The sequence below is a fragment of the Miscanthus floridulus genome, chromosome 2 (assembly GCF_019320115.1).
Source record: "Miscanthus floridulus cultivar M001 chromosome 2, ASM1932011v1, whole genome shotgun sequence".
Lineage (NCBI taxonomy): Eukaryota > Viridiplantae > Streptophyta > Magnoliopsida > Poales > Poaceae > Miscanthus > Miscanthus floridulus.
The window spans coordinates 126,696,411-126,768,499 of NC_089581.1; the positions used below are offsets into that span (position 1 = coordinate 126,696,411).

Sequence of the window (72,089 nt, forward strand, 5' to 3'; positions counted from 1 at the left end):
CTGACCTCCATTATCACATAGCATGTCTTATCTGGATATAGATTTGCTTTTCTATCCCCTCATTTCCTCTTAGGCTTGGTAGTCATGGTTGTGTCTTGAGGTTGTGGAGCAGAGGCCTCAATGTCCGTCTCTGTGGCTATTGCCTCTGCTCTCCTTTCCTCTACTCCGTCTTGTCCAGCGAGATGTCACGGACGTCGACGTCGTCTTTTTTGAGTTTCAAGAGGGACCTGTATATACGATAGGTTAAAGTGTTAGCAGAGGTAACACAGCCAAAGCTTTAGCAAAATTTACAAGCTAAGACTTTATCCCTACCTCCTCGTTCGGATCAAAATCCTTGTCGAAATCTTCCTCCGTTGGCCTCCTTCTGGCTTCACGTGGGAAAGGATCCTTGGGACTTACATATCCCTCTTCAGAGTCATCATCATCATCATCCTCTTCTTCTTCGCCTTCAGCAGCCTCTCCTGCTCCCCCTTCCTCCTTATTACACTGCTCCTGAGTAAGCATCACTTCTAGATCTTTTTCTAACTCATTATTGAACTGCTCCTAAGTAAGCTGGTCCTCTAGTGCTTGCTCCTCATAGGTTGGCTAGTCATCATGCTCGGGGCATCGAGCTGCACTGTCTGGTGTCCACGACATTATTTCACGCTTTGTTCTAATAGATGCAAGAAAGTGTGCTTTAGGTATGTGAGAAGGTATAAGAAATAAAAAAAGGTCTATAAACCAAAGTAGTCCTATAAAACAACAATATATCAAAAAAAGGAGTAGTAGCAGTAGTAGAGGCCTCAGAAACATGTCAGTCATCATTTGATCATGAACTTAGAGCATCAAGGCATCATAACAGAGAAGAGAGGAGAAGGTAATGTAGGGGCGGCTGCTAATAATGCCAAGTTCCTCACAAGTTCTTGATCATCAGCTCATAATCCATATAATGTATGGACATAGACAAATTTCATCATCAGCAAAACAAAGGAGAGGAGAGGAGAGGGGAGATTTGGCAAAAAAAAGCAACAACTGCTTAACAAACATAGAGAGAAAAAGGTGTAAAAAGCAGCTGTTGCTTCCTACACATAGAGGATAGGAAAGGTGGCAAAAATAGAGGAGAGGAGGGTAGCACAGGGGAGGAGCCAAGGAGGGTAGCAAGTTAGCAACTAGTGTGCGTCTGTATTTGCACACCGTCTCTATCGTCCCATCAAAACCCGCTTCAAAGCAAAACAAACACGCCGTCTCTGGTATTTGCACCAGCAACTCTAGAGAGGGAGAGAGGAAGCACAGCAAGCACCAGACAGCACCAGCAGCACCAAAGATGGAGAGAGCAGGCACAGCAAGCACCAAACAGTAGTAGAGAAGGAGAGAGCAAGCATAGCAAGCACCTGCCTTGCCCTATACTAAGTCCTTCGGCTGTTTCAAATCGACCCCAAAAGGCAGCCCGAAGCATAGAAGAGTAGCCAGAAAAGGGCAGTTCAGTCGAGCTAGAAAAGAGTGAGATAGAGACATAGCAGAGTAGTAAATATAGGAAAGCAGAGTAGTAGTAGTTAGGTAGTAGTAGCTGCATAGCAAAGCAAGCAAAAGAGAGGAATGGAGTATAGTACAGAGTAGTAGCTGTAGTAACAGAGCAGTAGCAGTAGTAAGAGAGCAACAGTAGCATAGTAAACTGACCATAACTAGAGATTTACAAATCCAAATGACATGAAACAAGACAATTTGGAAATCTTATGAAATTTCCTAAAATTCATTTTCAGACCTCAAGGCATGATTTCAACTTTTACCAGGTCGAAATCACTTAACAACAGAAATCTATCTTCACAAGGCAGAGAGCAGCCAAAACTGGACTCAAACTGAGAACAGCCATATCTCCTAAACTACTTGGCCAAATGTCACCAAATTTTAGCACAAGCTAGTTTAGTAAGTTAACTACAACTTTGGTATTCACATGATTCCCAGAAAACACAATTATCAAAGCCTAATTCACCAAGTGCTAGAAACTGTCCAGAATTATAAAAATTCTAAAATTAAATATTTACTTATGTGCCAAACATGATTTCTGACCAAACCAAGTGCATCACAAGTTCACACATGATATAAGATCACCAGAAAGTAAGGTGTTCACCACCAATTCATTTCTTTTAATGCCTTTCTTAATTTATTTAGTTATTTAAGTCACTGATTCCAAGTGCATGCAAATCTAGAAATAAATGATGACATGATATACTGATTCCACATGGCTATCTTCATGTCATCATTTAGTTTCATGTGAAATAAATGTGTATGCAAATCTGGAAATAAATGATGACATGATATACTGATTCCACATGATATACTGGAAATAAACCAAGTGCATGCAAATCTGGAAATAAATGAACTATCTTTTCACTTCACAGTCACTGACAGCATGCAAACAAATTAAATGATGACATGATATAGCTGCTAGCGAGGAAGAAGATACTGTACAAAGGTGAGACGACAGCCAAATAAATAATAATGGTTTGATGTGGATGTTAACAACGGACAGAGGCAGGGGATGTTTGCTAGTGGCGCTTGGACATACACATACATGCATGCATGGCACCCACATGGCTATCTTCGGTCAGATTATTCAAATAGGCCGCACATCAATACCTCCAACCAATATTATCAACAAAGATACACAAGGTACATGTACATGATGTATGTTGGGCCTATAGCTAATATATATGCATCATCTTCTTGATTCTTGCTGTATATAGTAAATTCCTTAGTGTGGTTCAGTGTGTCATGGAAGAATGGAGCATATATACTGCATATGTGATGTGTGTAGTATCAAAAAATAACTATGTATTATAGAGTAGTAGAAGAGAAATAAAGAAGGGTCCAAGCTATGATCACGTGCCTTGGCAGGTCTGATGCCGGTGAACACCCTGGCCAGGTGTCAGATCGATTATTTCGTTCATAGTCAAAAACTGATTTTTAATTTTCCGGTTGCTAAAATGCTTTAGACTATTGGTAGTTACCCTGTCAGGGAAATTCCCATTTCCAGTAGTTGGAGGCCGATGCCAAAGATGGTGATGTAAGGAGGCAGAGGAGACTGAGCAAATGATAATTATCATGATAGGCAAGTGATGTAGCTTCATCGAATTGTAGAAAAATCCAGTAGTATGGTCTCCTAATTAGGTATAAAGGATAATGCAATTTTCATGGCAAGCATCGGGATTGATACTCTTGGGAATCATAACCCCCACTACTAGAAAAAAATCCATTTTAGGAGGTGGGGCATTGGGAAGTCTACTTACAACAATGTGCATATTATAGTTACAGAATAGTTGATTTTATTCAAGATTATTATAGAATAGTTGATTTGTTTAATGTATTTCTTGTAAAAAGAACAATGTCACTTTATTGCTAATCCAAGTCATGCGAGCAAATAAGAGTAATGACTCCAATCTATCTCAGATAACACAAGGCAATGTGGTTTTCAGGAACTGGTTGGAGTACGAAAACATTATTTGCTAGGCAATCACCATCAAAAGCACACAAGTTCAGCAACTGTGTTAGCGGTTGCATGCTAAGGTAGTAAGCTATGCAAATGAGCAAATCCCTAACATTCAATTATTGAATCAGAAACCAATTTAATAGATGCACACACTAAATTTTAGGATCCACAAGAAACGGTGTGACAAGAGAAGAAGGGGAGATGAGGTGTGGATCAAACCCTACCGGATTCAGAAACTACTGCAACGAAGGAGATGAGGTGCACTGACCTTCGAGACGGATGGCAATGGCGGTGGAGATGGCGATGGCGGATGAGGAGCGAGGTGGCAACGGTGGAGGAGCGCCCGAGAGCAACCCCCGTGTTGACGTCACACGCACAAGAGAGACCAAGCGACAACGAGGTGGAGGGATGTTGGAGAGTGCACATGGGCTGGCGAGTTCAGTGGTCGAGGTCGGAGAGGGAGCGCTGGTGGTGGGGACACCAGCTAGAGCACACGGCCGAGCCGGCGGAGCACAAACCCTAGCCCCGGTGGCCTGCGGAAAGGCGGTGGTTGGGGAACGGTGGACGGAGGTGCAGTTAGGTGAGGACGGAGGAGGTCAGAGAAGGTGGTTGTAGGCCACGGAGATGGCGGCGGCAGCGGAGAAAAAAAATCGGTAGCCTGCCGACGTCCGAGAGGAAGAAAGCGCCCAGGACTTGAGTAATTTCGGCCTCCCGCGAGCTGTTGGTTATATATCGCAGGTCATTTCTAGGGACGGTTCCTGAGCCAGCGACCCTTACAAATTGATTTGTAGCGGCGGTTCCTGAGTAAGCCGCCCCTACAAATCAATTTGTAGGGGCGGTTCCTGAGTAAGCTGCCCCTATAAATATTTTACAATTTATTTTAATTAATAATTTTGTAATTTATATATAAAGAACACAATGTAAATTTATATAATATTTTTTTGATTATTCTATATATGTATAAATAAATATAAATATAAACAATTTTATGATATATATATATACATATATAATTTTATATTTTCTTCTTTACAAAAATAATATTTTAAAATTTTAAAGTTTGAATTTCAAAACAACAAAGAGAATTTTAGGGCACTAAATGACCTCAAATAAAAATTTTGTAAACATCAAAGTTGTAGAACTCATCAAGATGTACAACTTATATTTTTGTCATCTTTTCATTCGACCAAATTTGAACAGTTCAAATTTTGAATTTCAATAAATATCAACTTCAAATAAGATTTTGAAACCTTAAATGGTTTCGAATAAGAAAGTCACCAATATAGAAGTTGTTGAACACATCACTATCTACAACTTTTATTTTGGTCATCTTTTCATTTGACCAAATTTGAATAGTTGAAATTTTGAATTTCAATAAATAACAACTTCAAACAAGATTTTGAAACCTTAAATGCTTTCAACTATAAAAGTCGTGAACATAAAAGTTGTTGAACTCATCACTATATACAAATTTTATTTTGGTCACTTATTCATGTGATAAAGTATTAGTAAACATTGTTCACAAATTCACATGACTCATAGTTTCATAAACTATATGAGAGACATGTTGATTTGTGAACAATGTTTACTATTACTTTATCAGATGAAGAAATGACCAGAATAAAAGTTGTAGATCTTGATGAGTTATACAACTTTGGTATTCATCACTTTTTCAGCTGAAATCATTTAATGGTTGAAAATCTCGTTAAAACTTGTTATTTTTTTAAATTTGAAAATTTAAATTGCTCAAACTTTGTCAAATGAAAAGAATGACCAGATCAACATAGTAACTTGATAGGGCATGATTTTATAAAATTTTAGAAAAAAAATCATCACATTTCAAGTTAGTATGAGAAAGAAAGACTAGTTACAAATTTTACCTAGAGATTAAAAAGAAAAATCACACCTGTTCATGATAATCAATAATGAACAAGTGTGATTTCTCTTTTTAATGTGTGGCTGAAACTTGCAACTAGTTTTTCTTCCTCATACTAACTCCAAATGTGATGGTTTTTTCCTAAAATTTTCTAAAATCATGCTCTATCATTTTAGTCTAGTCATCTATCTTTGTCACTAATTTTGAATAATTTAAATTTTGAATTTTAGAAAATAACAGCTTCAAACCTTATTTTCATCTACTAAATGATTTCAGTTGTAAAGGTGATGAATATAAAAGTTGTTGAACACATCACTATCTACAACTTTGTTTTTGGCATCTTTTTATTTGACAAAATTTGAACAATTCAAATTTTGAATTTCTGAAAATAATAGCTTCAAACTTGATTTTCAACCACTAAATGATTTTAGCTGTAAAGGTGATGAATATAAAAGTTGTTGAACACATTAGTATCTCCTACTTTTATTTTGGCCATTTCTTCATTTCATAAAGTGTTAAGTGATTTTATAAAGTTTTAGTAGTAATAGAGTGGATGTTGAAATATATTCATCTGAATGTTGCAAAGGGTAGTCTCACACACATGCATCAATGTAGTCTCACACACATATATAAATATATAGTCTTACATACATACATAAATATATAGTCTCACATGCATGCATAAATGAAGTCTTACAAACACACACTTACACAAATACTCCACGTTCTACAACTAGCTAGCCCACTATAACAACTTTCCTCTTGACACCTTTTCGTTTCCATGGCAATATGTCTTTGGGTAGGTTCTTTTTCACAATACTAATCTTCTTAGGAAAGTATGTGAATAGCGGCATCTCATCGTAGTTATTGTAAGCTTCAACATCGTCCACGCCATCAACTCCGATAATGTGTTGTTTCCCAAAGGCAACCATGTGCTTTGTCTTCTTTTTCGAGGGGAGGTTACTTTGTGGGTCAGACATATAGAAAACTTGTGTGACACGTGAAGCGAGCACCCAAGGGTCATCTTGATAGCCTAGATTCTCGAGGTCCAGGACTCTCAATCCGATCTTGTTCAGTTGGTGTTGTTTGATCCAGTGGCATCGAAACAGGGCCACCATTATATCCCTTCCATAGTTAAGTTCCCATATCTCTTCAATGATGCCAAAGTATTAGATCTTTCGCCCTAATCCATCGAGAGCCTCTATTCGAACGTCGTTGTTTTGTTTCACATATTTACTATCCTTTGCGTGGGTATAGTACGTATACCCATTGATGTCATAAGCATTCCAAGATGTCACTTGTCTCGATGGCCCCTCTGCCAACCTACTGATGGTAATAGAGTCTATGGTTTCTCCAGGCGGTATGTTTTGGTCCTTCAACCATGTAGTTAGTCGTTGCTTATGTTGTTTCATGACCTAATCATCCGAACGACCATTTCTCTCCGCCATAATGATAGCCAAGTGTTCATCAATGTATGATTTGCATCAGTTGTGTACTCTGCAAGACACTGTAATGCGCCCGACTCACCTCTTTGTAATCATGGTCGATGAACACTTTTCTACCACTGGTGCCCTTCCTAGCCAGCCTACCCTTGTGACGAGAATCAGGTTTACCAATCCCTTTCTGTAGTTTTAGGTACTCTTGACAGCACTCGATGACTTCTTCAGTACTATAACTCTCTATCATGGAGCCCTCTAGGTATGCTCGATTATGCACATATCGACTTAGAACCGACATGAACCGCTCATAGGACCACATTTCATGCAAGTAGCAAGGGCCCAACGCCTGTATCTGATGAGCCATGTGAATCATGAGATGTGGCATTATATCAAAAAAAGCAAGAGGTAAACACATCTATAGTTGGTTTTATGTCTCTACCACAAATTCATGTAGGTCACTCAGCTCTTGCTTGCCAATCGTCTTCTGTGAGATCTTCGAAAAGAAGTAGCACATGCGGGTGATGGCCATTTTCAAGAACTCTGGCTTTATAGCCCTGATTGCAATAGGTAGAAACACTATCAGCATCACATGACAATCGTGAGCCTTGCAGTGTGTTATTGACAAGTCCTTCATCGACACTAGCTTCTTCACATTTGCTGAAAACCTAGTTAGGACTTTGACCCCCCTTAGGAAAGTGCATATAGCTCTCTTCTCGTCTAGTGTTAGGTTGAAGCACGCCGTGGGCAGAGTGTATTTCCATTAGCCTCAGGTACCGGGTGGAGCTATGGCATTACGTTTAGCTGCACCATGTCTTTTCGTGCTTTTTAGACCATCTTTTGACTTGCCTGTGTCCATCAAGGTAGCAATGAGACTCTCAAAGACATTTTTCTACACGTGCATAGCATCAATGGCATGGGGGACCTCCAAGTCTGGACAATAAGGAAAATATTGAAAGAAGATCGATTATTTCTTGAAAGGTACGCCTTCGATAGGAGGTGTGCTTCTATCTCTGTTTGTCTCATCCGGATTCTTCTTTTCATAGATGATGCGTATGTTTTTCATCATTCTGTACACATGTTCTCCATTATGACATCTCTCTGAAGGGGGTTCAATCTCTGGGGTGTTGTCATAAAATCTAAAGAACAATTTGTTGTGGTACTTGTGACTTGTCTTTAAGAAGTGTCGGTTCCTTAGGTAAACTATCTTCTTGGATGCATCTAGGTACACCCATGTAGTACCATCTAAGCAAACCAAGCATCCCGTCTTCCCTTTGATCTGTCCAGACAAAGCAAGCAGCACGGGGTAATCATTGGTAGTAACAAATATTATTGCTCTACATATGAAGTCCTCCTTTCAGAACGCATCGTACATCGGCTCCCCATGCCTCCATAGCCTCTCCATTTCTTGCATCGAAGGCTCGAGGAACACGTCTATATTAATGCCTGGTTGTTTAGGGCCAGAAATAAGAATAGTGAGGAGAAGGTACTTTCTCTTCTAACACAACCATGTTGGGATGTTGTACATGGTCAAGATCACTGGCCAAGTGCTGTGGTCGCTCATCCTCTCATTGAAGGGATTAATTCCATCAGTGCTCAAGCCAAATCGTACATTTCTTGGGTCATCGCTGAATTCTTTGTGCTTCTCATTGAACCTTTGCCACTGACTACAATTAGCCAGGTGTGCAATCTTATCATCCACCTTGCGCTCATCATCCCACCATGTCATGAGTGCGGCTTCTTTAGGGTTTAGGAAGATACGTCTCAAGCGGCCGATCACTGGCAGGTACCACATTACCAAGGCAGGAATTCTTCTCTGCTTTGCATCGTTGCCTAATGGAGTGTCCTCTGGGGACTGAGATTCTTGTACCACCTTTTTTGTACCCTTCTTATTCCTCTTTTTCTCCATGGAGGCTTCGTCGCCACCGTAAAGGTCATTGTTCTTATACTGGCTGGCCCCACACTAGGGACATTTATCTAGTGACTTGAACGTTTCACCACAAAAAAGTATACAGTGGTTGGGGCATGCATGGATTTTTTTCAACCCCCATTGTCAATGGACTTATGACCTTCTTCGCTTGGTATGTGTTGGCGGGAACTAAGTTTGGTTGTGGCAGCACCCATGACAGGAGATGCAATAGATCATTGAAACTATAGTCTGACCAGCCGTACTTAGCCTTCAGGATGAGTAGCTCAAGCACAAAACATAGCAATGTCCAATGTGTTGGACAACCCTTTTTAACACCATACACAGTCTCCTTCGATGCTTTTGTCACCCTTTCTAAATTTTCTAGACCTTTTGGGCTATTTAGTAAAATCTTTGGTCTAAGGGCTTGAATCATGTCCTCCAAATCATCTTCATCTCCAACACATGCTCCACCATCATTATTGGCACCACCATCGTCGTTACCATCCCAACCACCAGCATCACCACTTTGTTCATTGCCAAATTCAGAATCCATTCGTGCATCAAGCTCTGCTGAATATTGGGACAAGGATTCTAGGGTTTCATCGTCGTATTCCTCCTCATCCTCATCGTTAACAATAACCGTTTCACCATGATGAATCCATACTGTGAAGTCCTCAACAAATCCTCACATAATCAAATGTGATCTGATGATAATCACATCTGTCCATGCCATATGGTTCTTACAATCTTTACAGGGACAAATAATTGTATCCTTATTCTCTGTCAATGTCGTTGCATGCTTCTTTGCGGCTTCAATAAATTTATCCACCTCTTCACGGAAACCTGCTTTGAACCTTAACGAACCACACATCCCAGAGTTCCTGTACTCCATCTTTTACAACAACAACAAAACAAATATTAAAGGACTACTTATTCAGATATATATATATAAATGAATCAAATTAATAATTACTTGAGAATAATTGTGTATACTTCAGATATATATGAATATAAATCATATATAATTACATGAAGCATACAAACACACCATGGTAGAGAAAAATTAATTAATGGTCCATTTATCTATAAATAGTTAAAATACATATTTGTTGATTATAATAAACAATTTCAAAGACAACAATTAGCAACAATTATATCTTACCCAATATCTTTCATACAAACCCTAGTCCAATTTCATCAAACATAAATTTACAAAAACAAAATTAATAAAAACACCAAACCCTAGATCTAGATCTACATGCACATGAAACATCCATAAAATTAACTAATTGTTCACTAAAATCAAGAAACATGGACCAAATAAGGGTATGATCTTGTTCCCCTACCTAATTTACCCTAGTACATTCAAAACTTGGGTCTAATTTGCTACATAAGTAGCTCAAGCACCATAGAAGAAAGAGAAAAACAAAACTCTAATTACTCACTAACCAACCATTAAAACTTCAAAAAAAGTGTGGAATAGCATTTTCTTATCTTCTACAACCTCTCCACCAAAGGATTTGAGACCAAAACCTTCTCCTTAGTAGAGCAATTTTTGGGAGGTGCCCAAGGCCTCCCCACCTTTCTTCCATGGGTTGGAGTGAGTGACCCAAGGAGAAAGAAGGTGCTGTAATTTTTTTATATGTGGGTTAATTGTAGGAGCGACTGGTGATTGAACCGCCCCTATAAATAGCAGGTAATTATACGCGGAGCATTTGTAGGGGCGGTTCAATCACCAGCCGCCCCTATAAATAGAAACACCGGGGGCGACTGGTGAGTGAGCTGCCCCTACAAATCAGACCCATTTGTAGGGGCGGCTTGTATCATCAGCCGCCGCTGCTATTCTATTTGTAGGGGCGGCTAGTCTCTGGGCTCCCGAGTACGTCATTGTAGGAGTGGCTCCATCACCAACCGTCCCTACAAAAAAAATTATCCCGTTGCTACAAACCGTTTTTCACATAGTCACCTGGCCTCCTATGACCTCTGCCTAGCCATCGAGCTCATCCACTACGACCGTACTTCGGATCAGCAGCGACCACAACGACGCATGCTCCCCGATGGTGGCAGGACCAAGGGCGCCCTTAGGGTCGCCGCGCTCTGAGCAAAGCATCCTGCACCCGACGTCCCTTAATCTATATAGAAATAGCTGTGGATTATGTATAGTTGGTGAACTTATTATTTTCTAATAATACTTTGACATTGGCAGACTCAATTTCTCATGTCTTTTCTTTCTTTCTTTTTTTGTGGGGGATTTGAGATCAGGTCGTTGCTCCATTTGTGAGGAAAAATTAGGCAAGATTCTGCATCCACCATCTGGAGGTTATTTTGGGGATATTGATGGCTCCACTACTGATTTGTATAGATGGCCATGCAGCCCACGGGCTCACGGCCTAGCCCACGGCCCGGCGTTTTGGCCCGACCCGAGAACGGCACGACACGGTGGCCACCGGGCCTGGGCTGGCCTAGCCCGAGCGACCAGGAAGGGCTTGGGCCACCACCCTGGCCCGTGGCATGGCACAGGCACGGACCGGTCCAAAGAGGCGGCCCGGTGGTGGCCCGATGCCCCCATGGCCCATTGGCTGGCCCAACAAGCCCCCTCCCCGGCTCCCCATCTTGATATAAAAGGCAGGCGCCGCTGCGGGCCACCCCTAACCCTAACCCTAGCTTCACATTCTAAATTTCCAATCACCTCGTCGCTGAGTCACTGATCGCTCTCCGCTCTCACCTCGTGTCTGGTGCCTCGATGCCTCGACCTTGATCTGTCGCCACCGTTCGCCTGGTGCTCGCCGGCCCTACTCTAGTGACCTCGCCACCAGTACTGCACCTCGCCTCCCTCCCTCCTTTCCCTCTTCTCCTTCTCCTCCCTCCTTTCCCTCCTCTCCTCCTCCGATGTACCATACTACCATGTGAGTGGCTTGTGCCTGTCAGTCGTCCCGCTGCCGCTCGCCATCGTTCTAACCGGTGTCTCTCTCCTCTGGTTCGGTCTTGGGCTCTTGGCTCCCTGGCCTCTTCTCCGGCACTGGGCTCTGGTGGCATAGGTGAGTCAAAACCCTAACCCTAGATCTATCTCTCTCTTTCACTCACTTTCACTCTCTTGTCTCTGTTCTTGTAAGTTCTAAATTTGTAATCTTCTTCTTCATCTTCTTCGTAGGTTGGTGCTTGACACCGTGTCATCCTCCTCTAGAGGCGCCATGGCAAGCCCACCAGTGTCAAAGCGCCCATGTCCATCATTGAGGGGCGGTGCTGGAGCTGGAGCCAGGGGCCAAGGCTAGGTCAGCCGGCCGTCCCCCTCCCCCCTCCCTCGGCCTCGGATTAGGAGGAGCTAGAAGTGGAGAATGACAACGACATCCATGAGGATGCAGCCAGGCTGTTCGGCATCGATCTCGGTGACGATGATGGCACCCATCCAATTGATCTCGATGCTAGCGATGACGACGGTGGGGCGACGACGACACTATGAATGAAAATGGTAACTTGATCAGTTGATCAGTTAACAGTTGTGTGAATGTGAATGTGAATGTGAATGTGAATGTTGATCAGATCAGTTCATAACTATGTATGAATGTGAATGTTGATAACTGTGTGTGAATGTGAATGAAAATGTGATCTTTTGTTTGTTGAAATTTGAAAATGAAGTGTTTCAGCACTTGGTGGTTTTTTGGAGGTGTTTTTTTACCTGTCGGGCTGTAGGCCGGCTCGGCACGGTGAAAATGGCCGTGCCCAACAGGCGGCACGGCACGGCCAAACGGCCCACGGGCCATGCCTTGGGTCGAAGGCTAGGCATGAGCACGGTGCAGGCACGGCCCGACAGGCACGGTGGCCTGTTGAGGCACGACACCGTTCCGAGCCGGCACGGCCCAATGGCCATGTATACTGATTTGTACCAGCCTGATGTGCACAAGTTGCACAAGGAAGATTTTGAAGGCTTGCTGAGTGAAGACTATCTATTTTGAACCTAACTGTGATGCTGAGTTTGCCAAGATTATTAATAACTTGCACAGTTATGAACACAGTGTTCTATCTGTGATGCCCATGATGTCGCAGAGTGCCCAAGCATCTTATTTACAAGGGTAAATTGGCTCCCAGACACCGTTCAACTGTGGCTTTTGCCACAGAGCACCAAAAAAAGAAAACTTGGTCAAAACACACTCTTCAATCGTATCGATATGCTGTTGCACACTACACATCTTATTTTATTCAATTAAATTGGAAAGACAACTGAATGATGATTTTGCCCCTTATCTCTTTTAGGTGGACTTACAAGCATGCACAGAAACATTCATCCAGAAGCATTCATCCCATTCGCTTCTCTCCTATCCGAACTGCTCTCTCTCTCTCTCTCCCAACTTCCAGACGGCGGCGCAATCACAAGGAAGCAGCGGCCCCTCCCGTGCAGCCCATGCCCGAAGCCCACCCGCAGCGCGCGGCTCCGCCAGCGCACGGCGATGCCAGGGGCAAGGCCCCCTCGGCACATGGCGCGATGGCTGGGGAGTAGCTTGTGCTGGGCCCCAAGCATTCCCTCCAGCGGCGCACCATGTCTCAGCGATTGATAGAAGATGGAGGCCCCACGATTGCTCAACGAGATTTTCCCCTATGATCAGGCAGATCTTTCATGGGTTCCTGAGGGGTAAGTTTTCTCCCAATTTCTCTAGGGTTAGTGCTAGCATGGGCTCATATTTGCAAAGTAAAGCGTAATATGTTTTGATTCCGCTTCGATTTGTGCCAATGTCTGTGTAGGATGGATCCAAATTCGTCCTATAGGCTTGCTGTGCGTGTGGGTGCTTATGTGAAATTTACTGATGATGGTGGTCATGAGTACTGTCAGGCATGTAACATTCCTAGGATTTTAGACCAGGATATGACAAATTAGAATGACTTGCTGATTGACATTGGTACAGAAATTGATCTAAGCTCTAAACACAAGTTGCGTGTCACCTATTGGGATAATATGAGTCGCACTTATGAAGAGATCACTTCTGACCAAAAAATTGCTTCATGCAATTGATATGTATTGGGAGATAAGAAGGCTCTCAGTACAAGTGTGTGTTATGAAGAATGATGATTCAGATTGCTTGCATGATATTGGACGGCTGCAGAGCATGCCTTGTGTGCTGCAGGGAAGCACCGATGCCTCAGCCAACCAAATTATTGCACAACCTCCACTTGACATTGCATCATCACTTGTAGAGCCTTCAGTTCAGAACAATACTAAAGTGGCATGGGTGGATGATGATATAGAGTATGTTGGGCTAGATGATGAGGATTCAGTATCTGATCCATCTGATTATGAAGTGTATAGTGATGTAGATTGTGTTGGTTTAGAGGATGAATTAGTTGTGGAGGATGCACAGGGTTGTGAGACAATTATCCATGCAACTGACCTAGAGAACCCAACAATAAAAGTCGGTGTAACTTTCATGGATAGTACTACTTTTAAGAAGGCTATTAGGCAATATGCAATAAAAGGTGAATATGAAATTGCAGCTCCCTATTCTGAGGCAAAAAGATATAGAGGCTATTGCAAAGCTGATGGGTGCAAGTGGCAGATACATGCTTCACAATTGCAGGATGGAAGGACTTGGCAGGTACTGATTTTTGTGCTAATTTTTGTTCTAATTGTTTTTTTACATATACTTTTGGTTGATCTTTTGTCCTGATTTTTTCCTTGATGTAGATAAAGAAGATTCCTATTGATCACACTTGTCAAAGCACAGGAAAAGTTGAGAAGAACCACATGGTGACAAATCATTGGGTCAGGGACAGGGTTCTTGATTGGCTTGCAAAGGACGCTACAATTGGGGCTAAAGCATTGCAGAAAAGGCTACAAGAACAGTACCATCTACAATTATCATATTGGGTGGTGTGGGATGGAAGAAATATGGCTTTGGAACAACTCAAATGGAGGTGGGATGATAGCTTTGCACATGCTTTCAGATTCAAGGTTGAGGTAGAGAGGACTAATCCTGGCAGTTTGGTTGACATTGAATATGAGCAAGATAGGAAGAAGATGAAATTTACCAGAATGTTTGTTGCCTTCAAAGCTAGTGTGGATGGTTTTTTGAATGGTTGTAGACCTTTTCTTGGTGTGGACTCCACCCATTTGACTGGGAAATGGAAGGGTCAACTTGCATCTGCGACTGCTATTGATGGGAACAATTGGATGTTTCCAGTGTGTTATGGTGTGTTTGGATCAGAGATAACTGAAAATTGGGCTTGGTTTTTTAGTAGACTTCATCAAGCTATTGGATCACCTCCAGGCCTAGTGATATCAACTGATGCAGGCAAAGGAATTGATTCTGATGTTACTAAAGTCTTCAAAAGTGGGGTTGAGCATAGAGAGTGCATGAGGCACTTAGTTGCAAACTTCCAAAAGCGATTTTGAGGCGAGGTCTTTGAGAAGCACTTGTGACCAGCATGTAGAGCTTTTCAAAGACATAGGTTTGAAGAGCACTACAATCTGATGTATGAAGCATGCCCTGAAGCTATGAAGTGGATACATGACAACCATAAGCATCTCTAGACAAGGCACTTGTTCTCTGAAGCAAGCAAATGTGACTATGTGACAAATAACATAGCTGAAACATTCAATAGCTGGGTTAGGCATGAAAAATCCCTCAATGTAATTGATCTTATGGATAGGATAAGACAACTATGCATGGAAAAAATGTTCTTGAGAAGAAAAATTGCTCGGAAGCTTGAAGAGAAGATATTGCCAAATGTTATGAAGGACCTCAATGCAAGGAGCAGGGGGCTAAAATATATGTGGAGGTATTCACACAAAGATGGTGGCAAAGATACTGATATGTTAGGTGAAGTTGAAGGTGTTACAAGGGATCTAGTTCATTGGAGGCACAGTGTTGATCTTGAGGAGAGGAAGTGCACCTGCAGGCGATGGCAAGTTACTGGTCTGCCATGTACACATGCTTTGTGTATTATCACATCAATTCGGGGTTGCAAGATTGAAGATTATGTTCACGAATACTACTCCGTGCCAAAGTTCAAGAAAGCCTATGAAAAGTCTATAAAGCCAATGACTGACAAAAAACAGTGGCCTCAAGTGAATCAAGGGTTCAAGCTATGGCCTCCAGTTCTAAAAAGGCCGACTGGGAGGCCAAGAGTGAGAAGGTTAAAACCAGCTGCAGAAGGAGGATCTGGAAAGAGAACCACAAGGTGCAAAAGGTGCAAGCAGCTTGGACACATGGCGAAAACATGTAATGAATATGTTTATGATTCTGATGCACCACCTCCTGCCCCTCCGAAGCCAAAAAGAAAGAGAGGCAAGAAAAATGCCACAACAGTGCCATCTAGTATTTCTGAACCACCACAGGAACAACCATCACATGCTGACCCATTGTAAGCTTTCAACTGCTTTATGAAATTTTTTTACCTAACTTACAAATGTTTCCACCCATAACTTACGTATTTAAACGACTTGCAGTGCTACACCAACTAGAGCCATCACTTCTGTTCCTACAACAAGCCCTGTGACAAGGAGGTACATTACGACAACTTTAAATCTTCCTTTTTTAAAAAAACTGCACATGTGAATGTTTCTTTCTATGCCAATTTTGCATGCTTCTACATCTTTGCAGTATGTCAAGGAGGTTGTTGGAATATGAAGCATCTACACTGACTAGAGCCATTGCCTCTATTTCGACACCAAACCCTCTCACAAGAAGGTACTACAGCTTCAATTTTTATGCCTTAATGTTGGTCATCTCCATTTATTTGACACAACTCTATATCCATTTACAGACGTAAGAGGATTCTAGAACTTGAAGGCAATATAGAACCTGTTCAATGTCTTGCTCTATCTCTAGATCCTGCCCATGAGAAGGGAAAGCCAAAGAAGTTGAAGGTTGTCAGATCCAAGAAAGCTTAGACCATTTAGTACCATGTTCTTCTAATGTTGCTATTCAAACCATGATCTTATGATGTATGGATCTGGTACTGTACTAGATAGCATAATGTGGTCGGAACTTGTTGTTTTGCTGGACCAGCTACTTTAGTTTGAACCTGCTGTTCTACTATGGTGAAATATTGATGAAAATCAATCTGTTATGATGCTGAAATGTTCTGTCATGCTCATGTATTGTTGCTGTAATGTTGATCTGAAGGGGTAAGGGTATTCTTGTCCAAAAATCATGTTTGGATACCTGTTTGATTGAGAAACATTATTATAAGAGCTATAGTGTCCAGCATCATATTGCCATGGTTGAAGAGTGTGTTATAGCACAGCCATATTTTTTTAATGGCTTGTAGCAAAAGCCACGGTTGAAGGATGTCCAGGAGCTAATTTTCCCTATTTACAATGGTGATGGCAATCAGTTCCTGTGTCCACCACTTCTCCTAGTGAAGACCCCAGGGGCATGAGATTAGCTGAAACATTTTCACCCCCGACGAGTCAATTTAATCCCTATCTTTGTTGATTCTATCAGCAAATCTGTAATCGTAAGTATATTTAAGTAGGAGATGAGAGCAATCATGTTCCCTTGTAGCAACAACTGGGTATTATTAAGTTAAAATGCTGGTTATCCATTAAGGCCCTGTTCGCTCGGAGGAATTTGGAGAAATCTGGATGAATCCGGAGGAATCTGTGAGAGAGTAAACAGTGAATTTCAGCCGTGAACAGTGAATTCCGGTTGAACTTCATACCATCCGAACGGCCCCTAACATTGATCGTAGAACCATATATATTTCTTAAGATATTGCGTGCCGTTATTTGTTTCACTTCCTTTTAAGTCAATAATATAGCTTTCCTAAACAGATTACCGTTGCTGTCGTGGATTGTGTCTCTATGCGGTATGTATAGGTGAAAATAATAGTAAAACTGTCTTTTACTCAAAGGTCAAATGACATAACACGATTCAGTTTACATTCGTCCACAATAACATCTGACATGGATTGTGTAGCCTGTCATTATACAGCCTCTGGTTACATTTACCAAGTCATTTCAGAATGACGTGTAAGAGAGTCAACTATACAGTGGAGGCGCACACGGCAAAAGAGAGCAAGGAAGAACTAATACTGATAGGTGTGTGTGATCGCTATACACGTGTGCTGTCATATTGAGGACTTGGAGCATAGCTTCTCATTGCCTGTTAACTGTGAAGACACACCTGCAAAATTCACGTGGTATTTCAGGAAGGAGGAAAAGATCATTGGGATGCATAAGTCCCAGCGAGACAACATTTTGGAGTAATTAGTAATGTTACCACCAACTTTTTTCTACTGCACAAGGTTTGCATAAGGCTCAAAGCTGCAGTTACAGCATGTCAAACCTACCTCTCAGGAGGAAGAAGACCTAGTGCTGTGTAGATAAGCGCCCATAAAATAGATTTGTGGGTACCGGGAAAAAAAAGAGCTAGGGAGACCAAAAGGTTCATACAGGAGCGAGCAAGATTTCCTCCCAAGCTTGTCTTGCAGCTCCCCACGGCTCCCTAATTGGGTATATACCATTGACATGAAAGTTTGCAGGCTCCTCCCTCCATTTGTGTACAACTTTGGGTATCGCTTCTTAGCATCCGCTGCCTCCAAGTATGTAAAAGCATGGGATCGTGAGAATTGAACACGTAACAACAATATTTTTCAGCGAATGAATAGTGTTTTTCTCTCACGACAAATCAGCATAAGCCAAATTTCAGCGAAGCGAACAGGGCATCAATCCATTTCCCCAAGCCCCAAGGTGTTCAGTACAGTACAAGTTTCACTTGCTGCAAGCAAATTCGCTGTCTCTGCTTTGCTCCCTTGCGTTGCAAATTCAGCTGAGCTGCGGAATCCAAATGCTTCCAAGTAAACGACTTTAACCTCCACACGATTCATTTCTTCGAAAGATCAAAATTAAGCTGCATCAGATACAACGACATATGAGAATTGACTTTTCTTCTTTTGTTCCTTCAATTTTCAGAAAACCCAGCAACTCCTGCATTCCTGCTATTTTCGCTGCATTTGCCAGGCCGCAGTTTGCTTCGGTCATTCAGAATGTTGCCCCATGTCATTGGTTGTAGTAATCATCATCACTATTATAAATGATAATGACAATAACAAGAACAAATGTCGCTGGTTTACCAAATAGTTGTCCATGTTCTCTAAAACACTTTTTGTTAGTAACTACTCCCTCGGTCCAAAAATATATGCAAGCATGAGGTTTGAATTTTTTTCCCAAAATGAAAGAGCATATAGAATGTGACATGTACTAGTTTGGAGCCAGTGCACCCAACGACAGAGCCCCAGAGGGAATTAAAAAATCGACTTCTGACAGGCCGTGGGTGTTGGATAAGGACTAAAGTTTAAAGTTTAGTAGATGTCGCGTCGAGTATTTGAATACTAATTAAAAAGATTAAATATGAGTCTAATTAGGCTTAATAGATTCATCTCGTAAATTATTCTTAATCTATATAATTAGTTTTATAATTAGTATACATTTAATACTTTATGTATGTGTCTAAATATTTGATGTGATATGAACTAAATTTTAGTATGGGCCAAACAACTATGCAGGGAGCGCACGTCTCTCTCTGCTTCTGATCATCTCTACTGTGACTGTTACTATATAGGATGTCAAATTCTCTTTAGAGGGGTAGTTTGGTAATTTCACAGTCGTGCGGATATTTCCAAACGGAGGGAGTAAAAAACATGGTTGTGCTGAACTGATACTGCACTGACCATGCTCGATATGTTTTCAGCAAATGGATGCAAAATAATGTTGAACAGAGTCATGAGCATTATCTCGTATTTTGTAACAATAAATAATGCAGGTGACGAGTCCAATCAGTCCAAGTTAGACCTTGATTCAATCACAACAGAGTGACTGCATGCGAAAAACTCATTGCAACACAAAATATACAGACGATGACATTAACCATACCCAACCCTATTTTGCTTTTCGTTAAAGAGATTGGACAGGCAAAATGGAAGCAAGATGATTATGATCGCCAGCCAATCTGCAAGACTGCAACCGCAAATGCGTGAACATGGAGAATTCTTAAGGAGACCTTAGTCAACAGTGACAACTTAGACATCAGAGGCGTTTTACAGCCACCAATGAAGTGTGGATGGTCAATGCATGAACTGAGAGCTTGCTGACTGGCCTCTATTCAATGGTATTATCTCATAGATCTGTACCAAAAGGAAGATAGGTCATCGATACCAGCTCAGACACTTTGCAAACATATATCTTTGGTTCCAGAATGAGTCTTGATATCACATTAGGTACTCAGGGAAAATATAGTGTGGCGCCATAGCTAGATGCATTAAACCTCTCTGAACTCAAAAATCCAAAACAAAAGTGCAAACAAAGTGTAGCCATCTCAACAGAAACATAAGGTGAGACTGCTCAAGCTTCAACAGCAACCCTTCCAGCCACTTGGTCCAGATCACGCCTTCCCTGGGAGGTGATGAGCCTTCCACTGCAACGCAACGCCCGATAAGCAAACTTCCACAGCAAGAAAAAGTTATTAGTAAGAGAAAGGGGTATAACAGTTCAATTACCCCTTGGGATCGACATCAATGATGCCCATCTTCTGCAGCTGCTGCAGGATGTTGCGTGAAATGGCACCACTGCTCTTGCAGAAGTGTGGTGGACAGGAGCCATTCCTCTGGCGGCCACCGTAAATCTTCTGGAAACCACCCACACCAATGCCTTGCCTCAGGTAGATCTTCCTTGCAATGGATGCTGCAGGAGAAGAAAAATAAAAATCTAATAGAAGTGCAGAATCTGGACATTGAAGTTTATAATACTAGTAAATCATTTTGGCAAACAAACAAGATCCCTTACCAGCCCTGGTGTAGTACCAGTCAGGGTCATAAGGAGGGAGTTCCTTGAACCTTGCAGTCTTCACAATGTCAACCCATTCAGGGAGCTCCATCTAACAGAAGACAGAGGATACTTACAAGGAATTACACATAACATAGGAATACAATGATCAACAAAGGAATATACTAGTCATTATCAATACCAAATAACTGATGCAATGAAGAAAACATTCTCCCAACCTCAACTCTAGAGTCTAGACTAATTGCTTGGCCATACAACACAAACTATCTTGACGATCAATAGAAAAAAGCCACTCCATTCTGAAGAGAGCCAAGGTTCACTCCAGACCCAAGGCTAGCCACAAACTATCTTGACCGATATCAATAGAAAACAAAATAAATCACACCTCATCTAGAGCCTTCATAGATGAGTGCTCAGGGAATTTTCAGCATATACAGTTAAAATTTGCCTAAAACCCATGTATATGGACAATAAAAACCACTTTACAAACAGGCTTTTCTACACAGATGATCTAGACTTGAATAAAATAAACCATGGCTATCCTAACAACAGAAAATCTACCACGTAGGCCTAAGACCCAGAGGCCAGAAGAACAGCACTGCTTATGCCCAACCAATTCGAATAAGTTAGTTATGTGAGCAAATCACGCTCCAACCTAACCAATCAAATGCCCAAAAGGCAAAGACATAAACGGTGAATTCGCTTCCTGCGCCACTGCATCCTATAACTCCCATGTATGCTGAGGATCATCCTATGCCATCAGTCATACCGTTCGCAATACCACAAAAAAGATGACTTATTCACATGCTACTGAGTTTGAGGCCAACTACAGTAAGCCGGGTATAACCAAAGCAGTAACACGCGAGATGGATCCATGTAATACAGGACAGCTCCTAACTGCTAGGGCAACGGCAACCCGATGCAATCGCACAAGCTCGTCTCCGCTGACTGTCGCGGTGCGCGACCATCCGTTGTAGCGCCGAATCAGATGGGGGGAGGGGGCGAGTCGGGCACCGTTACCTTGCCGGAGCGCTTGAGGTGGGCGGAGTAGGCCTTGACGAACTCGTGAGGGTTGACATCCTTCACCGTCCTCGCCGTAGATGCTGCCATCCTGCCGCCGCCGCCGCCAGGGGACGGGAGAGAGGCAGGTAGTGTGGATGCGGCTGCTCTGGGACTAGGAGGGTTCGGAGGAGCGGCGTCGGAGGCGAAGCGTATATGACCGGGTTCGGTATTCGGGCGTCGGATGGGGATCCGGCGGTTGCGATGGGGTGAGCGGCTGGGTCTAGGGTTGGGGATGGTATGAGCGGGCTGAGCACGGTGTAAGCGGGCCAAGTTGGGCTGAGAGGCAACGAAGGTGTGAAAAAAGTCAACATTACCTCCCTTAATTTTTTTGTAAAAATCTGTTTTTCTTCATTAAACTCTAAAACCGCGCAAAACACCTTTAAAACTGTTCATCTTACATTCCTGGCCCAGCTATTAGCAGTTTTGAAGGTGGTTTTGTCTTTTTCTTTTTTATTTATTTTGGTTGAATCTTTGAAAAATCATAGTAAATCACAGAAAAATTATAAAATAGAAAATCCAATTTTGTTGGACTCCACATGAGTAGATCTACCCAGTGAACATATAATATGGTATGCTTTAGTACACAGTTTTTCTGTAGCTTTAGATATATGCTTTTCTGTAATTAAATGGAATAATTCATAGCTGCAGTTTCTATGGTCTAATTGTGGTGAAAATTTTATGGTGGGCTAATTATTGTATGCTTAAACTATAGTAAAAATTTTATACTTATTGGATCATGTATAACTTAGTTATAGATTTTATTTAGGTTTATGCTTGTTAAATATAAATAAATCTATAACTAAGATATACGTGATCCAATGAGTATGAAATTTTTACTACAGTTCATTCATACAATAATTAGCCCACTATAAAAATTTCATCACAATTTGACCATAGAAACTACAGCTATGAATTATTCAAGTTAATTACAAAAAAGCATAGATCTAAAGCCATAGCAAAAACTTTGTACCAAAGCATACCATATTATATGTTCACTATATAGATCTACTTATGCGGAGTCCAACAAAATTAGATTTTTTATTTTATGATTTTTCTGTGATTTACTATGATTTTTCAAAGATTTAGCCGAAATAAATAAAAAAGATAAAGATAAAACCGCTTTCAAAACTGTTTATAACATAGACAGGGAGATAAGATAAACGGTTTTAAAAGTTGAGGGAGGTGTTTTGCTCGGTTTTGGAATTCAGGGAGAAAAAGCGGACTTTCGTAAAAATTGAAGGAGGTAATGTGGACTTTTTCCCAAAGTGTCTCCCATCTTCAGAATGGCCCAGTTCGTCAAAAACAAATCTTCAGAATGGCCCAGTTCGTCGAAAACAAATCTTCAGAATGGCCTCTTCTCTGGTAGGCCTCGTATTTGGGGGGCTGGTAGGCCTTGCATGAGGACTTTGAGGAGTTCCATTTTTCTTTTCCCCATTCTCTCTTTCTCTCTTCTCTGCTGTCTCTCGTCCACACGTGGAGAAAGTGCTCTTCAAGAAGCAATTGGTCTTGCACTCTTCCGCAACCCTTTTTTTCCGAAGCCCTAGCTTTTCTTTAAAAACATTAATAACGTCTTTAACCGGCTCGGCTGTAATTATTTGGCTATGGCTGCAGCTTATTACAGTACCTACAATATAGTCTAGTTTACTTTTGCAGCCAAAACAGCAGCAGCCGGCTGCAAGAAGCTGCAGCGAGCGCTCGGTTCCTTGTCCTTGTTTCTAGATTATAGTTTAATTTGGCTTTATTTCCTATACTTGACGTGGGTGCTCGCCGATTTTTTTGTTTTTTAGCCCTTTTTAAAAATATTTTCACAAATACGCCCCTGGTGGTATCCTTTAAAAAAATAGACACTGAGCTCGGCGCCGTAGCAATTGGCGCTGAGCTTACATGTCTCGGCGCCATAGTCATTGGCACCGAGGTCCAAGGGTATTTTCTGCATGGCGTTGACGTGGCTACTTGCGTGACGTGAACGTGATGCTGGCTTGGCGCCGAGCTCGGCGCCACTTTGACTAGCGCCAACCTGATTTGCAGGTGCAGCCGTCTGGCAACTGGAGAGAGAGAGAGGACAGAGGAGTCCTAGCACGAGCATAAAAAAACAAACATGCATTCATCCGCCGCAAGCGTGTGGAAATTTCCTCTCGTGCACGTGTATCAAGGATAGCTTTTTCACCCTTCCTGTTGTCTACTACTCCGTAGTTTCTACTAACAGCAATGCACATACATAATTTAGAGCAGTGTTATATTAAAGTTTGTTAAGTTAAATCAAATTTATATAAAAAATATATGAAAGCAAAACTCGGAAAAAAGGGATTCGAGTAGGTTTAAAGAAAAATATTAATAACATTTATATCTCCAAATAAGTTTCTCATAAAAGTAGGTTCAATGATCAATCAAATGGTTTTACTTAAATACTCACTCCATCTTAGAAAGAATGTAATTCTAGCACAGTGTCATGTTTTAGTATTTTATTATAAAAAATACCCGTTGAATGGTCACTTACACGACCTTTGGCTCGAAATTTATATATTTAACTAAAGTGACATGTGTTTCAATTTGTCTTTAAATCTTACTCTAACTCATACAAACATGAAAAGATTGGAGATTTATCCAAGGATGCGTCATATTTTAATTCATGCTACGATTGAACTCCGCGGGCCATGCTCATATAACTTCAGATCAATTACTTTTTTGATCAAAATCTGAGACATTAGAGTCCCCTCAATTGAAGGGAGAAAAAAATAGAAAACAATGTTAGACGTAGACTACTCAACCGTAGAAATAAAACAAGAAAACATGTATCCCTCGTGTCTGCGTTTTTTTTTTTAATTTTAACATAGACAGTTAAAAACATAGGTCATACAATGGACTATCTACAAGCTGTTTGATGTTATGTATTTAGCCAAAATCAACCATGAATATTATTTTATATAGTATTTTCTTTCCATATGATAGAAAACGGATCAAGCATAAATAAGATGAACATCGTTACAGTATTTTTTAAACCCATAAATATAAGTCATATACATTATATGTAACCACAATATTTTTTAAAAACATTTGGTAAAACAGATTTGTCCTCCTAGTTAAAAAGAATGAAAGGTCAAAAAAGAATGAAAGACCCCCCCCCCCCCCCCCCCCCCGGCTCCTTCTCCGCAACTGGCAACAGCGGACGCGGCTGCACGCGACCCCCAATGGCTCCTTCTATGTAACTGGCAGCCGCGCCCACGCCCGTCTTCCTAGCTAGTCGAAGCAAGTTGTCCCATCAGCTTTTCGCGCGTGGCCACTGTGCTCAAGCTTGATTTTCCACATGCTGCACCATATCCACGTCTTGGTGGCCGCCGTCATTCGCTCGTGCACGTAGCACTCCTTGATTTATGTCTTGGTATGTTCTATTCGATTTGGTCTAGTTATCCATGGTGTATTGGAATAAATATTATTATATTTATTATGAAATATATTTTTATAATAAATTAATTGTAAGTCATAAATTTAAATACGATCCACTGGAAACTTAGTTAAATATGAACTATTTAACTTAACAGATACAATGGCCGTATATTCATTAGAAACTTTAATTAAGCTGCCCAACTCTGTTCACGCTTAACAGATACGGTGCTGCCGTGCCTACGCGGTCCACCGTGCACAACACTAAGCTCTCATCGATATGCGTGCACGAGAGGCTCGTGCAAGCACAGGACTCCTATCCTCTTTCACTCTCTAGGCGTGCCCGTGCAGCTGGACTAGCTAGGCAGCCGTGCTCTCTCTCTTCTAGGAACAGATGGGCCCAAGGGCTACGCCTGCAAGTCAGGTTGGCGCGAGGCCAAGTGGCGCCGAGCCTAGTGCCAACACCTACGGCGCCGAGCCAGTGCCACGTCAACACCACGCAAGCAGCTACGTCAATGCCACACAGAAAATAACCTTGCACCTCAGCGTCAATGACTATGGCGTCGAGACGTGTAACCTCGGCGCCAATTGCTACGGCGCCGAGCTCAGGGTCTAGAAAATGAAAAGAAACCTCCAGGGGTCTAAATGTGAATATCTTTCGAAAAAAGGCTAAAAATAAAAAAAAAATCGGGGTGCTTATATGATGCCCCATTTTACTTATAACCTCCGTCCACTGCGATATGAGCATTTTAGTTATAAAGATTTACGCTTTTTTTTATCAAGGTACATGTTTTGACAAAACTTCCGTTTGAGCCTACTTTCTCTGTCCAATAATATTAGACTACTCACAATGTGATAAATATTGATGCTGAAACAAGGAGAGAGAAGAATTCAGCACTGATATGATGCAGCCCATTGTGTGCGCCCATGCTAGAACAAGAAAATTCAGCTTGCGAGACATGTAGAAGCACAAACGAATAGAAATTTATTTCAGGGGTTGTTTCTGCCTTGATTCCATTGTGACCAGAGCACCCAGGTAACCATTATACCCGCTGAATATTGAAACGATATGTCATTAATGTTTCATGCTTTCTCTACAGAAGTTATTGTGCCACACGCGCAACCATATTTTTGCCACACCTCCTATATCTTAGTCACCTGAGATTCAGGCGACACCCGCGCCCCACTCCCACGCGCCCGACGCGCTCACTCTCGACTGGTGCCCACGTCCGCGACTAGGGTTCCATCGAGACCTTGTCGGCGTCGGAGACGACGATCTCGACGGTGTCGGGTAAGTTTAGCGCCCTCTCTCTTCAGCCCCTCCCCTTCTTTCTTCTCGAAATCCGATGGGTATAGAAGGGGTTTTGGGGAGGCAGGCTGACCAGGCAGTGGGGACGGCGCCCGGGCGGCTTTAGGGCCCTGGTGGCAGCAGAGGCAGCTGGGCTAGGTCGGAGTGGGGGCGTCGCGGCCGTTCTTGCTGGAGTTGGAGAAGAAAGCGGGGGTAGGAGGAGAGGGAGGGGAAGAGGGAGGCCGCTGCGGGCGCGGCAGGGCTTTGCCGGAGCTCCGCCACCAGGATGGCGCCTCGCTGCGAGTTGTACTACAAAATTGATCTTTGCTAACAGCTTATGCATGGTTGACCGCTTATTTCCGAATATCCGAGCGTTCCTCAACTTCCACAGGTGCCATGAGAACTATTTGAGACAGTAAATAGCGTGTCCAGGCAGTCCAGCCCCTTCTTGCTATTGCCAATCCACAGTCTCGTAGTTGTGTCCAGAAGTCCGTCAGACGGCTAGTGTTCCATATAAGACTGAACTTTAACGCACTTAAATAGGTCTTAAGATTTATTTGATTTTGGAATACAAAATGGGCTCCTAATTAAAATGTAGCAAGGATTATATATATGCCAGAATTGAGAAGTGAAGGAACAATTGAATGATGATGTGGTTGGTCGTCTCTTTTCTTGGTCACAGAAAGAGGCACGAGCCCATGCGTATCCAGACCATGTCTCGTACGACGATCTATATATATCGTCCAGTGTTGCTGGGAATCTTAGCCATAGGATGATTTTTGACTCTTAGAGGTGCCCTTGTCGTACGAAGCAGCTTGTGCTCATGAAGGCTAAAGATTTGTTTAGAACATGAGAAAAAAATCATGTTCATACATTTTTAGTGTGAAATTAAAGCAATATGAAATTTCTGAGTTTCAAACAAGCCTTAAAGGCACAACTATGCAACAGTGCGCCCATCTATAAGTGTAAATGAAACTTTAAGACTCAGTGCCCCCACACAGCTTCCGGATGCTCCAGTTCCTTATGCTTGGTTACTCCGCACTATTCTGCCACGTAGCTCACTGTTTATGAGCCAAAACGGCTCCCGTTCTAGCTAAAACACACAGAGAAAATAAAGAAGCCAGTTGGAGCTCTGGCAGCTCCACAGTAGTGCTACAGTGTGAAGCCGAAGCCACACAGAGCACCTCCAAATAGACCCTTAATGGAACCTTACATTAAGGCCTAGAGGATTTCATTCTTATTCGATTATGTCCAATTCCATGTATTGTTGTGAAATAATATAAAACTAGAAGTATACCTGCGTGTTGCTTTTAAAATTGATTGATTTGAAATAAAATTAGGCTACATATAATTACTTATATGAACGAATAAATTATTATAAATTAATGTTAGTGGATGGCATGATAAGCTGAGGTGGACAATTAAATACATATTGGATAGTGTCTCACTCATAGTTGCAGATGCAAGTGGATAACAATTGTATTTGATAGTGAATTTGTTGAGGTGGGCAACTTGTATATTGAGATAGAACTCTAGCAAAGTTTAGAATCATAAAGATTATATAGAACTCTAGTGGTGTTTAGGATTATAAAGATATATGGATATAGATAACATATATTGTAACTTGTAAGAGATGGTTCTATTCATCAACTTAAACCTTTTTGTTGACGTGGCAATCTTGAAAAGAAACAAACAAAACTTTCTGTTAAGATTGGCTTAATACCAAGTCCTAGGATGTTTTTTTCTTAAAAAAAACACAAAAGCTATCCTTTTCCCATGTGATTCGTCTGTCCCTGTCACACGAATTTTTTTTGCCGTTGGATCTGCGCATGCTTTGATCTGTGCCGTCCTGTCTCCTGCCGCCTCGTCCGTCCGTCTCCTACCTCCTCGTTTCTCTCTGATTTTGGGTCCCACATGTCAGCTGTTTTTTTGGGAAACGCGCCTCTTTTGATCTGTTCATTTTTCCTTTCCCCCATTTCATTTCGTCTCTCGCGTGTCACCGAGACGGAGATGGAGCCAGAGGCGGAGGGGCTCTCCAATTTGCCGTCGTCGGTGAGTTATCCTTCTATTTTTTTATCAGATATTGTAGATCCCATTTTCGTAGGCCTGATTATGGTTTGATTTTCGCCGTTTTGGTTATGTTTTGTTTTTTCTGGTGTGCGTGGGCGGAGGCGAAGGAAGGAAGGAAGGTGCTGCTCACCAGGGCGCGCGGCCTCGAGGAGCAGAAGCGGCAGTGTGGTGGGATGATCTCACAGTTCTACGTTCTGTCGCAGCGCAGCGAGCACATCGTCTTCTGCGACTGTAAGATCTAGATCCCGTCCCGTCCCCCGCCGCTCGATCTGGACGTTGCAATCCTGAGCTGATTCTGTTGGAAACTTTGTGCGGCCTTTTTGTGGGGGTGGTGCAGATCGTGGCGAGGTGCCCAAGGGCAGCGCGCAGATCTTCTTCCGGTAGATGAAGTTCTGGAACGACGACGAGACAGAGGAGGCGTCCCTAGTCTTCGTACGTATCTGTTACTTACTCCCGCTCTCTCGTTGAGACTGCTAGTTTTGACCAAAATTGGTAGACAACTTTAAAGTAACTGTGATTCTTGTCTCGTGTTAGCTGAATGTTGTACTTGCAAGCTTGAGGTTTAATTAGAACTAGCACTTTGATTGTGTGAAATGTGTGCATTTATAAATTGATAACCAGTGTTGAATTGTCAGTTGAGCAGCATTACCTTAGAAAATAGGATGGACATGTAGCATCACTTGAGTTGTGTAATTGTCATATTTCCTTTCATGTTAAAAAATTGGGAGTCGCCTGTGGTTTCTGTGGCTGTTTCATTTGCGCATCTGTCTTCTTTGCAGTGTCATTTTGGACTGGTGAGAGGCGATTCTATCAGGCTGCAAGGTTCGCTCATTTTGTTTGTTTCGATTCCTTGTATTTTTTGTTGTTAGGGTTCGCTCATGTGCTTTGCCTTGTTGTAGAGAAAATGTGACAATGACAGCAACTCTTGCTATTATTTTGAAACATTGGTATGTGTTTGTTGTGCTGCAGGTTTCTCTAGGTGCACTTTCCCTTCCGGTGCCACCAGGTACACTACATTGCCTACGTGGCATTTTTATTATCTATTTGTGTTTTTTATCTTGTTTTGTTTTGGCAAATTAACTATTATATGGACTATGAATTAAATTTTTATTTACACTAGAGTTCATCTATACCTACAGTGTTTAATCTAGTGTAAATGCTAGATATTATTGGTGTAATTGCTAGGTCAACTATATTGAGTGAAAAAAGTTTATTAGGCACATGTATTTGTCATAATTTGAATTGAGTGTACTTACTTTGATTTGTTTGTTAGATGCAATCCTCATAATTTTTTTTTTGTTTCTGCAATCCATAGAAAAGATCTATTTTTTGTATTTTTTTACTTTGATATGTTTGGTTGGTTCACTGCCCTCAAAAAGTTTTTGGTTTTTGCATTCCATAGATTTTTTTATATATTTACTTTTTTTGTTAATGTAATGCCCTGAGAATCCTGAATTTGATTTGTTTGTTTGATCAATGCTATATATTAGAGTTATTTGGTTTTTGCAATTCATAGAAATTTTTTGGGTTTTTGTCTTTTTGTTTATTTGTTTGTTTTCCTTTCTTTGAATATTTGTATATTATTTTCATATTTAGCTATGTTGGATAATCACCTCTCTTTACCTAATTTCTGGAGATCTCCTTGCTCTTTATGTCAATTCTGGCATAGCTTTATCATCTTCAGTTTGAACTGTCATGGTAGCTTATGTTCTCTATCTAATTTATGTACCACCTTGCAATCACTACCGGGAACAGGATCTTTGCCGTGTGCCAAGGGCACATGGCAAAGACACGAAAACACTCGGCAAAGGGCACTTGGTAAAAATTTTATCGGCAAAGAATCTTTGTCGAGTGTTTTTTGTCGGGCTTTGCCGAGTGCCCAAAAAACACTTGGCAAACATTTTTTGAAAAAAAATAAAAAAACAAGCACCACCGGCCGCCGCCCACCACCGAGCTGCCTCCCGCCGCCACAAAGCCCACCACGCCACCACGCCCGAGCTGCCGGTGCCGAAGCTGGGGCCCACCTCGACCATGACCACCTCACGGTCGGCCATCACGCCCACCACCACGAAGCCCGCGCCCACCACCACGGAGTCCGCCGCCTCTCGCGGGGCCCCCGACATGAGGCCTCGCCCCGCGAGTCCCCACCGGATCTAGGGAGGAGGGGCGGTGCGGCGGCCGGATCCGGGGAAGAAAGGTGAGAGGAGGGGCGGGGCGCGCGGATTTGGAGAGAGGGAGGCGGGGCGGCGGATTTGTAGAGAGGGAGGAGAGGCCGGGGCGGCGGATTTGGAGAGAGGGAGGAGGGGCTGGGCGTGCGGCGGCGGATTTGGAGAGGAGAGAGGGAGGAGGGTCTGGGCGCGCGACGGCAGATTTGGAGAGGAGAGAGGGAGGAGGGGCCGGGCGCGTGGATTTGGAGAGAGGGAGGCGGGTTTTTTTTCATTTGCCGAGTGTTTTAGATCTGAGCCCTCGGCAAAGTTTTTTTTCATTTTTTTCTTCTTCTTTTTTTTTCTAGAAAAAAAATTTTATTTCTTTGCCAAGTGTTTTTTTAACACTCGGCAAACCCCCTCTTTGCCGAGTGTTTTTTTGACACTCGGCAAACCCCCTCTTTGCCGAGTGTTTTTTTTTACACTCGGCAAACCCCCTCTTTGCCGAATGTTTTTTTTTTGCCGAGTGTTTTTAAAGCAGCACTCGGCAAAGAACTTGTTCGCCGAGTGCCTGAAGAAATACACTCGGCAAACATAAACACACTCGGTAAATTTGAGGATACCGGTAGTGAATTAGGCATTGACTATCGTGACTCACAGGCACGGAGCCAGCAGTGGGGCTAGGGGGGCTCCAGCCCCCCCTACCGCTCGCGAGCAAGCGAAGCCCCATAGAGCTGCCGTCTGAAATTTCAGCTGTAGATATACAGGTAGGAGGGGCTGAGATTTGCTGAACCTCTTTTCTTGCTAATTGTCGTTGTTTAGCCCCTCCTAAATTTTTTCCTAGCTTCGTCCCTGGTGACTCATGTACTCAAAGTTGGTGGAAAATTTGTCGCGAAGATATTTCGAGGTAAAGATACAAGTCTTCTGTACTGCCAGGTAACATTCACTTTGGTTGGCAAGTATATCTTTGTATCATCAGATTTGACGAGGTTGTGCTGTTGGACAGTTCTCAATCATTAGTATGAAAGCTCCATTAGTTGTGGTTGATGAGTATGTTATCCAGATTATTCTTTCCACATTGTGCCCCTTAACTTTTGTAAATGTTTGGACGAGATGCTGATGGGCACTTTATTCCTGTCTATGGCTTTATGCAGCTAAAAATGTTCTTCTCACAAGTTACATTTGCAAAGCCAAAAAGTAGCCGGAACTCAAGCATTGGTAAGTCTTATAGCTTGCAAAAGAAGTTCCATACTCGTGCTCCTTATATGCTTTCTCAACCTTAAGTGGTTCACATAACTTATGTTCAGAATTCTAAAATTATTGTTAGTTGTTAAACATGTTTGGGACATCTTTGTCAGGCGGCCTATCCCCTATAGAGTAACAAGGATGCATATTCATTCAGTTGGAAAATGTGTATGTGGTCTTATACATTTGTTTGTCCTTTTTCATTTGTCAAACAGAGGCGTTTGCTGATTGTGAGAACTATTCACCTCTAGAAGGGTTCAAGGAGGGAAGATCTATACCACCTCCTAGATAAAGTGGGGACTCCTTCAGGAGGTGACAATCTAGGTAATGGCTACAAATGCCGGTACAACACTCCTTCATATTTTTGTTTGTACTTTTAGGTAATGTAGTCTTACTTTTGTATGCAAATTTCTCTATTGTTGTTAATACTGATTTTCAGTCATTTTAGTTTAATAGTGTTTGTCTCTGTATATTTTTCAGTTATACTGCTTGATTCATATTTTGTTTTTTCTATATTTTTTGTTTATTGAACATATATTTTCTACATCTAGGACTTATTAGTACCGTTAGTTCTTGTCTTGTGTCATTCAGGTTTATTTGATTTTCTAGTTTTGATTTTTGTATTATCATGTTAATATGGATTAATTTTTTAGTTACACTAGAGTTCATCTACACTTACAGTTGTTAATGATGTGTAATTCCTAGGTATTATTGATGTAACTAGTATTAGGTGTAAAAATTTTATTACGCCTTTCTTTGAATGTAACTCTTTTTGTATTATCATTGTTTCTGTTCTTCTGGTATGCCGAGGCCGAGCTAGATGCAGAGGAGACAGAGATGGAGTCGTTTCCTGGGCTGATTTTTTTTGTCCGTGAGTATTTGATTCATTTTTTATTAGAAGTTGTACATCCGGCTAGTATTTGTTCTGATTCTTTTTTTTGTTGTAGTTTTCTTCTTCTTTCTTTTGATCTTGTGTTCTAGAGATGTCCAGGCGGAGGCTAAGATGGAGGTTTCATTTGTATGATTTGTTCCCTCAAATTGCTTGAGTGATCAGAGAGGTTTCATTTGGCATGTGGTAGTTGGTCCTGCGGATTTAGTTGATCATCAGAAATGTTGTAAAAGGTGTTCTAGGTAACTTAGTTTGGTGGCCTAGTTAGTTGATTTTTACAATAATTGATAAAATGAATCCAGTTACAGTGCTCTGTTATTAGATTTACAGTCATTTTTCATTGTAAATTATTGTACTAAGTGGTGTAATTTGATGGTAATGCCTTATTGTCTTCTTGTTTTTTTATTCATCCTTAAATTTTGTTTTTTGCTATGGTATGTTTGTCTGCATCAATGCTACAGTAATTTTATTTTGCAATTCATACAAATTTTTTGCTTTTTGAATTTTTTTTTTTAGTTTTGATCTGTTTGGTTCACCAAAGAAAGGTTTTTTGATTTTGCAATGCATAGAATTTTTTTGCTTTTTGCTTTTTTTAATTTGTATATTTTGATTTGTTTGGTCGTGTTCTTTGGATTTTATTTTCAGGTGTAGCATGAGATGGATTCTTTGGTTATATTTGAATCTCAGGTACTTCTAACTATTGGCTTCCTTGTTCTAGTTTACTTAGGTTTTAGTATCTAGTTTACTCGAGTTCAATTGCTGTCTGTTTTTAGAAGGAATGCATAATTTGTGTGATTTGATCTCTTGTTTCACTCAATTTTTGCTTTTGTTTAGATTTGTGTGATTTGTCGTATTTGGTTTACTCGTGTGATCATAGGCTCTCAATCACACAAATTTTGATTTTTGTTTCATTTGTGTGATTTGCCCCCTCAAATTGCTTGAGTGATCAAAGGGGGTCAAATCACCTGAGTTGCAAATAGACAGATCCTAGAAAAAAGTCCTTGTCCTATGTTGCAGTTACACACTTCCGACTTCCGAGGGTGTCGCTCGATTCAACTTTTTGCTTGCTCAGGTGGTGAGAGAAAAAGATTTACGCTCGCAGATTGGACATGATGGCCACTACTTTGATCTCGTCGATTTCAGCAGGGTCCCGGCTTTCCTGGTCGGGGTAGACACGCCCATCTGCCGTTTCAAGGTATCGTCCTGTATACTTGTACAGTTGTGCTGGTGATGGAGACTGAGAACTTAGCCTCCAATTTTGGTTGCTACTAGCTAGGCTTTTTAGATTTTATATTTTAGGAGTTTCTTCTTCAGGAAGCCCTCTGCTTGCTTACCTACGTTTTATTAAGTTGTAAAAACATGCACTGCTCTGCAGATTCTGGATTGTAGGAACGAACCCCCAGTTATAAGCAGTATAAAACATTGAGGCAGGTAATGGCTGATTAAGACGCAAGAGAAGTGCTCTCGCAGCGGTTAGGTCTTAGCTTAAAACATATTTTGGTTTAGGAGATGAAATTTAAGCTGAACTAGGCATGCTGCGAATCTTACTAAACCTGCTTGGTTTTGGTTGTCTGTACTTTGTATTCATCATGCAATGCTACTCGTTTGTCTGACCAATATCATCATTAATATAGTGCCAAGGTAAAAAAAACATAGTATGTAGAAAATAGTGATCATAAGTTTTAATATAACAACAACACAAAAGTTTCATGATCAGTAACCATAGAAGGCACAATCTGCCATATCAACACCGGGCAATTCCTAGATTAGTCCTCTACTAGGTAACTTTGCAGAAGTGGGTTTCTAGTTTGACTAATTAGTAGCCAAGAATAGGCCATCAATTCGGTAGAAGGTCATCTGTTATGGTGGGGAACGTCTACCAGCGCCGCAAGAGGAGCCGTGGCTGAACGGTGGGCCACGGCACGCCGCGGCAGCATGCAATCACCAGCGACAACTCGATGCACCTAGACGCTCATTCAGCGCATGCGTGTTAGTTATCAGGATTCGATGGTTTAGGAGTGTGAGTTCCCTTTGATTGTTATCCCTTAAGGTTAGCTGAGGTTTGTTAGGATGGGTGTATAATTTTTGAACACTTTTGCTTAATGAAGATTAGCCAGAGATTGAGTTAACTCTCTCTCTCGCTCTTGGGCGCCCTAGCTCACTCTTGTTTGCGTCTCTCCGACAACGAGCACGGCGTCGCAGCCTTGCCGTCGGGGTTACAAGCCTCGCCCTCTGACGTCCCACTCCTATCCCCTACGCAACAACCCTAGCTCCAACAATCTGGTATCAATGTCAGGTGCCAACACTTCCACCGCCGCCGTCGTTTCCACCCCCACCACTGCCGCCGCCGCGCCACCTCCGATCTCATCTACTCCCATGATCACCACTGCGCCGCTCACCATTTCCCAGCCTTTGCTCACCCAAGTTCCAACCGACGCACTCACCGCACTCACCACCGCCATCTATGGCATTGCAACGCTAGATGGGTGAGCTCGCCACCCACGTCGCCGAGGTCGAGAACCGGCCGGCCACCTCCATTCCGCCGCTCATTCTCTTCGGCACACCGGGATACGGGGGCGCTCCGCCGCTCCCGGCCACTGGTCCCGTCCTTTCAGAGGCCTTTACCACCCAGCCGGCTGTCACCCAGCCGCCGGCTACCCTACCGATGGCCACCCAGCCGGTGGTTTCCTCGCTGCCCGTGCCGATCACTCAAATGCCCTTTCCGCACTCGCCATCACCGGTGCCATCCTTCTTGTAGGTGGTGCATATCCCCCACCCTCCACCCGCAGCAGCCATACACATGCCCCGCAGCTTCCCAATGACCTGCAGGAGTTGGCGGGCGATGGCGTTCCACGCTACCACAAACTTTTGTTGTCGGCCTTCGATGGCAAAGACGACCCGCTGGGCAGGATCAATTGATGCGAGCAATTTTCTACGCTTAGCAGACACGCACGGTCGATAGAGTTTGGCTCGCCTACTTCCACATGACGGGCATAGCCCAACAGTGGTACTATGTTCTTGAGTGGGATGTCAGCGCCCCTGGCTGGGAGGAATTCAAGTGCCTCTGCCACATGTGCTTTGGGCCGCCGCTCTAGACCAATACTTGGCGGACCTGGCGCGTCTGCCATTTTCCTCCTCCATTGAAGCGTACTAGGACGTGTTCTAGGCTCGCATGGCGCATGCGGGCCGTCTAACCCCCTACCAGCAGGCGCCGCAGCTATTCACGGGAGGGTTTACCCGAGCACATTCGGATCGATGTGGAGCTTGACGATCCTTAAGACCCCTAGTGCGCCATGTCCTTATCGCGTGCCATGCGTCAATGGCGCTCGCACTGCCGAGCCCACCACCGTGGCCTGCTCGTCCCACCGTGCGTACCCTGGGTGTACCGGCCACGCCAGCGCCATCCACGGGGGGTCAGGGATCCCTACAGCCGTGTTCTTCGACACTGCCGCCGCGTCCATTCAAGAAACTCACACCGGGCGAGATGGTGTTTTTTTGGGGAAAATATCCCTTGCACTTGAGCAAGGTAAACCCTTTTGATTCGTGTTTCTCGATCATATTTGGTAGTTTAATAGTTGAACTCACTCACCTAGGATTATACAATGGTTTTGAATTTCTAAGAGCAACTCTAGCTACTAGATTGAGAAAACTTAGTCCCCTATATTAGGTTAAAAGGGGACTGAAAAACTAACACTCTAAGCTATGTGGAAGATGTGCTCCAACAGATTGAGAAATCTTCACCCCCTCCTATATACATAGGACTCACATGTCAGTTGATAGAAAAAATCTCTTTTCTTTCCTCTCCTTCCTCCACAGCGACGACAGTGGTAGGGAGGAGCAGTGTATGATGGCAGCCTACCTAGAGGAGCGACAGCGTGGTGACATCTCATTTAGACGAGCGGTGCACGGTAGTAGGTGGCTGAATTTTTTGTTTTTTTGGCCCTTTTTTGGAAGTTTGTCACAAATATGCCCCTAGAGGTATGCTTTCAAAATCTAGACCCTTAGTTCGGCGCCGTAGTAATTGGCGCCGAGATTACACGTCTCAGCTCCATAGTAATTGGTGCCGAGCTTCCTCGGCCACATCGGCGTCAACGCAGACATGGCGGTCACATGGCAGCCACCTCGGCGCCGAGCTTGGCGCCAAGATCTATGGCGCCAAAGTGGTGTTTTAACCTGCCGCCCAACCTTCCTGGCCGAGGCTTCTTCCTCTTCTTTCTTCTCCCTCTCGGGTTTTTGCTCTCCCCACTTCACCCTACCTCACGAATCGGTATATTGAACCTTGGAAACTTTGATTTGATCCATAGATCTTCGAGAGCAAGGTTTCCTCGCTCCCCTCTTAGTTTTTTCGCATCGATTCGGTATATATTAGTTGGATTTTTCAACCTAAGAATCATCATTACTTAGGGTTTCATGCAATTTTTAATATTGGTATTATACAACCGTAGGATGGCAAGGCATGGAAAAACTAGCAAACTAAGGTAACCTCAGTGCATGTTGTTATATTATGGGTTCATTGTTGTGGATCAAATGGGAAACCCTAGGTTTATGGTTTAATGTTAATTGCTTTCGGTTCTTAGAACGAAATTGGTTAAATTGTAGTTATGGCCAGATGACTGGAAATGCCTTCGACCCATTGCCTCTGCCTAGTGGTGTTCCAGTGCCCATATGCTTTTGCGGCAATCCTTGCAAGGTAGCTAAGTCCGATGAAGAGGACACGTATAGGCAGAGGTATTGGATGTGTTCCAATTTTGCGTTTGAGCCTACACTTTGTCAGCGCCGCATTAACAAGATGGTGAGGAATTGATGTTGTGTAATAATTATTTTGTGTCATATGAAATCTTGCATGATTTTTTTGTTTTATAACAATTGCATTTGTTGCAGACCCCTCCACCACTCTGTGATTTTGAACAGTGGATCAACATTGAGATTAAGCCTGAAGACAAGGAATGGATACAGAAACTATTGCGGTGGGAGGCAGAGGACAAGGAGATGATGGAGAAGAGACGCAGAGAGGAGGCTGCAGAAAAGGAGCATAAGGAAGAGGAGGCGTGTTGCTGCGTATAGGGAGGAGAGGGAGAAGAAGCTTGAGCGTGCACGTAGAGCGAAAGCAGCAATGGAGGAGAATCCTGATGCCCTGAGGAAGGGAAAGTGGCCTCATTACACTCAGTAGTCTCCATGACTTGCTAGTTCTATGGTTTATTCATGAACAATGTTGTCTACTGTTGGACTTTTCATTATGTTGTCATGTAATACACTTTAAGTATTGGCATACTTAGGTCATGTACTGCGTTATTTAGTTTGTCGCATGTATTTCTAGTATTATTAATGTGTTAAAGTATTGGACTTTTCATTATGTTGTTGTTTTCATTATCTGTGGTCATAATATCCAGTTTAATATTACGGACATAGTGAAATGAGATCACGTACTACAAATAAAACCTAACGAAGTAGAGGTACAGAGGTCCTAAACTAAACCTAACATGCCTTAGGTAATTAAAGTGAACAACAAGCACACGAAATGGCATGTGAGAACATGTACCAAACAAGGATACATAGTTACTTCGACTGAACCTAACATGCCTTAGGTAATTAAACCAAACAACAAACACATGGATGTGCCATGTGAATAAGATAGGGTCATCCTAGTAGTGTGGCCACATAGCAAATTGTGTTGCACCTTCTCTATAGTAGCCTCCCATTGTTGTTGTTGGTGGTGGTAGGAGTGACGGCGGAGGCCCCTTGTTCTTGTGATTAGGGCAGGTGCAATATGGATCATTGTAGAGTGTGTCATGTGAACCTACACCATTGTTGTTGTCGTCGTCTTCATCTTCATTGTAACCGCTGCTAACTTCCCTTTGTAGATCGAAGATATGGTCCTACAGGTAGTAGATGTACTACTGATGTAGATAAATTGGTCGAGGATCAACCCACCTAGTGAACCCACAGTTTTCTTTGGACTCAAAAGACTACAATAAGTATGTCTTATGAGTTGTAAGGGTATTCAAGAAACATATTTAACAAATAAAATGTAATAGCAATTACCCATGCTCACGGGCATTTGAAGAAGCAACGACCTCCGTCGATCCCCTTAGTGAACATATGTAGTAAGCAGTCCTCACCATACATGCATTTTGTCCAAACTTCCTTTCGGTTATCGTATCATCTGAGAGAGCACTCTTTAGTGAAATCACTCTTGCTCTCGGGAGGGGGGGAACTGATACACTAGTTCCTCAAAGAAATCAGGCCCAAGAGACCCCTCCCACATAATGGGAGTTCCCTTTGTCCCCCCCTTTCCTCTCCCACTCCCAAAACCTTTTCCTCTAGATGACCCTTCAGACATTCCTATTCCAACAAAACCGAATACTAATTTAGTTTTGCTTTTGGTTAGCAATGCATCCTGGAACGCATATATATAGGCGGAGGTAGGTTTGCTAGCCGTTGTATTATGTTGTAAATGCTCCTGGAAAGTCTACTCAAAATCACTGAAAAGCCTACATCGAAGGACACTGGAGAGCCTAGATTCCATGACTAAAAAGCCTATTCGAATTCAAAATTCAATCACTATTTCCAAGGACACTAAAAAGCCTATTTGACGGTGATATGACAAATCACTGTAAAGGCTAGATGGTATAGGTGTACTACACAAATGTACTTTAGGCAAAAAAAATTGGCATAATTTCCCCTATTTTTTTGATGCAATCCATACATAAATATGACATGAATATTTAACCTCAATACAACATGTTCAAACATACAAATATATGCCACATTCATCTCAAACCATATACATGAGCATATTAATAGTCCACATAGTCCATAATTATAGTCTATAGTAGTTCATAGTCCATAATAATAGTCCATACAATCCATAATAGTTCATAATGAAAGTCCACAAAGTCCATAATAGTACATAATAACATCTACCACAAACTCTACCACAAACCCTCACTGCCTCCTAGTCTTACCCTTACCCTTGTGATCAAGAGCATCGGTGCCTGGAGTGTAAGGGTCAAGTAGATGGCATCGCCTAGTGCCTGGAGGCTATGTAGGCTGAGTCGAGGGAGTGTCTTGTAGCTAAGACGGTCCAAGCTCCTCGTGCCTCTGGTCCACCTCCTCATCGTCCTCATCCTCATCCTCGTACGCAATGCCTATGGACCCTGTAGGTGCTTGGATAGATGAACCTAAGCCTCCTCTACTTGTGGAAGGAATGTGCACATCTTGCATCGTGGTTGTCCTAAAATCACAACGAGTAGCTGCACGACGTAGCCGACATGACAATCTCTATTGTACAAAAATCATGTTAACTGAAAGAATTTAACATATTAATAGTATACTTGAAAGAATTTTTAGAATCTTACGTTTAGAAAGCTACGTGTGTCGTCATCCCTAACTCTCGAACGAAAGCGCTTAATGTCTTTAACTGAGCATTTGAGGGTGTTGCCCTACCACAAAGTTCTCAGTAAGTTGTATTGGTATGCAATTGAACATAAAAAATAAGGTAATTGACTTACCACTCTGTCCCAGATTGGTCCTGCCTTCCTACACGAGTAGTTTGGTCATACACCGTCTCTTCATCAAAGGAAGACTCGATGTCGGCGTAGTCATCTTCTGTCCATTATAGCCTCAGCCTGCAACGTGTCGCACCTTGGTACCAAGCTTGGTAGTGCCTGTACTCACGGTTCATGTGTGGCTCGTCGTTCTCGTCCTTGTTGGTGTCTAACAGCTCCCACTATTCAATGTAGTAGTGGTGGTGCTTCTCCTAATAAAAAATCTTCATGTTCTTCTGACGATCCAACCTGCATGTCACGTACGCCATCGTTAGTGAAGTTTTTATACGAAGTAATACAAATTTGTGCATAAAATTTTGGCAAAGTTTCCTTTGTTTTTTATGCAAACCAAACAAAAATATGACACGAATATATGCATTCCATACACACACATTCATCTCAATCCATATACATGTGACCATATTACGTCAATCCATATTACTTCATCTTATATAGGAACTAATGGAAATGGACTATAACGAGACAATTGAAATAGCAGAACACTTACTTGTTTAAGTCAATGCCAGTCGAGAACGAGCCGTTGGCTAAAGCTATCTCACTCCAAATTGGCATACAACTCTATCTGGCAGGTGGAACTCGACAGCATAGAAGCAAATTAGAGGGCACCTCATCCTGTACAAGTCATAGTCACACCCACACATGTTGCTCAACCAAAAAGGAAGTGCCCTCTCTCCATCGTACGGCTCCCACAACACCTACAACATGTCGAAACAAGATGTTAGATGCTATACTAAACCATTTCAAACCAGCATGGGAAATAAAATTTACTTGCCCTAGAGGCCGTGAGTGTGTCTAGCTCGTTCGTGAACTCAATGTACGCCCGCCACCTACATTTTAGACAAAGCAAGATTACATGTCAGAAAGGCAAGTACATGAACAAATGCATATGAATGGAGGCAATGGTTGAAGATAATACCTGTCAACCAACGCAGTTAAGGCCACTAAGTTGAATGTGGACAACCCACAATGAACCTGAAAAGAGATGACATCTATGCCAGCTCTTTGCATGAAAGGAGTGTACCTGTCATCGTACTATATGTCCAAGAACCTGTTGTGGGTTCTAGGACAAAGGAGCGGAAGGTTCTACATGGAATAAAACATAGTCTCCCGTTACTTCCTGAACACATGTACACTTACCAAAATTTGAACAAGACATATATATTATTACCTGCCCCTCCGCTATGAGACATCCTTGGTGGGTCTCCTCGTACGCCGGGTCAAGCAGGTGGAATTGCGCCATCCTACAAAAAAAGTCAATGAAATAGAAATTCAATATTCAATGAAATATAAACTTAGAATTGTACAAGTAATTGACACAATTAGAAGCATAAATTGAGACATGCATAATTAATGGAATGAATACGATAAATATGAAATAATGAAAACAACTAATAGTCGCACCTCACTAATCTGCCAATGGCAAGTGTGTGAATTGTGGCTCAGTCTACCGCACTTGCCACACTCATATTGCTTGGGGTTAGTAAGAAATGGGGTTCCTCTCCCACGCCTCGTTCTTCTGAGTATCTGATCTACAACCATCCTGTGCCTCGTCCTATTCCTAGATCCATGCTTGTTCCAATGGTAAGCTGGATCCGCAATGTACTATAGCCTGTCATATGGAGGCCACTCTCTAGGGTCCCAGAAAGGCACGAAGCGGGGGCTCCATGTGTGCACAAGTGTGTCGACACTAAACTCATGAGGTATCCTACTCTTGATATTATAGTTGCGATGCCTAGCTGCTGCCACCAAATGAGAACATAGAAAGTGTTACTGCCTTGGTTTACCACAAGTGCATGTGAAATCTTGGAGGACTACCACATGCATCCTCGACTCTCGGACCTCACCGTCAGATGTTGTACCGTCGCTATGCTCAACCTGATAAGTCCCTATGGTGTGGTCAAAACATGTAACCTCATGTGTGCCAGCCCTTTCATTTGCTTTCTCTAGGTGCGCCTTTGGTTTTGGAGCCCATATCTCTTTATCACTCCACAACTTCATTGCATGGGCATGTCTATCATTGAACTAGGCAACAAGCTTGTAGAAGGTGAATTGAACAATTGCATTCACAGGCATACCATGTATCCACAATAGGAACTTATTGAATGACTCCGCCAAGTTGCTACACTAAAACTCATACCTCCATCCACCGGCATCATGAGCTCTTGTCCATTTCTCCATATCCCTCATCAAACCTGTGAGCCATTGTCTACCTTCTGCATTTGATAGGGTTCTGACCAGCTCCAACTTTTTCTAAAAGTACTTATCCTCAAGCTGTCGAGCAGCCTCCTAGAACAGATCAAAGTTATAATTCACACCATCCTTCCAGAGTAGATTCTTAGCAAGGTGCCAAGTACACCAACAATGGTGCAAAGGTGAATACCCCTCTATCTGCTCTCACGCGGCATTAAGAATGCCCTGGTGCCTATCAGATATGATGCCAACCTCCCTACCAGGCCCAACCACATGTATCCGGACTAGCCTCAAGAACCATCCCCAACTCTTATTGTTCTCCTTCTCAACCAAAGCAAATGCTAAAGGAACCAACTTGTTGTTCGTGTCACAGGATATAACTATAAGAAGTGTGCCCCGGTATTTGCCAATCAAGAACGTACCATCAATGGAGAAGATGGGACGATAGTGGCTAAAGGCCTCAATACACTGAGGGAAACACCAGAAAGCACAGAAGAATATCTGCCTCCCATCCTTCCATGCATTTGGTTTTGGGATGTACTCATAATGCATGCCTAGATTCACCGCTTTGATTGCATTGAAAAGTACTGGTAGCTGTTCATACCCATCTTCCACGCTCGTTGCTTAGCCCTCCAAGCTTTTCCATAAGTTATCACATAACCTCCATACAAAGCCTCAACGGTCCTAATAATTATCCTAACCTTCATGTTGGGTTCTCCCTGCAATATTCCCATCAACCGCTTGGCAATGAGGGTAGATGTCAACTATCGATGCTTTAGTGTGAGCACATGGTCAGCACAATTGTGTAGCCCGACAACTTTTGTGATCTTCCACTTTCCAGTGACCTTTTGCTTCCTTACACAAACCCTCCATGGGCAGTGTTCCTTGTCGCACACAACTATGTAATGACGCTCCGCATATGAATGCAAGACCTTGTAAGGTCTCTTTTGTATCATTGCAAACACCTGCAACCACCTCTTCAATGCAGGGAGGTCCTTGAATACCCTACCCTTCTCAATTACCATGTTAGGGCCCGCCTTAGAAGCTTTTAGCAACTCATCATCACGTCCTTCTGCACATGCCTGATCTGAATGAGCAAGATCGCTGAACTCATGAACTCTTGGATCACGACAGCCGAGAAAGATATGGCTCAGCATCTCAACGTCACTCTCGTCAGCTCTCCAACAGGACGATCATTATCAGAATCAAGAGCCCTTGCCATCTCATATGGATCTGAATCATTCATAATTTCATCACTATTGGAGCCATGGAATCCATCTCCATAGTGCACTTGCGCAGCAACAGGGGGCACATCCACATTGTCAGGAATGTCTCCTACAACATAAGTAGAAAAACAAGGATAGAATGAGAAAAATGGATGTAAGGAAGGGGGTAAGCTCCCAATAAAGATATGGATAATACACTTACTCAGATGATTCTATATCAAAGGGATCTCATGAGGAGGATCTACCACAACATCATGAGTGTGACAAGCATCTCCAACTAGCTCATTGGGGGCAGATTGAGCATCAGGAACCATAGGTGCAACCTCCACATCCATATCAGGTTCCGGGATGGGAGGGTCAAAGTGTGCCTACTGACCCATTGGCGGGGAAAACCCATGAGGGATGGGATCAACTAACACCCAACGCACAACCACGTCCAAACTTTGGAACTGGCTCTTCATAGCCAATCTCACATAGTTCTCCCACTGATCTCCACACCCAATTAGTATCATCTTCCTAAGGATGTTGGGAGGGGAACCTAGGTGAAGTACACCCTCAACTACGATGCCATCATCATCATGGCAATGTAGCTCTTCCCGAGCCCTTGCAACCAACTCACTAAATGAAGGCTTCTCATTGAATAACATAGGCACGCTTTGCATGTCAACAAACTCAACATATCTATAGCGATCTCTTTCCACGGTGCCTCCATGATATATGCTTACTAGGTTGTCTATCTAGTTCATACACATAACAAAGCACATTTCCTTTAGTCCAATATAAATGAAACATACTAAGTACAAGGTCTCTAGTATGTAATAACTAACTAAATAGATACTATCATTTCACTACTAACTACTAAGTACTACTAACTAACTATGTCAAGTAACTATCTAACTAACTATCTTACTAACTATATAACTATGTAACTAACTATGTAAAGTATCCATCAATCAACCTACCAATCTAAATATCTTTCTACCTATCTAAATCACTACCACACTAACTAACTAATAACCATTGTTAAATAAGAACAAGATTAAAAAACTAATGTACCTCGAGTGCAGGGGAGGCGCAACTGGTCGATAGGAGGTAGAGACGGCCAATGGGGAAGCTGCCGTACGCCCACGCGTGCTCACGGCCGGCAACCGGAGTGGCCAAACGGGCAGGGGTGGGCGGCCACAAGAGGCTTGCAACCAGCACCTCGCTACCAGTCCATGGCCCCCATTGCCCTTGTGGAGCAGGCAAGGGAGGGCGGTGCAGTAGGGGCTGGTGTGGTCATGGCCGTTTGGGTTCAATGATGGGGAGGGCAGCACAGCAGTCATGGGTGCAGTGCGGCGCAACTTGGCGCACGGGGGGAGGGGAGATGGGCATGGTAGGGTGCTCCCAACCAGTGTGGCATGGCACAACACATGGGGCTCCATGGCCTAGGGTGAGGCACGGCTACCGGCGTAGAGCGGTGAGGCACGAGGGGATGGGTGGGGCTGGGCATGGCCTGATGGCATGTGTCTGGTTGGGGCGTTGGTGCTTGGGGCAAGGCGGCGTGACAAGGAGCGGTGCCGGGCGACATCGGGTAGGCGACAGAGAGAGGGGTGAGAGAGAACGGGAGAGGAAGAGAGGAGAGGAAGGAAGAGAGAAAGAAAATAGACCCACCTATAAGGTAGGATCGGCGCCAAGATCTTTGGCTCCAAGCCCGACGCCAAGATTTAAGAAGCCAAGCTCAGCACCAAGATCTGTGGCGCCATGCTACCTGCCAAGTCACCTCCACATTTGCGTCGACGTCTACGTGGCCCCAAAACCTAGGCACCAAATATGCAGGCGCTATGACGTGTTAGCTCGACACCAATTACCCTGGTGCCGAGCTAAGGGTCTAGATTTTGAAAGAATACCTATAGGGGCATATTTGTGACAAACTTTCAAAAAAGGGCTAAAAACAAAAAAAAATTGGTAGTAGGTGGCTTGGAAGATGAAGCGTGGTGGTAGCCAGCCCACAGGAGCAATGGCGTGCGGTGGTAGGTGATCGTGTTGTGTGGCTCAGCATGGGATAGAAAAGAAAAAGGGATGGATTGCTCTGTCATTTCTTTGAGGGACTGAGAGGATGAGATTTTTTCAGAGGAATAAGATAGAAAAGGGGATCTATTGGAGCAATTTTTTTTGCCTCTCAAACCTCTTTTTACAAGAATATAGGGAAAGAGATCACTTTCTCAATCTGGTATAGAGTTGCTCTAAGCAATGTGTCGGGGACCAATACTAGGGTACCCAAAGAGGAGGGGCTAATGGTTGTTATACGTTAATCCATCTAGGTAGTCAAGGGTGTGACTACAGCTCTGCCTCGCCCGACGCCGAGGTCGTGGGCTCTGCCTTGCTCGACCTCTAAGGGCAGGCTTCGCCTTGCCCAACCCCAAGGTTGTGCGATCCACCTCGCCTGACCTCTAGGGATGGTCTCTGTCTCACCTGACACCGAGGCCATGGGCTCTACCTCCCCCAACCTCTAAGGGTGGGCTCCACCTCACCCAACCCCTGAAGGCAGGCTCTGCCTCATCAGATGTCTGAGGGTTGGCTCCACCTTGCCCAATGTCTGAGGGTTGGCTCTACCTCTCCTATCGTCTGAGGGCTGGCTCTACCTCGCCCGATGTCTAAGGGCAAGCTCTGCCTCGCCCAATGTCTAAGGGTTGGCTCCGCCTCGACTGACATCTAAGGACAGGCTTTGCCTCGCCCGATGTCTGAGGGTGGGCTCCGCCTCGCCAGATCCCTCGAGCATAGCTCCTAATGGAAGCTCATGTCACCGCCAACCACTGTGCCCCAGGAAGTACAACCCAAGGTCAAACTTCTAGCATTATGCAGGGAGCGGTCATATCTCAACATGACCCATCCCCATGACATGTCATTCTAGGGAACTCCCATCACCCACAGTGATGGATGCGTGGTCACTATGCTGCCTACTCCATGTACGGCCGCTGATGAAGCACGCTAGTTCACCGCACCGCTTGCCAGGGTAGAGTGGGATGTCATGACCCGCTGACAAAGCCAGGGCATGGCATCATCAGTGGATAGGTGCCCAACATGGAGCTATCCCTATGACCACCTACCGTGTCAGCGGGACCCACACAAAGGAAAAGAATGGCTTGGTGATCCTTATGAACTTCTTCTCCCTCTTGTTCTCCTCTCTTCACCCGCTATAACTCATGCTTTCTCTTTGCCTATAAAAGGGAAAGTAGGGCACCCCACTAAGGGGCATCACACCAGAATTCATGGCAATAGATCATCACCAAAACCACTAGCATCGAACCTCGAACACATAGCCGAGCAGCGACCGAGCTCTTGGCACCCATTCATTCTTTCCACCAGAGACTTGAGACCTATCCTTCTCTCGCCCATTTGTAACCCCTACTATGAAATTTTTAGTGCTAGTAACATGAGTAGCAATAATGAACTGGACATTGGGACATTTTGCCCAAACTAGTATAAACCTTGTGTCCTCTTAGCACACCATCCGAGCTAGACACGCAATATTAGAAATTTACTCATTGGTGTTTACTCAAAACACTAACAGTTGGCTTGCCAGGTGGGGGCCTTTTGCATGTCTTGACATCCACACTAGGCTTCAGATGGCCAATCATGACATCAGCTGGGTCCCAGGTGTGCACATACGCTTTGGGGACCTGGACTTCACCGTCACGATGGAGGGAGAGCTAGCGCTAGCTCCTGCCATCGTCCAACCTCTCCACTCCACTAGCCTTGATGTGATTGCTGAGGTGCTTAAGGAGCTATAGCTGCATGCACTGGAGGCCACACCCCTAGGAGCGACCAGCTCCTTAGCTTTGACTGTGGGAGGTTAGAGCGCCAGCTCAGCGCCTTCCTAGGACCCCGATCGTCTCAAGAGGACCTACGCCACCTCACCTTTTGTTCGCTAACATCATGGCATAGCTCGTTGGGGGAGAGCTGCTCTCCCTAGAATATCTCATCCGAAGCACCCCTATAGCACCCCCATTCGGTCTATGCAACACTACAGAGACCGTTGGTTACCTTGTTGTGCAACGCATGCCTTCATTCCCCATGAACGATGAGTTCGTGGGGATGACCGAATATGTCATGGAGTCTTTCGATGACCTCCTTGTAGAGGAGTTGGAGTCACCCTCTGGGTCTGACTCCAGCAGGGGAAGCCATCACCCCTCTTGTGAATGCTTCATGGCAGGTACCTCCGAAGGATGCATCGAAAGCATCCGCGAGGAGGAGGCTACCCCAATGAATGACCTTGATGATGAGGTTGAGGGTGATGTAGGGGCCCCACCCCACCTGGAGGTGGAGCAGCTAAAGGCCCATCACTGAGAGCTCAACGAAGCGTGACTCCAGCTCAAGTAGGAACACGTAGAGCTTGATCACAAGATTGAGCGCCACGGAGATAGTGGGCATGCATGCGCCATGGCCCATGACGTGAACTAAAGGATCATCATGGATGATGAAGCCCTCCCATACTTCGCCTGGGTGAGCAAGAACATCATTGCTGTGGTGGCCTTGCTCCATAGGCTTCTAGGGGCTATGACGCCTCATAAGCATCGGGCCCATCATGAGATTCACACGCTACTCGAGCGTGCGGCATCGCAGTAGGTCAAAAGCTCACTGTCTTGATGACGTGAGCTCGACGCCAGCCAATGCATGCCCTTAGAGTGACCTGACAAGGATGCATGAGTCCACCAGGCACTGCAAGGTGGCAAGCCATGCATCATGATTCCGGTGCATGAGCGCCTCGACTGCAACCATGATGCACGTGACACCCTCGATGCCCGCAGGCATACCCATGGCGATGCGAGGGAGGGGGCTAGCCACGGCTACCACCCTCGATGTGGCAGACGCTAATATAGTGGCGCAGACTAAAGCCTAAGCCTTGGCCTATTGGGACCTCAGGCCTTCAGCCGACACATCCTCAACATCGCCTTCCCACCAAGGTACCGACCACCAACCAACATCCCAAAATACTCTGGGAAAATGGATCCTGGACTATGGCTCGAGGATTATCAGCTTGCCTACCAAGCCGATGGGGCAGATAATGATGATTTCATTATCTGCAACCTTTCATTATTCCTGGCCAATTAGGCATGGACATGGTTGGAGCACCTTTCGCCCAACAGAATCCAAAATTGGGTGGACCTAAAAGAGATTTTTGTGGAGAACTTCCAGGGCACATACAAGCATCCCAGAAACCCATGGGATCTTAAGAACTACCGGTAGAAGGCTGAAGAAACCCTCCATGGGTACATCCGGCACTTCTCTCGGCAGTGCAATGAGCTGTCTAATGTCGCCGACGCTGACGTTATAGGAGCTTTCCTGTCTGGGACCACCTGCGAGTCCCTGGTTTATAACCTGGGACGTAAGGGTTCATGAACCACCAAGGAGCTTCTCAACATCACCACCAACCATGCCTCGAGCGAGGAGGTGGTCAGAGCGATCTTTGACCGCCTCAAGGGCAAGGCAAAGCGGGATGAGGATGCTAGCGAAGGCACCTCCAACTGTCCCACCAAAAAGAAGAACAAGCAGTGGCGTGAGGGCTTGCTTGTGGCCACCACTGACCGCAGGGGGTCAGAAGCCCATGGAGGGTACCCCAAACCACTTCGAGAAGCTGCTCGAGGGGCCATGTCCAAACCTTGCCTTCTCTGTCAAGCATCTATACAAGGACTATGGCCTCATGAAGTGGTTCTTGTCTAAAGGATCCAACAAGGGGGAGCACAGGAGGAAGGCCAACCCGACCATGGACAACGCCAAGGGGAAAGATGGTGGCTTTCCGATGATGGATGGCTACCTCATGATCTTTGGAGGGTCGGTAGCCTATGACTCCAAGCATTGTTAGAAGCTCATGCACCATGAGGTCTATATGGCCAAGCCGGCTATACCTACCTCCGGTGGTCGGAGTCCACCATAACCTTTGATTGAACTAACCACCCAGAGTGCATCCCGCAACCGGGGATATATCCACTCATGGTCGACCCGATCATCGGCATGAAGCGGCTCACCAAGGTACTGATAGATGGAGGCAGCGGCCTCAACATAATGTAAGTTGAGATGCTCGACGCCATGGGCATCGACCGATCATGCATCTTGCCAACCGGAGTGCCTTTCCATGGCATTATGCCTAGAAAGCAGGCCATGCCACTTGGGCAGATCAATATGCCCATCACCTTTAGGGATCCATCCAATTATAGGATGAAGACCCTCACCTTTGAGGTGGTGGGGTTCCATGGAACCTACCATGCCATCCTAGGACGTCCATGCTATGTGAAGTTTATGGCTGTCCCCAACTACACCTACCTAAAGCTAAAGATGTTGAGCCTAGGCGGGGTCATCACTGTCGGCACCTCCTTCCAGAGTGCCTATGAGTGTGAGGTCGAGTGCTACGATCACGCCATGGCAATCATTGCCTCCAAGGAGCTTGTAGCCATCAGGAAGGAGGTCGCTAAAAAAGCACCCGGCCCCAAGCGGTCGATTGGGTCTTTCAAGCCACTAGAGGGCACCAAGGAGGTCATCATAGACCTCAATGGCTCCAACAGCAATGTGGTGCATAATAGAGATATCTTTGTATGGAAACCCTTAGACATGCTAGGCATTCTGAGAGAAGTCGTCGAGCATGCCTTGAAGATCAGGCCAGGCTCCAAGCCTATGAAGCAACGCCTACACCGCTTTGATGTGGGGAAGCATAGGGCCATTGGTGAGGAGATCATGAAGCTTTTGGTGGCCGAGTTCATCAAGGAGGTGTACCACCCCAAGTGGTTAGCCAATCTTGTTCTTGTACAAAAGAAGAGTGGGAAATGGAGAATGTGTGTCGACCACACTAGTCTCAACAAAGCATGCCCGAAGGATTCATTTCCTTTATCACACATAGACCAAGTAGTCGACTCTACCTCAAGGTGCAAAACCCTTTGCTTCCTTGATGCGTACTCTGAGTACCATCAGATCACGATGAAAGAGTCTGACCAGCTCATGACATCTTTCATCACCCCATTTAGATCATTTTGCTACATCACAATGCCATTTAGTCTGAAGAATGCTGGGGCTACATACCAGCATTGTATGCTCAAGTGTTTCAGAGACCTCATCGGGCGAACCGTTGAGGCCTATGTGGATGACATCGTTGTCAAATCCAAACAGGCTGACCATGTCGTAGCTGACTTTAGGCAAACCTTCATCAAACTCCGAGCGAACAGCATTAAGCTCAACCCTGAGAAGTGAATTTTTGGGGTCCCAAGGGGTATGCTGCTGGGTTTTATCGTCTCTAAGTGTGGTAGCGAGGCCAACTCAGAGAAGATCTTAGCCATCACAAGGATGGGCCCAATTCAGAACATAAAAGGGGTACAACAAGTTATAGGGTGCCTCGCCACGCTCAGCCACTTCATCTCGCACCTCGGCAAATGAGGTCTCCCCCTTTATCGGCTTCTGAAGAAGGCCAACTACTTCAAATGGACGCCCGAGGCCTAGGAGGCGCTTGACATGGTCAAGCAGCTCCTAACGAAGGCCTCGATCTTGGTCCCTCTGACTAACGGAGAACTACTTCTGCTCTATATTGCAGCCACCACGCAAGTGGTCAGCACCGCCCTAGTGGTGGAGTGAGAGAAAGAGGGCCATGCTCTCAAAGTACAGCATCCCGTATACTTCATTAGTGAAGTCTTGTCTGATTCCAAGATCCGCTACACCCAAATATAGAAGCTCTTGTATGCCGTCCTCATCGCCAAGATGAAGCTATGCCACTACTTTGAGCCACATCCACTAATGGTCGTAACATCTTTCCCCCTCGGTGAGGTTGTCCAAAACTAGGATGTCATCGGAAGAATCACAAAGTGGTCACTCGAGCAGATGGGTTAGGGCATTTCGTATGCCTCCTGAATGGTCATCAAGTTCCAGGTGCTGGCTGATTTCGTTGTGGAGTGGACCGAGGTCCAAATGCCACCGGCAGTCGTTGACCAAGAGTACTAGACAATGTACTTCCATGGATTGCTGATGAAGAAAGGTGCCGGTGTGGGGCTAGTCTTCGTTTCACCTCTTGGAGTACGCATGAGGTACATGGTTCGCATCCATTTTCCCTCCTCCAATAATGTGGCCAAATATGAGGCACTCATCAATGGTCTGCGCATCGCCATCGAGCTTAGTATTTGATGCCTTGATGTCTAGGGCGACTCCTAGCTGGTCATCGACCATGTTGTGAAGGAGTCAAGCTACCACAATGCCAAGATGGCTGCATACTGCCAAGAAGTCCACTAGCTAGAAGACAAGTTCAACGGACTCAAGCTCAACCACATCTAGAGGCGTCTCAATGAGGCAACTGACACGCTAGCAAATGCAGCATCTGGCCAAGACCTGGTGCTGACTGACGTCTTCACCAGTGATCAACAATAGCCCTCGATCCGCTACGAGGAGACAGAACAAGCTAATGGAGGACCGCTTGCCCTAGGCTCAGGGGCTAACCTGCCGTCGCCTCCATCTGACCTTGAAGTCATAGAGCTCGACGAGGATCCAGCGATAGAGCCCAACCCTTTGGTCGACTAGAGGGTGCCTTACCTTGACTACCTCCTCCGTGAGGCACTACCAATGGACAAGACAGAGGCTCGGTAGCTTGTGCATCACACTAAGTCCTTCGTCCTTGTTGAGGGTGAACTCTACAAACGAAGCCACACCGAGACCTGTAGTGCTGCATCCCCACTGAACAGGGGAAGCGGTTGCTAAGTGATATCCATGGTGGGGTTTGCGGTCATCATGTCATGCCCAAAACCCTGGTCAAAAATGTGTTCTGATAGGTATTCTACTAGTTAACCATGATGGCTGACACTAAGCATATCGTGCACACCTGCGAAGGGTGTTAGTACTATGCTCGGCAGACCCACCTACCAACCCAAGCACTCTAGACGATCCCCATCACATGGCCATTCATGGTCTGGGGACTCGATCTGGTCGGACCTCTCAAAAGAGCGCTCGAGGGCTACACCCACTTGCTTGCCATAGTAGACAAGTTTATAAAATGGATAGAGGCTAGAGGCTTGGCCGATCTCCATGATCAAGTCTGAGCAAGCTATGCTATTCTTCCCCAACATCATTCATCGCTTTGGGGTCCCAAACTCCATCATCACGGACAACAGCATGTAGTTCACTGAAAAGAAGTTCCTTTGATTCTACGATGAATACCACATCTAAGTCGATTGGGCCACCATGGCGCATACCCACACGAACAGGCAGGTCGAGCTCGCAAACGACATGGTCCTACAAGGCCTCAAGCCTAGGATCTTCAACCGTCTAAACAAATTTGGTGCATGATGGGTTGCAGAACTTCCCGCGGTGCTCTAGAGCCTAAGGATGACCCCCAGCTAGGCCATAGGCTACACACTATTCTTCATGGTCTATGGTGTCGAGGCTATCCTCCTAACTGACCTCGACCATGGAGCGTCGAGGGTCAAGGCATACGACAAACAGGTAGCTAAGGTGTCCCTCGAGGACGCCATGGATCAACTGGACGAAGTGCACGATGTCACCCACCTCCACTCAGCCAAGTACCAGTAGGCATTACGCTGGTACCATGGCCACCGAGTGCAGGGTCAGACCTTCAACGTTGGAGACCTAGTGCTCTACCTTGTCCAGAGCAACAAAGACTACCACAAACTCTCTCCACCATGGGAGGGGTCATACATCATTGCGAAAGTGCTCCGACCAGGCACCTACAAGCTCAAGACCATCGACGGTGAAGTCTTCATCAATGTCTAGAACATCGAGCAGCTACATCGTTTTTACCCTTAATAAACACATAATTTCTCTTATCAGTTTCGCTATCGAACTCCTTGATCTTTAGTGACACCCGACCCCAGCGATGGCAAGGGGTCGGGCCTCACTCAGGGGCTAATAAGAGCGTACCTACACGGTGAACATTCTCTACACTTGACCCTTTCTCACGTTAAGACCCAGACGTGAGGTTTGCGGGAACGAACCCTGAGTAAAACTGGTCGGACTACGAGAAACCAACGCCCCGACGGCCACGGCGCCTTTGCTCACCAGCATGATCAGAGTTTTTTCCACACCCTAAGCTTTTTGGCCTTAGCTATGGCAAGTGTCGGTGCGCATCTAAGAGTTTATCCACCTGGCCAAACTTTCTCTATGCCCGATCCCCTCTCACATTAAGACTTAGGAGCTGGGGTTGCGGGAACAAATTCTGAGTATAACTGGCCAGACTGTGAGAAGCCTATGCCCCAGCGGCTATGGCGCCTTTGCTCACCAGCGTGATCAGACGTTGCTCATCCGCACCCCAAGCTTTATGGCCTTAACAATAGAAAGGGTCAGAACACGCTAACCTTTTCCTATGAAAAGGGGAGAAGGGCTAAAAAGCTATTTGGCCATAATAGAATTTAAAAAGCTTATCCACTTATTACAAGTTCACCGCCTGACTTATCTTCCTAACTAAGTTCTTATGCGGGATGTTCTTGTCCTTTATCTCCATAGGTAAGTCTCATCCTAGCGGGTCATACAAGTTGATCGGATAGCTAGGAAGCTGCTGAGGGATGGGTAGGGAGCAGTAGGATGCCTGACGTGGATTATGCCGACCCTGCCATGAACGATGGACCTAGATTCTGCTTGAACTTATCTGGTAAGAACTTTTCGAACCCATCACTTGTGCCATCGAGGTAAGCCCTGTGCTGGTAGATCACCCAAGTCGATCGAACGATTTGGGCCACTACCGAGGGATGGGTCACCCTTACGTTATGCATGATTCCTCTTATTGATTCTGCTATTGAGCCTCCGACCCCAGCAATTGTAACAACCCAAAAATCCACACACCAAAAATTCCAACTAAAAATCTTTTGTTTAAAAACCTATGTATTGCTAAGTGACATGTGTGGAACCCAAACCCTAGTTTTGCATTAGGTGCAACCCAACTAGGTTATATCATAAGCAGAGCATGATGCATTGTCACATGTGTATTTAAAACTCCCATAAAATAGAAGGTCTCGTCGTCAGTCACACAGCAACAAGGTCTTCTTCCTCCCCACGCTGACCTCTCCCTCGACCGGGAACCGATCGAAGCAGCAGGCATGGGTCTAGGGTCACGCAAAGAGCATGACCCTGTCCCCTTGGTGTAGCGCTCATGTGACCCCCACGACAACTACCCCGCGCCCATGAGCCGTCTGATACGCATCGCGCATCATCGCCGCCCGATCAACCGCCATTGGAGAAGCCTGGAGCTTCACCTATAAAAGGAGGAGCCCAGAACCCTAGCACCTCACCACACCTCGCCGCCGCCATGTAGTTCGCACCAACACACTAAGCCAAGGGATGAGAGGAGAAGGATAGGCGTGGAGAAGGACGCCGCTATCAGAGCAAGAAGGGAGGAGCCACCGGCACGGAAGATGGCGAGTACCTCTGTCCCGGCTTAGCTCTGCTACACCATCGACACCACACCACCACCATTGCCTTCGAGCTCCCTGCGGTGAGCCATCTTGCTGAGACCACCTCCCTAGCCAAATGGAATGTGCACCACCATGATCGATACCTTGCTGAAGCTTCGAGCTCCAACCTAGCCCTACTGGTTAGCTAGGGAGACTGCCATGGCCATGCTTGCTGAGACCCAGGATGCGCCGTGTGCGTTGCCATCAGCCAAAAGGAGGACCCTAGCCATGACGTTGTACATCAGAACAGGAGCACACATGCATGGGCACGCTCACCATGGCCGAGAGCACAACCATGGCGAGACCACCACATCTTCTACGTCGCGGTAAAGGCAACGTTGACACCCCGACTGGCTCCGCCATGACGAGAGACACACTGCGCTCACCTTAGCCGAAGAAGAAGCCCATCGGAGCCCTGCGTTGCCGCACCGCACCTCGTCGGAGCACCACCGCCTCCGCTTTGCCCCCACCACCGTGGCTGGAGCCACTAGGAGCACCAAGAGCTCCTTCAACACACCCACCATGGCTGTAGAAGCACCGTGGAGCTCACACACTCCTCCAACTGGGCTCTCGCTACCACTGCAGCCCTGTCCATGCACGCTGACAAACCCACGCCGCCGTTCACCGTGGCCGAAACCCTAGGAAGCCCTAGCCGCCACCTTGACCCCACCACTGCACTCGCTGAGGCTTTGCGATGCTTTTGCCTACCTTAATCGCCTAGTTCACCTAGGGAGCGTTAGGGATGATGGGGAATTCTCCCCGCCTGGTTCACATACTCGTGCACCTGGTCTTGGTGAACCAAATGGAGGAGAAGGATCAGTGGACCCGTACTACGTAGACCGTGTCTGCGGTCCATAAACCAACACTATGTAGTCCACCATGCACCGGATTGGTGGACCAGAGCCCAATCGAGGCTCGGCCTGTATTGACCATTGACTGGTCAACATTGACCGTTGACCGAGGCCACATGTCAGTGACACCGCCATCAGGGACCCACTTGTCAGAGGATGAAACAGCCAAGATGACATCATGCTAACATCATGATAACGTCAGCTACTAACGTCAGCAGCTCTGGCCCCACCTGTCAGTGACTATGATCCGTTGACTGTTGACTCACCCATTGACTTGACATTGACTTTGACCGAACCCACATGTTAGTGACCCAAGAGCCCCTGGTCCCACCTGTCAGTAGCTAATGACGTAGATGACGTCATGCTGATCTCATGATGACGTCAGCGGGACCCCACCTATTAGTACCAGAACCGAGACAATGATGTCATGCTGACGTCAGCATGCCATGTGGACCAATAGGAGCATGACATGTGTCAGCACGATATTAATTCAGCCTTTTCCCATTTTCAGAAAATGATTTAAACTTTAGAAATTCATAACTAATTCATATGAACTCGGAAAAATATGAAACCAGGACCAAAATTCATCTAAAAATCGAGCTCTACGTAATGGACCCATGTTTGTGTGCATTTGGCTCCTTTGAATTTTCATTGCTTCTTTATGCTATCCTATAGACGTCGCTAACACGACTATAATGCGATCGTTTGTAGACTCGGAGGAGAACCAGATGGACGAGGACCGAGTGTACTGTGAGGAGTACAAAGATGACTACACTAAATGTGCCACATCCCACCCAATCTCGTAGCACCTATTACTCATGGCTAATATAGAACTGCTATTGCCTTACTTTATTGTTATTTTCACACTATGATAGGACTTGCATGGTAGTATGCTTTCTTGATGGCCTTTACCTTGATGCAAGCTTACCCCTGCTCACCCTGCTATTAGACTAGTCAAACGCTTGCTGCTATATTTCACTGCTTACTATTTCTACTACGCTTATATATACTATATTGATGCGTGGTGGAAACTAGAGTTATCTGGACTTTGGGGAGAGTGCTGCATGTGTGACTTGGGTGTGTGGAGGGTGAGGGTTGTGTCGACCAAGTTAGAGTATACGACGAGCCTGGGGCAAGTCTTACCATGAGGTGCTACCTTGTGGACCTAGCTCATGACTCACAGTTTCAGCCACCCCAGACTAGACTTGTGGTATACCAGGGCTGAATGGTAGAGTGGCATTATCCTAGTCTACCAAGCGGCTAGAATTAGCCTAGTTGACGATGGTCAGTGAAGAAGGTAGATCTTGTGGTTATGTAAAACCTTTGTAGAGTATATGGTTGATCGATCGATACATATGCCGACTTGTCGGCTATGGACCTTTCCTGGGTTTCGCTTAAACTAGATAGCGAGATGAGTCTTTCTCTTCTTCCCTGTGAGAGAGTGTTAGTCATAGCTAGGGGCTACAGGCCATGAGACAGTGCCAAGAGGGAGTTGGCCTGTCGACTGAGTGAAGGTATGGTGATGATATGGAGATGGTGGTATATCGATCCCAGGATCGAAACCTGGCTCTAGACAGAAAAAGGGGGTGGAATGTGTGTGAGAATGGTGTTAAAAACTTGACCTACTACTATTATATACTTGATATGCTAATACATAGGAAACCCCAGCCTTATAGGTTCCTTTTGATTATATCCAACTTGCATCCAATTTCCACAAAGCATTGCTCATAGGGTGGGAGTGGCCAGTATAAATTGTACTGATAAACTTTGGCACACAGGTTCTGCTGAGGAGTATAGCTCTGAAGAGTTTGATGGTTGAGGGGTTCATTCCTATGCTCAAGTTTTGGTGATCTTATCTCCAAGCTGTTCTGGATGAATGCTACCTTTGATTCCGCTAATGCGGCGATGTAATAATTTATGTAATTCCACACTTTATGTACTATGATATTATCATTGTATGGATGTGGTATTCGACTGGAATTTGGCTAATATGATCTACAACGGTCATAATACACTTCGACTCTGTGGATTTCCCTTCACGGAAATCAGGTCATTTCAGTTGGTATCAGAGCCATACTTGACCCTAGGACAAAACCCTCAGAAATGGACGATAGAATAGGACATGAACAGCCCTTCTTTCAGTTATATACCGACCTTGCATTTACTTTTATGCAAGGCTTATCTATTTATTGACCTGCTAACACATGTTTCCTTAAAACATGCAGATGGCAACGAACGTCGAATGGTCACCTCTAGAACCGCTACCTCTGGACCACGCCAAGCTTACCTTCGATCTATGTGAGCTTGGGGGTTTTGCACAGACCCTCTACCGAGTTCTCGTCACTTTAGGAGTCCCTGACGAGCTTGTCAAGGTCACCTACACTGGGAAGTCAGCTCAGGAAGGAGGAATCGAAGAACCAATTGTCACCTCAGTCGAGTTCCCAGCTAGCACTACCTTACCTTCTGTCCTAGCTTTCACCGAGTTGACTATAGAGGACATGGTTGAGGAGGGACTGTGAGCTATCTCACACAAGGCACTTCATAGAGTGATGAGGGACCACTATGAGCACCTAAAGATGACAGAGTTCCATCTACTTCCCTAGGCCCTCGACCTCAGCCTTACCCCTAGTGAGCAAAGTTTCGTAGCTGATAGAGTTATTTTTGCCAAGGAGGACATATGCCTTCACGTCTCAGCTATCCACCTACTAGAACCAGATAGGTACGTGACCCAGCTTGAGCAGAGGAGACGTTAGGACCAGGCCCTTCTGTGGGAGTACTAGGAGCAAGACTCGTAGGGAGCACAGGAGCGAGCTAGTCTGCTTGAGATAGTTGCCAAGCTACAGGACGAGCTCAACCGTCGTGAAGAAGTCCACAGAGCCGAGGTCGCTGACTTATAGGACAAAGCTGCTGACCTAGGCAACAAGAACTGCTACCTCGACAGCAAGGTCTTGGAGTTGCAGAGAGAGTTGGATGACAAGAAGGCCAAGTTCAACCACAGAGAAGACAGAGAGAGGTCCAAGGGGATTGATATGCTAAAATCCAATCTCAGAACAAGACCATGACTCAGGAGCTAGAGGAGTTTAGGAAGAAGGCCGTTCGCAACTAGGGTCACCTAATTGAGGCACTCTGGCAGAACGAGTACCTACAAGACAAGTGTGAGAGGACTTGGCAGGCTTGGCAGAAGTCTGACAAGAAGCGCCTTAGGGAGATGAAGGGTATGTGGGATCAGCTACCCAAGGGGATTCGCAGCAAGACAAAGCCTAGGCTAGAGGAGTTTGAGTTAGCCCCGACTTGCCTCAACCTAGATGCCTACCCTACCCTACCTAGAGCCAAGCCTACTAAGGAGCTCGCTGAGGCCTTGAAATACATGTCCCGAGTTCACAAGTCTGACGAGGAGATCGAGATCGAGAACAGTCATATCCCAACTATGGTGTATGAGTTAGAGTAGATGACCCTGCGTGGTCATGAGTCATGTCAGTGGCTTCCATAAGTTGTACCCCATGATGTACCCCTTATGAGATGTAATATGAGACACTATGCATAGTATGATTCTTGTGAGTCTCCAAGTGTAGCTACTAGAGATGATGCTATGTAATAAAACCCATGTAATGAATGTTTTGGATCTTATTGCATCTTATGGATCTTATTGCTTCTTTGTAATGAGTGTTGGATAGTATAAATGTTTTTCTTTAAATCGTCAAAATCATGTAATCATACTGAATTATAAGCACTTATGGCACAAACACAAAAATTTCTATGATTCGTGTTACAGATGCCAAACCGCCGATCTGCTCGCCTAATGAACCGTGGACGTGCGCCCACCCCCAAACCAGTCGAACCAAATGGGGGGCGTGGTGGCAACAACTATGGCCGTGGCCGTGGACATGGGGGGATACCCTTCAACCTAGAGAATACCCCGCCGCTTGTTGAGGAGAACATTCTACCACCACCACCACCGAACCTGGCGGAAGTGATGGCACAGCAGACCCAGCTCCTTGCCACTCTTGTTGACAGAGCAAACCGTTGCTAGGGAGGTCAGCAGAATGACTTCCAAAGGAAGCTAGAGGGATTTCTAAAGCTGAGGCTACCTACCTATGATGGCATCGACCCTGACTCGCTTGTAGCCAATGACTGGCTCAAGGAGGTGGAAAAGAAGCTTGACCTCACCACCTTCACCGACGATGAGTGTGTTGGAGCTACCACACACTAGCTCATAGGTGCATCACGCGCCTGGTGGGACAGTTTCAGTGACTCCCATGAGGACCCTGCCAACATCTCATGGGATGAGTTCGTCGAAGCATTCACTGAGTATCACATTCCCAAGGGTATCATGGAGGCCAAAGCCGAGGAGTTCTGCAACATCAAGATGGGAAAGGATAGGGTGACTGAGTACACTACTCATTTCACCACCCTTCTACGCTATGCACCTTCCTATGTTGTGAACTCTGAGAAGGAGAAGCTGTACTATTACCACAAGGGACTTAACCCGCACATCAAGCTGAAGTTTGGTGGTATTGAGAGTAGCATGCTGCGTGCTCTAGTGGATCGCTGCATCTAGATCAAGAAGGACCGTGCTGAAGCTAGAGAGGAGTACAGGGAGAGGAAGCATAAGCCTAAGGAGTCCTTCCATGGCCATGATCGTAAGAGGTTCCACAGAGATGCACCATCCAGGGAATGCTCTCGCCACAATAGGGATGACAACCCTAGATCGAGTTGGGGTGGTGGAGGCTACACCACCAAATACTCCTGCCCTGCTCAGGATTGTTACACCTAGGACCGTTATGCTCAGGACCGCAACACTCAGGACTGTTTCAACCATTCTCGCTCAGCGAATGAATGCCCAACACAGAACCGCTCTGTACCCAGCACTGGAAACTAGAAGGCACCTGCGCCAACCCCTACAGGTGGTGCGCCTTTCACCTGCTTCGCTTGTGGCCAACCGAGTCACAAAGCCACTAAGTGCCCTCAGAACTCAGCCGCTCAGAAGTTTCAGTTCAAGGGATCTACTACTCGTGGATGTCTCAACCATCTAGACGCCGAGGAAGCATAGGCTGCCCCTGATGTTGTGTATGGTATGTTTTTAGTTAATGGCAACACTGCATCAGTTCTATTTGACTCTAGAGCAACTTGTTCTTACATATCATCCAAGTTTGCACAAGAGCATGACCTACCTGTAACCCCATGTGGAAAGCCTATCATCACCAGCTCACCTTTAGGAGACCTAAAGTGCACCCACATATGTAAGGGAGTGAGTCTTACCATTGAGGGTCTTATCTTTGAAGCCAACCTAACCCTGTTACCTTCCACGAGCCTAGATGTCATCTTAGGTATGGATTGGCTAACCATTCACCGAGGTATCATATCATGTTCACCTAGATATGTTCAAGTGACCCACCCATCAGGACAAGTTATTAGATGTGAACCCCAGTCTGGGAAGTCCATTTCTATCCTATGTGCCCTTAAAGCCAGTTCAAAATCACAAAAAGAGGAGAAGACAGTTCATGATGTGCCTGTGGTCAGAGACTATCCTGATGTATTCCCTAAAGAATTACAGGGTATGCCACCAGACCGTGATATAGAGTTCATCATTGATATTTTGTCGGGAACAGGACCCATTGCCAAGAGACCCTATCGCATATCAGTTGACGAACTAGCTGAGCTCAAGAAACAACTTGATGAGCTCATCTTGAAGGGGTATATCAGACCTAGTGCTTCACCCTGGGGATCCCCTATTCTGTTTGTTAAGAAGAAGGATGGCTCGATGAGAATGTGCATTGATTACCAGAACTTGAACACAGTCACCATCAAGAACAAGTACCCTCTACCAAGAATTGATGATCTGCTTGACTAGCTCAGAGGTGCCAAGTATTTCTCTAAGATTGATCTCAGATCTGGCTATCATCAGATGAAGATTCGAGAGAGTGACATCCCGAAGATAGCTTTTGTGACTAGGTATGGGTAGTTTGAGTTCACTGTGGTGTCCTTTGGACTCACGAATGCTCCCACATACTTCATGAACATGATGAATAAGGTTTTCACAGATGAACTAGATAAGTTCATGGTAGTATTCATTGATGACATCCTTGTCTATTCACCCACCGCTGAAGAACATGAACATCATCTAAGAACTATGCTTGAGAAACTAGCCCAACATCAGCTCTACGCAAAGTTCAGCAAATGCAAATTTTGGCTATAGAAAGTTGCCTTCCTAGGCCATGTACTATTAGCTAAAGGTGTCATAGTTGACCCATCCAAGATTGAAGCTGTGAAAGAGTGGGATCAACCCCGTAATGTGACAGAAGTCAGAAGTTTCTTCAGATTGGCTGGATATTATCACCAATTCAATGAAAACTTCTCCAAGATAGCCTGTCCGATGACCACCTTCTAAAGAAGACCAATGAGTTTGAATGGACGCCTGAGTGCGAGCGAAGCTTCTAGGAATTGAAACAGAAGCTTACCACAACTCCTGTGCTAGCATTGCTTGATATCAGTAAAGATTTCGTGGTCTACTATGATGCATCCCATCAAGGACTTGGCTATGTATTGATGCAAGGTGGGAGAGTGATAGCTTATGCTTCTTGACAATTGAAAGAACACGAGAACCATTACCCCACTCATGATCTTGAGTTAACAGCAGTTGTGCATGCATTGAAGATCTAGAGGCACTACTTGATAGGCAACAAGTGTGATATCTATACCGATCACAAGAGCTTGAAGTACTTTTTCACTCAGGAAGATCTGAATATGAGACAACGCTGATGGCTAGAGTTGATCAAGGACTATGACCTGGAAATTCACTATCATCCAGGAAAAGCTAATAGAGTCGTAGATGCCCTCAGTCGCAAGAGCTATTGTCACACCTTGATCATAGAATCCGTACCACCTGAACTCAAGGAAGAGATTGATGATTTCCAACTTGAGATACTACCGCATGGCATGTTTAATGAGCTCCACATATAGTATGATCTCATAGATCGCATCCGTCAAGCTCAGAAAAATTGTGAAGAAATTGGGTATCTTCGTGGTCTGATGAAACTAGGCTACAAGACCAACCACCATGAAGATGAACAAGGAATCATCTGGTTCAAGGACAGAATCTGTGTACCTTCTGATCCAGCACTATGAGAGGAAATTCTGTCAGAAGCTCATGATTCTAAATACTGTATTCACCCTAGAGGTTCAAAGATGTATCAAGACTTGAAGAAACACTTTTGGTGGAAAGGCATGAAGACAGACATTGCAGGACATGTGGCATGATGTGACACCTGTAATAGAGTCAAGGCTGAACATCAAAGGCTTGCAGGATTGCTGAAGCCTCTTGACGTTCCTGAGTAGAAATGGGAGAGCATATCCATGGATTTCATAGTTGGATTGCCCCGTTCACAGAAAGGCAATGATTCCATTTGGGTGATTGTTGATCGTTTGACCAAGGTTGCTCACTTTGTACCAGTTAAGACCAAGACCGATGTTGAAAAGTTAGCAGATCTATATGTTGAGCATATTCTCAGACTGCATGGAGCTCCCTCTAACATTGTATCTGATCATGGTCCTCAGTTTATGTCCCAATTCTAGGAAGCTCTGCACAAGTCCATCAGAACCAAACTTGATTTTAGTACCGCTTATCACCCACAAACAGATGGACAGACTGAACGAGTAAATTAGATCTTAGAAGACATGCTTTGTGCTAGTGTACTGAATTATGGCTCTGATTGGGAGAAATGCCTACCCTATGCAGAATTCTCTTACAATAACAGCTACCAAGCCAACATCAAGATGTTGTCGTTCGAAGCTCTATATGGCAAACCTTGTAAGACACCTTTGATGTGGTCTCAACCGGGTGAAAGATTGTTCTTTGATTCCACTAAGATCCAAGATGCAGAAGGAGTTGCTCAAGTGAAGGAGAATTTGAGGATTGCTCAAAGTCAATACAAGAGCTATGCTGACAAAAGAAGAAGATAACTTGAGTTCAATGTGGGAGATTTTGTCTATCTCAAGGTATCCCCGCTACGTGGAACTATCAGATTCCATGTGAAAGGAAAGCTTGCCCCTAGATTTGTTGGCCCATACAAGATTTGCAAGAGGATTGGAAAGCTCGCCTACAAACTTGAGCTACCCGAGGAATTGGTAGGTGTACATCCTGTATTCCATGTCTCACAGCTACGCAAGTGTTTGAGAGTGTCTGATGAAGTAGTTCCAACCGATACACTTGACATTCAAGATACTCTTGAGTATAAAGAACATCCTATCCGAATTTTGGGTAGAGATACCAAAGAGACCCAAAGCAAAACTATTCCTATGTGCAAGATCCAATGGAGCAATCACACTGAGAGGGAAGCAACAAGGGAGAAAGAGTCTGACCTTTGGCTACAATATCCTTATCTCTTCGAAGGGTATGTTCCGCTTTAATCTCGGGGATGAGATTCTATTAAGGGGGTAGGACTGTAACAACCCAAAAATCCACACACCAAAAATTCCAACTGAAAATTTTTTGTTTAAAAACCTATGTATTGCTAAGTGACATGTGTGGAACCCAAACCCTAGTTTTGCATTAGGTGCAACCCAACTAGGTTATATCATAAGCAGAGCATGATGCATTGTCACATGTGTATTTAAAACTCCCATGAAATAGAATCTTGCATGCATCTTAATTCAATATGTGATTTGGATTTTATTGATTTATGTGATGAGTAAATAAACCCTCATAACAATTGTTAAATTCCTTGAATTAAATCAATATCTAGATTTTTAAAAAAATGCCTTAATAAAAACCACAACTATTTTTGTATAACAAAAATAGTTAATAATATCCCTAATATATGGGAAAGGTAAAAACCACCATGTATGACCCTTGTAAACCACCATCAAGCTAATAAAACCTAAGACACTTTGACTAAACCTTGACTTAGTAATTAATTGCTGAAAACAGAAAATAGAAAAGCCTTCAAGAAATACTAGAAAATGGCAAAGGCTATTTTGGCCCAAACGGCCTGCCCAGCCCAGCCAAGGGCCCCTCCCTCTCACTCCCCTATGCGCTAGCCAGAGCAGGCTAACCCAACACCGCAGCCCAGCAGCACAGCGCTGCAGCTGTAGCCTTCCCCGCTCTAGGAAAAACTGACGGGTGGGCCCTCGTCATCAGTCACACAGCAATAGGGTCTTCTTCCTCCCCACGCCGACCTCTCCCTCGACTAGGAACCAACCAGAGCAGTAGGCGCGGGCCTAGGGTCACGCAAAGAGCATGACCCTATCCCCTTGGCGTAGCGCTCACGCGACCCCCACGACAACTGCCCCATGCCCGTGAGCCGTCTGATGCGCATCGCGCATCACTGCCGCCCGATCAACCACCATTGGAGAAGCATGGAGCTTCGCCTATAAAAGGAGGAGCCTAAAACCCTAGCACCTCACCACACCTCGCCGCCACCGTGCGGTTCACACCAACACACTAAGCCGAGGGACGAGAGGAGAAGGAGAGGCGTGGAGAAGGACGCCACTGCCAGAGCAAGAAGGGAGGAGCCACCGGCATGGAAGATGGCAAGTACCTCTATCCTGGCTCAGCTCTGCTACACCGTCAACACTGCACCACCACCATCGCCTTCGAGCTCCCCGCGGTGAGCCATCTTGCTGAGGCCACCTCCCTAGCCAAATGGAACATGCACCGCCATGATCGAAACCTTGCTGAAGCTTCGAGCTCTGGCCTAGCCCAATTGGTTAGCTACGGAGACCAGCATGGCCACACTTGCTGAGACCCAGGATGCGCCGTGCGCGCTGCCATCAGCCAAAAGGAGGACCCCAGCCATGACGTTGTACATCGAAGCAGGAGTGCACATGCACGGGCACGCTCACCATGGCCGAGAGCACAACCATGGTGAGACCACCGCGTCTTCTATGTCGTAGTAAAGGCGACATTGACACCCCGACTGGCTCCGCCATGACGAGAGACACACTGCGCTCACCTTAGCCGAGGAAGAAGCCCACCGGAGCCCTGCGTTGCCGCACCGCACCTCGTTGGAGCGCCACTGCCTCTGCTTTGCCCCCACCACCGTGGCTGGAGCCACTAGGAGCACCAGGAGCTCCTTCAACACGCCCACCATGGCTGTAGAAGCACCATGGAGCTCACACTCTCCTCCAACTGGGCTCTCGCTACCACTATAGCTCTATCCATGCACACCGACAAACCCATGCCGCCGTTCACCATGGCCGAAACCCTAGGAAGCCCCAGCCGCCACCTTAACCCCACCACTGCACTCGCTGAGGCTTGGTGATGCTTTTTCCTACCTTAATCACGCACCAGTACCGCCCGAGAGGCTCACCAGCCAGCTCACCGCTGGCGGGAGCATCGGGGATGATGGGGAATTCTCCCCGCCTGATTCACGTACGCGTGCACCCGGTCCTGGTGAACCAAATGGAGGAGAAGATCGGTGGACCCAGACTACATAGACTGTGTCTGCGGTCCATGAACCAACACCGCATAGTCCACCATGCACCGGATTGGTGGACCAGAGCCTAGTAGAGGCCTAGGGTCATGACGTGGCCGCACCAACGTGTGCCACGTGGCGAGCCAAGCCTGGCCCCAATTTAGGCCCAACCAGCCCAGTCGAGGCCCGGCCTGTATTGACCATTGACCGGTCAACGTTGACCATTGACCGAGGCCACATGTTAGTGACATCACCATGCGGGACCCACTTGTCAGAGGATGAAACAGCCGAGATGACATCATGCTGACGTCATGATAACGTCAACTACTGACGTCAGCAACTCTGGCCCCACCTATCAGTGATTGTGATCTATTGACCATTGACTCACCCGTTGACTTGACATTGACTTTGACCAGACCCACATGTCAGTGACCTAAGAGCCCCTGGTCTCACCTGTCAGTAGCTGATGACGTAGATGACGTCATGCTGACATCATGATGACGTTAGCGGGACCCCACCTGTTAGTACCAGAACTGAGACAATGATGTCATGCTGATGTCAGCATGCCACGTGGACCAACAGGAGTGTGACACGTGTCAGCACGATATTAATTCAGCCTTTTCCTATTTTCAGAAATGATTTAAACTTTGGAAATTCATAACTAATTCATACGAACTCAGAAAAATATGAAACCAGGACCAAAATTCATCTAAAAATCGAGCTCTACGCAATGGACCCATGTTTGTGTGCATGTGGATCCTTTGAATTTTTATTACTTCTTTGTGCTATCCTATAGACGTCGCTAATATGACTATAATGCGATCGTTTGTAGACTCAGAGGAGAACTAGATGGACGAGGACTGAGAGTACCGTGAGGAGTATAGAGATGACTACACTGAAGGTGCCACATCCCACCTAATCTCATAGCACCTATTATGCATGGCTAATATAGAACTGCTATTGCCTTACTTTATCATTGTTTTCACACTATGATAGGACTTGCATGGTAGTATGCTTTCTTGATGGCCTTTACCTTGACGCAACCTTACCCCTACTCACCCTGTTGTTAGACTAGTCACACGTTCGCTGCTATATTTCACTGCTTACTATTTCTACTACGCTTATATATACTATATTGATGCATGGTGAAAACTGGAGTTATCTGGACTTTGGGGAGAGTGCTGCGTGTGTGACTTGGGTGTGTAGAGGGTGAGAGTTGTGTCGACCAAGTTGGAGTATACGACAAGCCTAGGGCAAGTCTTACCATGAGGTGCTACCTGGGCACCCCTAGAATGGATACCTGTGGTGGGTAAATGGTGATATGAGTTGGCCCTGGGTGTGAACCTATGATGGGAGGATCCCAGGGTGGAGGTGCTATGGTGGCATGGTAAAACCCTGATGAAGATATTCTGGCTTGGTCATCTCTAAGGACTTACTAGTACTTAGACTCACCGGGAAGCCTTACGTACCACTCGCCCTATATGGTGTGGGATGGCCGGACTACTTGGTAGGATATTGTCACTACTGCTAGGTTGATAGCGGATAGTGCAAGGAGGTACGGGGCATAGAGGATTTCCCCCACACCCTTCCGAGACTTCATGGAGACCTTGTGGACCTGGCTCATGACTCATAGTTTCAGCCACCCCAGACTAGACTTGGGGTGTACTAGGGCTGAATGGTAGAGTGGCATTATCCTAGGCTACCAAGCGGCCGGAATTAGCCCAGTTGACGACGATCAGCGAAGAAGGCAGATCTTGTGGTTATGTAAAACCTCTGAAGAGTGTATGGTTGATCGATCGATACATATGCCGACTTGTCGGCTATGGACCTTTCCTGGGTTTTGCTTAAACTAGATAGCAAGATGAGTCTTTCTCTTCTTCCCCTGTGAGAGAGTGTCAGTCGTAGCCAGGGGCTACAGGCCATGAGATAGTGCCGAGAGGGAGTTGGCCTATCGACTGAGCAATGGTATGGTGGTGGTATGGGGATGATATGGTGATGGTGGTATATCAATCCCAGGATCGAAACCTAGCTTTGGACGGAAAAAGGGGGTAGAATGTGTGTGAGAATGGTGTTAAAAACTTGACCAACTACTATTATATACTTGATATGCTAATACATAGGAAACCCCAGCCTTATAGGTTCCTTTTGATTATATCCAACTTGCATCCAATTTCCACAAAGCATTGCTCATAGGGTGGGAGTGGCCAGTACAAATCATACTGATAAACTTTGGCACACAGTTTCTGCTGAGGAGTATAGCTCTGAGGAGTTTGATGGTTGAGGGGTTCGTTCCTACGCTTGAGTTTTGGCGATCTTATCTCCAAGCTGTTTTGGATGAATGCTACCTTTGATTCCGCCAATGCGGCGATGTAATAATTTATATAATTCTACACTTTATGTACTCTGATATTATCATTGTATAGATGTGGTATTCGACTAGAATTTGGGTAATATGATCTATAACGGTCATAATACACTTCGACTCTGTGGATTTTCCTTCGTGGAAATCAGGTCATTTCAGCAATGGTAAGGGGTCGGGCCTTGCTTGGGGGCTGGCAGGAGTGTCTATTCGGTAGACATTCACTATGCCCGACCCCTCCTCATGGTAGGAAACTAGAGGCAAGGGAGGCAGAGACGAACACTAAGTGAAACTAGTCGGACTACTAGAAACCTTTGGCCTAGTGGCTACGGCGTTCTTTGCTCACCAGCATGATCAGAGTTTTTGTCCCTGTATTCCAAGCTTTGGCCTCCACCTTCACTGGAAGCATTTGGAGAGGCCCACCTGCGGAGTCTCCATTAAGGAGAGGTCGATAGGTCGCCCAAGGCTGAACGAATGGCTTGGGTCACGGCTGAGATATGGGCAAGGGGTAGTGGGATACCTCATGTAGGTTACACCAACTCCATCATGGACAACGGACCTAAACCCCACACGGACATATCCAGTAAGAGCTCCATGAACCCGTCACTCAAATAGTCAAGGTAACTTTACCAACCCCCACTTTTCTTTTCCAAATGCATGAACATTCATTCATCCATTCATTCATCCATTCATCATACATTTATCCCATACATCCAAGCATTGCTTATGCAATTACTACATCACAATGCTTCACATCGCGTCACGAAGCGGTAGTCGTCTCATTCGATATGAGCGGTGACTGACCGAGGTTCGAAGGCTAGCCCACAAAGGGCTCGAGGCCATCTTATGTCAAACAGAGCTAGGGGAGAAAAACTTAGAAGAGCCCTAGTGGCCTAGCCCGACCCCGCTCAGAAGCAGACAAGGACATCTATACCTTTCTCATTCGATCCTAACCTCGAGCTAAGCCGATAGAATCTCCATTGAGGAGAGGCCAGTGGGCCACCTGAGTCGCTCCAAAGTGACATGGGCATCTACCGAGAGGCAGGTTAAGGAGCAGTGGAATGCCATATGAGGGCTATGCTGACCTCGTCAATGGATGATGGACCCAGATTCCACTCGGACATGCCTGTTAGCGAGCTCACCGAGTGCGACACTCGAGCCATTGAGGCAAGTGTCATTAGCTTAGCCCCTCCAATTGTGGAAACCAAGGACGGGGTGATGCATGAAATTTGGCCGACCCCTACCGAGCCCCACGGGGCTTGGGGGCTCGAGCCGCCCAATCCAAACTCAGGAGACTAGGGTTCAAAGGCCGCCCACGAAGGGCTCAAGGCCGCCTCACGTCGAACAGAGCTAGGGGATAAAACGTAGATGAGCCCCAGTGGCCTCCGCCCGACCCACTTAGAAGCGAATAGGGTCATCTCAACCTTCTCATTCGATCCTAACCTCGAGCCAAGCCCACAGAATCTCCATCAAAGAGAGGCTAGTGGGCCACCTGAGTTACTCTCTGGATCGACATGGGCATCTGCCAGGAGGCAGGTTAAGGAGCAGTGGAATACCACTTGAGGGCTATGCCGACCCCGTCGATAAATGATGGACTTGGATTCCACTCAAACATGCCCGTTAGCGAGCTCACCAAGCGTGACACTTGAGCCATCGAGGCAAGTGTCATTAGCTTAGCCCCTCCAGTTGTGAAAACCAAGGATGGGGTGATGCATGAGATTCAGCCGACCCCTACCAAGGCCCATAGGACTCAGGGGCTCAAGCCACCCGACCCAAACTCGGGAGACCGGGGTTTGAAGGCCGGTCCGTGAAGGGCCTAAGGCCACTTCGCGTCGAACAAAGCTAGAGGAGAAAACATAGATGGGCCCTAGTGGCCTTTGCCTGACCTACTGAGAAGCGGAAATGGTTATCTCAACCTTCTCATTCGATCCTAACCTTGAGCTAAGCCCACAGAATCCCCGTTGTAGGGAGGCCATCGGGCTACCTAAGTTGCTCTCCAGAGTGACATAGGCATCTGCTAGGAGGCGGGTTAAGGAGCAGTGGAATACCACATAAGGGCTATGCTGACCCCATCACGAATGACGGACTTAGGTTCCACTCGAACATGCCTGTTAGCGAGCTCACCGAGCGCGTCACTCGAGCCATTGAGGCAAGTGACGTAAGCTCAACCCCTCCAGTTGCAGAAACCGTGGATGGGGCAACGATAACAAATATGAGCCAACCCTTGACTGGACCCCTGCTATGCGCAGGGGCTCAAGGAAAGTTGGACTCGCAAAGAGACCGAACAAACGGTCGTAGAACGATAGCTCAGATCCTCGGGAGGGGGTATTCGCCAACCCGATTGTTCCAAAGCTGGATGCCAGCGCATCCCATCGGCAAGTGCAGCTCCTGCCTGACGCCTTTATCCCTCTTCTTCTGGAGGGTGATGGTGAACAGGTACCTCTAGAGATTGAAGTGAGGGCTGATCCCTAGGAATCCCTCACATAGGGTGATGAACGCCGCCATGTGCTAGATCCCGTTGGGATTAAGGTGCTACAACTCTATCTTGTAGTAGTGCAGCAACCCCCAAAGAAATCTATGGGCGAGGGTAGTGAACCCACGCTCATGGAAGTGCGCGAAAGACACCACATAGCCATCAAGCGGCGATGGCAGATCCTCCTCGCTAGGGAGCAGCCACTCCTCGGTCGAGGTCCGCACGCGGAGAAGGCCACGATGGATGAGGCCCTCCATGCGCTGTAAGGTGATGTCAGAATGGCACCACGGCTCCATTGGAAGATGGGGATGGGTGGATGTGAGCTCGATGGTGGTGGGGATGCGGATGCAAGAAGCCTAGGTGATTGGCGGTGGCGGTTGCAGATGCAAAGGCACGAAGGCAAGGTATGAAACTCGGGGGGGCGAACCCTTTGGTTTTATAGGGGCAATGGGCGTGAGGAAACCAACTGCCCACCATGATTTGCCACAACATCACGCCACGGGATATGTGCACGCAATCTCTATCCGTTCCCTCGGAAAACTTGTTGGACGTTTTGCCTCTCTGGACGGGTCATGACTCATCACAAGTGCGAGGAATACGAATCTAAAAACACCTCTACGGCCCATCTAGGCCCAGGAGCTCAAAGGTTGGCCCATCGATAGATTCAACGACCGCTCTGGGCATGGGTCCGCTAGCGACCAGCACCCAAGCGCACAAGCGCTATGGGCATCCTGGCCCACGTTAGAGTCTCAGCCGGATATGATCCATGGTTTTTTCCTAAGGAAGGAAGAGAGCCCTCGAACCGGTCGAACGGACCTGAGAACTATATGGATTGACCACCAAGAATCTAGAGTCGGTCACCTGCTAGCCCTAGCCGGATCCCTGTGAACGGGATACCGGGGCCCCAACTAGAAAAAACCTTTTCCAACCCCCCAAATCTAATGGCCATACCCACGAAGGGTCCGATCTTGACGAAAGGGAACCACCGTTCCCAGGTTGCGCCATGGGCTACAGAAGAAGGCCAAAGCCCTCAGAGTCCTCCCGTTCGAAAAAGCCT

General features: G+C 45.3%; 3 protein-coding genes and 1 pseudogene across 3 annotated transcripts in view; 3 read left to right on the forward strand and 1 right to left on the reverse strand.

Annotated features, from left to right (window-relative positions):
- The first annotated feature begins 13,243 nt into the window (after positions 1-13,243).
- Positions 13,244-15,069, forward strand: LOC136537034 (uncharacterized). Its single transcript, XM_066529134.1, has 4 exons — positions 13,244-13,314; positions 13,425-13,512; positions 13,655-14,272; positions 14,362-15,069. Exons 1-4 carry the CDS (start codon positions 13,244-13,246, stop codon positions 15,067-15,069), a joined length of 1,485 nt encoding a protein of 494 aa, XP_066385231.1.
- Positions 15,070-15,171: 102 nt separating this feature from the next.
- On the forward strand, positions 15,172-16,569 carry LOC136537035 (uncharacterized; annotated as a pseudogene).
- A 3,237-nt stretch (positions 16,570-19,806) lies between these two features.
- On the reverse strand, positions 19,807-21,678 carry LOC136539612 (small ribosomal subunit protein eS19-like). Its single transcript, XM_066531569.1, has 4 exons — positions 21,484-21,678; positions 20,464-20,554; positions 20,178-20,361; positions 19,807-20,095 (listed from the first exon to the last, which is right to left on the reverse strand). The coding sequence occupies exons 1-4, from the start codon at positions 21,571-21,573 to the stop codon at positions 20,023-20,025; spliced, it is 438 nt and encodes a 145-aa protein (XP_066387666.1). The 5' UTR covers positions 21,574-21,678; the 3' UTR covers positions 19,807-20,022.
- A 28,247-nt stretch (positions 21,679-49,925) lies between these two features.
- LOC136537036 (uncharacterized) overlaps positions 49,926-72,089 on the forward strand; it is a 34,678-nt gene continuing 12,514 nt past the window's right edge. The window contains exon 1 of the mRNA XM_066529136.1: positions 49,926-50,287. Within this exon, the coding sequence (XP_066385233.1) occupies positions 49,926-50,287 (362 nt within the window). The remainder of the gene's footprint in view (positions 50,288-72,089) is intronic.

Bases quoted from the DNA above. Each gene is read 5' to 3' on its own strand.
- LOC136537034 (XM_066529134.1), top strand. From the start codon at position 13,244: ATGGAGGCCCCACGATTGCTCAACGAGATTTTCCCCTATGATCAGGCA. The intron at 13,513-13,654 runs GCATGTAACATT...GCACTTATGAAG, and splicing joins GTGGTCATGAGTACTGTCAG to AGATCACTTCTGACCAAAAA. The intron at 14,273-14,361 runs GTACTGATTTTT...TCCTTGATGTAG, and splicing joins AGGATGGAAGGACTTGGCAG to ATAAAGAAGATTCCTATTGA.
- LOC136539612 (XM_066531569.1), bottom strand. From the start codon at position 21,573: ATGGCAGCATCTACGGCGAGGACGGTGAAGGATGTCAACCCTCACGAG. The intron at 20,555-21,483 runs GTAACGGTGCCC...GTCTTCTGTTAG, and splicing joins ACCTCAAGCGCTCCGGCAAG to ATGGAGCTCCCTGAATGGGT. The intron at 20,096-20,177 runs GTAATTGAACTG...GTTGCGTTGCAG, and splicing joins ATTGATGTCGATCCCAAGGG to TGGAAGGCTCATCACCTCCC.